The sequence below is a fragment of the Ailuropoda melanoleuca genome, chromosome 3 (genome assembly GCF_002007445.2).
Source record: "Ailuropoda melanoleuca isolate Jingjing chromosome 3, ASM200744v2, whole genome shotgun sequence".
Classification (NCBI taxonomy): domain Eukaryota; kingdom Metazoa; phylum Chordata; class Mammalia; order Carnivora; family Ursidae; genus Ailuropoda; species Ailuropoda melanoleuca.
The window spans coordinates 108,720,198-108,792,286 of NC_048220.1; the positions used below are offsets into that span (position 1 = coordinate 108,720,198).

The 72,089-nt window shown below is 41.3% G+C and overlaps 1 long non-coding RNA gene across 2 annotated transcripts; it reads right to left on the reverse strand.

Moving 5' to 3' along the window:
• Positions 1-5,661: 5,661 nt before the first annotated feature.
• Positions 5,662-59,106, reverse strand: LOC109490889. Of its 2 annotated transcripts, none has more exons than XR_002144237.2 (3): positions 58,659-59,106; positions 41,122-41,180; positions 5,662-9,087 (listed from the first exon to the last, which is right to left on the reverse strand). It is a non-coding gene; the product is annotated as an uncharacterized LOC109490889 (long non-coding RNA). The 2 variants fall into 2 exon arrangements; XR_004624291.1 differs by lacking the exon at positions 5,662-9,087 and adding an exon at positions 10,506-11,158.
• Between the last annotated feature and the right edge of the window lie 12,983 nt (positions 59,107-72,089).

The window sequence follows — 72,089 nt, forward strand, 5'->3', positions numbered from 1 at the left end:
ATTAAAAATAGTCACAAGTAGAAAGAAAAGTCTAATGAATTCCCATGACCTCATCTTCAACAATTATAAAGTCATAACCAATCTAAATTTCTCTCTACTCCACCCTTCCCCCCCATTATCTCCCCCAATTCGGCTGAATTATTTCATTTTATTTTGTCTCTGCTGAATGATTTTAGATAAAAATCCCAGACCTATCTTTTGATCTGTAAATACTTTGATGACTGTCTCTAGAAGATAAGGATTTTCTTCTAAAACATAAATTATCACACCTAAAAAAATTATTGGTAATTTTTTTATATCCAGCCACTCTCCCCATTTATCTCATAAATATTTTTTTCCTTCAGTTTCTTTATAAGAATCAGGATTTAAATTAAATTCCACAAATTACAATTGTTTGATGTCTCTCAAGTTTCTTCTAATCCAGGGCTTTCCTGACTATTTTGTTTTTGTTTTTCCTTGCAATCTATTGGTATAAGAGACTGAATCAGTTTTCTTGTAGGATTTTGTCCTGCATTTTGCTGATTGCATGTCCATAATACCTTTTCAATAACTTCATCTGTCCCTCATATTTTCTGCAAATTCTTGGCTGGCTCCAAAGATTTGATCAGATTAGGTTTGAAGTCTTTTTTTCCAAGAGTACGTCATGGAGCCAGATACTTGCATTGACAGACTCACGATTGTCTCCCTTTTCATTACTAGTCATGAATGACTGTTGTTGGCACTCATGCGTTCATTAGGAACTGCAAAATGGTGCTATCCCATCACAAATTAGCTGGAATACTTTTTTAAAAAATATTTTATTTATTTATTTATTTATTTATTTATTTTAGAGAGGGAGAGCACATGAGTGGGGGGAGGAGAGGATGGAGAGGGAGAGAGAGAATCCCAAGTAGACTCCGTGTGGAGCCTGATGCAGGGCTCAATCCCACAACCCTGAGACCATGACCAAGCCAAAATCAAGAGTTGGACTCCCAACCAATTCACCCAGGCATCCCTGGAATACGTCTATAAAGAGAAAGTTCCTCTCACTGACTTGTTGGCTACCCAGTGATGTAGTTGATACAGGAAAGGCAGAATTAATGTTTGATTCTCTTCTTTATGTATTACTTACCAAATTATTGAGTTCTCAAGTTGTTTCCCAAGTTATCTAATTAAGGTGTGGTTGTTTGTTTGTTTGTTTGTTTTAGGCATTAGTGTGATTTTGCAGATTTAAACATGTTCTTTTGTTGTAGTTTATTGGAACTACTATCCTTGTGGATGCTCAAATTGTGCCATATTAGACCAGTGGTAGCTCCTTCCAGTTAGTTCCTGAGTCTTTCTGACATAACCCACGTTCGGGTTCATTTTCTAGGGCTGCTGTAACAAAGTATCACAAACTGAACGGCTTCAAACAGCAGACGTTTATTGTCTCACAGTTCCAAAGGCTAGAAGGCTGAAATCAAGATGTTTGCAGAAACATCTCCTGGATGTTTCTCCTGGAGACACAGAGAGAGAATCTGTTCCACTCCTTTCTCCTAGCTTCTGGCAGGTTCCAGCAATCCTTGGTATTCCTTGATTTGTAGATGTATCACTTCCATCTCTGCCTCCAAAACACATGGTATTCTCTCCCTCTGAGTCTACGTCTAAATTTCCCTCTCTCTATACAGACACCAGTCATTGGGATAAAGGTCACCCAAACCCAGTATCACCACATTTTACTTGATTCCATCTGCAAAGATCCTATTTCCAAATACATTCACTTGTCATATTCACAAGTACCAGGGGTTAGGCTGGGAAAATATCTTTTTGGAGACAAAATTTGACATCCATGATAGTCTTTGATAACTTTTTCTTGCTTTCTCGTAAGACATAATGTTATAGACCCAGAATTGGTTCTCGTTCTTTTAAGTTGGATGTGATATTTAGGGACCACAGTCTGAGTACTAGGAATGCTCATCTTTACCATGTTAATCATTACCTCTAAGTCTTTTCAAAGGACAGAAATGGGAAATGCTTTTACGTATTTAAAGATAAAGCACATTATAAATTCATAACTTTCACCTCCAATTCAAATTCAAGACTCTAAGACTTAACCCCATCAAACTATCGCCTATGTCTCCTTTCTCCCACAGCTAAATCCTGGTTCTCAATGACACACAAAATATTACTCTTTTACTTTATCCTGTGGTGCACACACAATAGTCTCAAAATAACAAAACTAACAGTACCACCAATGATAGAACTACTGAGAACAGTTTAAGGCTTTTAAAATTATTCTTGTAATTCTTTTTGTCCTCAGAGTACATTCTACTCAGGATGGACAGTGAAATTACTGCATATTATAGTCATGTGAACTAATTTTTCTATAGGTACTTATGTCACCAACTTTGTTCACGATTTAGCTCATTTATATCCATGTATTTTCAATTTTTAGGGTTTTCTAAAATTAAATTTAAAAAGGGAGGAGTCCTTTTTTAGAGGTGATCATTTAAACTTCTCTGTCCCTCCATTTTTGCATATTGATCTTGTATTCTGCAACCTTGTTGCACTGGTTTATTACTTGTAGACTGATCTACCGTTGGTCATTTATTGTAGTAGATTCCTTAGGATTTTCTATGTATATGATCATGTCATCTATGAATAGACAGTGTTCCTTATTCCTTTTCAATCTGAATGCCCTTTGTTTCTGTTCCTTCCCTAATTGCCCTGGCTAGAATCTCCAGTACAATGTTGAATAGAAGTGGCAAGAGTGAACATCCTTGTCTTATTCCAGATCTCAGGGGGAGCTCTCCACTCATTCACTATTAAGTATGATGCTAGCTGCAGGTTTTTCATAGATTCCTTTAACAGACTGAGGGAGTTCCCTTTCATTTCTAGTTTGCTGAGTGCTTTTATTGCTAAACAATGTTAGATTTTGTCAAATGCTTTTCTGTATCTATTGAGTTGATAATGTGTTTTTAATTCTATTGATACAGTGTGTTACATTAATTAGTTTTCAGATGCTAAAACAGCCTTGCATATCTGGGGCAAATTCCACTTGACCATGGTGTGTTATTCTTTTTATATATTGTTGTGTTGACTTGCTAGTATTTGTTGAGGATTTTTTGTGTCTATATCCATAAGAGATGTTGGCCTACAGTTTTTCTATGATGTCTTTGTCTGGTTTTCATCTCAAAGCAATACCAACCTCATAGAATGAGCTGGGAAGTGTTTCCTCCTCCTGGAGTAGTACTTCCATTTTTTACTATACAAAAATATGTGGATATATATTTTGTGTGTGTTCTCATCACTTTTTTATAGCTTCATAGTACTCCACCGAGCAGATGTACCAATGCTTATTCAACCAGCTCCTTAATACTAGACATATGAATTATTTCCAGTCCTTTGTGATCATACCTCATACTGCACTGAATTACCCTAACAATATACCTTTTCATATGCCCATGCGTGTTGGTATATATTCTCAGAAGTAAGATCTCTGAGTCAAAGAGTAGACACATGCGGAACTTTGCTAGATATTGCCAAATTCCTTTCCTTAGGGGTTGGGTCATCTTGCATTTTGTTTAAAAATTGATTATTTGTGCACAGCTTCCCCAAAAAAGTTTTTTGCCTAACTTTTTCTTTTTGCCATTTTGGTAGATAAGAAGTAGGAACTCCATAAAGTTTTAATGTGCACTTACTTCATTATGAGTGAGTTTTAACATCTTTAAGGGCTGTTTGAATATCTTTCTTTATGAACTATCTGTTCATATCTCTAGTGTATTTATTTATAAAGTAGTTGAACTTTTTTTCTGTTTTCAGAAGCTTTTAGACATGAAGACTATCGAAAAATCTTTGTCTACAATTTAAGTGGCAAACATTTTTTCCCAGCTTGCCATTTGTCTTTTTACTAGCTTATGGTATTTTCAAATGCAAAGTGTGCATTTTTCATTTTTATAATCGATCCTCTAGGTTTCATTTCTGAACCCAGCACAGGCATAGGAATAATTTAGAAAGAAAAAACCCTGATTTGAGCAGTCCAAGTCCAAGGAAATCACTGGCGGAATGCCCAGAGACCTCAACCCTAATGATTCCCCTCGGAGCCCCTGACATCCACCAATGTGCCTTAACGTTATTAATGCAATTATTACCAGATAAACTGGAGGTTTCCGAGTAACACTCCTTCCCCAGACTTAGCATTTGTTTTCCTCGCAGAGCTTTTGTTAACTTGGGTGGATGAAAGTGATAATGTGGGGATGAGTACAGGGAGGAGGAGCCCGCAAGGGAGCTGAAGGGCCCCAAACGGCGCGAAATGGGGCCGACAAATGTGCTTCCCTCTACAGCCATTGCGACGAGAACAGAAAGATGTTTTCTTAAATTCCTGTTCCTCTTCTTAGAAACTAATTGTGGCTTTCATCAGGACTCCTTTTGCAGAAAAAAACAATCAGGTCTCGAAAGTGCCTGGGAGAGACTTTCACAGTTTAGTGGATAATGCCATATTTCTTTTATGTTTACAGACTTCAAGGGAGCGGGCGTGCTAACTCTTCATTGTATAAAAGTGATAGTACAATGGTCTGTGTTTCCTTCTCCCCACGTGCCTTTTCCTTGGCAGGTGATTTCTGTCTGCCAAAGGGACTGCACTCATTTCACACATTTTATAGGGTTAATAGGTTTACTTTTTGCTTATTTTTAAAATTTTATTTCATTTTGTAAAAGATTTTATGTATTTATTTGAGAGATGGATATAGCGACAGAGAGCACAGCAGGGAGGAGAGAGAGAGGGAAGCAGGTTCCCCACTGAGCAGGGAGCCCAATGTGAGGCTCGAACCCAGGCCCCTGGGATCATAACCTGAGCCGAAAGCAGACGCTTAACTGACTGAGCCACCCAGGTGCCCCTATTTTTAAAAATTTAAATTAAGAAGTATTCTAGAAAGCATACTTGTTTAAAACCCAGAAAGTAGCATACCAGTCACCACATACACCACATGCCACACCCATCTTTCAGCCTGAGTTCCTACACGAAGCATTTTTTTAAAAGCGAAAACTTTCAATATTGGATTCAAACAACTCTCTGGATTACAGAAAGCTATATAAATTTATGCAGAATGTGACTGGGCACATATATGTGTAATTATACACCTTTTTTTCCCCACATAGGTTTGAATAAGGTTGCTTTAGCCTGTTGTTGCTGCTTTGCTCCTGATAATTAGTTCCTGTCCTGTATCTCTGCAGCGCCTGTCCTTTGTCCCCCGTTTCATGACTTGCAAAGAGGATGCATTGGACCTGATTTCTTTCTCTAATTGCCCCCAAACATGCAGTTGATTTAGGGACAATGTCGGACAGTCCTCAACACAGAACACAAAGAAAGGGTCCTATATCTGGTTGTAATTTAGAAGTAGACCCTTTCACTTTAATATCCCCTTTGCTACTGGGTTGGGTTGAACTTCCAGAAAGCTGAGCTTTATCTCCGTATAGGAATTTAGACACATAGTGTTCAAAAGTTGTGAGCAGGTTATGATTCTGACAAATTAGTTCCTAATTATTTGGCTGCAGGCTTTGCCCATATTGCATGCAGAGCAGGCCTTTACCAGGACACTTGGAGAGTTTTGTAGCTTAAACAGATTTAATTTAAAACAAATGGAACCATGTGATTATCTCAACCACAAATACGTAACACAATGTGTAATATATTTAAAAGGCAAGAGGAAATTTAGTAATGGAATTTCAAAACTGTTTGAAAGAAAGAAACTTTGAGGGAAAAGAAAGGAAGAAGTGATTTGGTGACGCCAGTTTGATTATTTTCAAATACCACAGCTGGACTTGGATTTGTACAATGGGAGTCATGGTGTTGTAAAGGACACCAGCAGGAATCTGAGTGCTGGGATGCCACATGGAGGACTAAATGACAGGCTGTAGGCACCCAGAAAACTGCAAAAATCGTGCACTCTTAAGACACTTCAGTTTCTATAATTAAAATTTCCTGATTTCTGTACTCCATCAGGGAAATATCTGGGTAAATGTATAGTCCGTGTTGTTTGTGATCACTTTACTCATTTACTTAATTTTTTCTTCCTGGCTACTCATGCAGTCTGTTGCTATTCCAACATGCGTGCCTTCCACACAGACCAAATTCTGTAGTAATAATAACAGCAAACAGTGAGCTCTGAGTATGTCCCAGACATTGTTCTAAGCAGTGTGCATTACCTCATGTAGGAACAACAACCTTGTGAGACGGACACTACGGTGATCCTGCTCTTGCAGGTGTGGAAGGAGTAGAGAAGTTAACTGGCCTAAAATGACACCTAGAAATTTGTTCTCAACCATTATATGACACTGCCTTTCCAAGCATACCAAATATCTTGTGACAAACACCTTGTGTAATGAAAGGACTTCCAAGGACCAGCTGATTTGGGGTAAAAATGCAGGACCGAATATTTCAGAACTACAAAAATAAAGGAAATTCTCAATAAAGTGTGGCAGCATGTTTACAAAGCATTCACTTAGACATGTGAATTTTAATACATCAAATTTGAAAACCCACCACGTTTCTGAATAGCCACACCCACTGTAATAGATTTATCAGATTGAAATCCACGGAAGCACCCACTGTTGACTCTTTCTGACCTAGAAAAATTGCAATTCCAAATGGTTCAGTCTAATACTTTTGGCACTGTTGAATAGATGATCCTTCTTAGGGATCTGAGCAAACGGTGGCCCGTTGGTCCATCCATCAGCTATAGTCATGGAGCCAAACGCTGTGTCAGTCCTAGGATCAAAACCTATGGAGACACGGATCTTGCCCCAAGAAATTCTTAGTTTTCAACTGGAGGCAGACAAATATACAAACAATGACAATTCCGATAAGATCACTGCAGCCCTGAAGTTCTGTATGAAATGTCTTGAGGGTGTTGAGAAAAGGACATGTACGCGAGCCTAGAAAAGGCGCGGATGTCTTTACACAGAACGTGAGCTCTGACTAGGATGTAACAGAGGGGTAGAAGTGTTTCACTGCTGCTGAAAAGGACATTAAAAACATACAACAGATTTAGCTTTCGGAGATGAGAAATGACATTTCTCTAACATCATCAGATTTTCTTGAGGGCAATACTGTGAGCCTGCCGGACCTACCTGACTACAAACCTGGGCTAGGTTTCTTCAAAGCTTTATATCTCGGGACAAGGTGCGTCTTGTCTATAAGGTGGAGAAACTAACACCTTCCTCATAGAATTATTAGGGCCGATTGCATAGTGTGTGCTAAAAGTTCAGCAAAATCATACATGCAAGGTACTTAACAAATGGTGGCTCTTTCTACAATTGTTGCACTGTTTACCTCTTTACTAACCAGCGCATCACTAAGCCAATATCAGAGAGGTGTCATCTCTCTTTCCCATGAAAACCAGTGACCTTGTGGTTGGGGGATTGGGGCAAGTATTGCATCAGTGGGTGATATATGACCTTAGAGAGCATGGAGCTTTTCATCGGGGCATAGCGTGGTGCAGAATTTTCCCAGAAGTCTGTGGTATCTGTTTGTCATCTTGCAAGTGTGGTGTGTGAGCTTCAAGAGCAAACTTGTCAGCGCGCAAAAGTTCCCAGATGGCTTTTCCAAGGACTTTTGATCTCTGCTGTCTTTGATTTGAAAGTTCCCCAGAGATCTGAAAGCAGATTTCTTGTTGCCTCCTTAAACATGGCTGTGCAAAATTGAGCAAATCATTGGCACCGTCAGCCTATCTTGTTTAACTACAGATGGATTCATGGCAGGAAGAGTGACTTCACATCTGATATCATTGACTGAGCCGTGATCCACTGGTCCTGGGAGCTCTACGAACTCCTCAGAACCCCTTTGGAAGGTGATGGCCAGGTGTCCACCTCTGGTCAGCTGGAACAGAAGTTCTTTTTTTTTTTTAAGATTTTTTATTTGTTTATTTGACAGAGATAGAGACAGCCAGTGAGAGAGGGAACACAAGCAGGGGAAGTGGGAGAGGAAGAAGCAGGCTCATAGCAGAGGAGCCTGATGTGGGGCTTGATCCCATAACGCCGGGATCACGCCCTGAGCCGAAGGCAGACGCTTAACCACTGTGCCACCCAGGCGCCCCTGGAACAGAAGTTCTAATTGCAAAATCTTGCCTGTCAAATAGCCGCTAGGTTTTGTCCCACTGCAGTCAACTGTTTTAATTTTCGAGGAGCTTTATTAGCTTCTCCCACAAGCTGTCATGGATTTGATACGGTGGCTTCGGAGCTGCAAATATGGAGGTCCTGCAACCCAAGTCCACAGTAAAGCCAGTCACTGTCAAACAGGCATGTGCACCGTACCGCTCTGGGGTGGCGTCCTGCAGAGAGCAGAGGACAAAAGGAAGACAAACCGTTCCCCTCATGCTGGGTGGGCCCTTAGCTATTGGAGGGAGAGAAAGGTCTGGGTCTTAAGACTTGAAGTCCACCAGAAGGTAGGGCTTGGCTGTTAGAGACCCTGCTGTCTATACAACATGACCATAGCCTCAATTCAGGGCATAAAATACCTTACATTTGTTAACCTTGTCTCAGTATTTTGCATACAAACACTGTGCAAGAGTCGCATGGCTCACACTGTATAAAGGGTTAACTACAGATTTACTTGTTGGGGAAAATGTGTTTTAGCTGTTCCAAAGCCTCTTCCCCTCATGACTGTGTTCTGATATAACCTTAGTGCCATCCAAGGCAATAAATAGCAGAGGAGTTGGGGTAAATCCAATTATTTTTCCACAGCATCTTTCGTGGTAAGTGTGTCTGATTTTTAAAAATGAGACTCCATAAACCACATCATCACAGAGTCCTATTTTTGTCTCCAGGGGTTTCAGAGTTCCAAATGCTTGCCTTTTTGGACGTTGCGTTGATGTGGCCCTGGGGATGGAGTAGAGTCACTAAAAACACTCCCGGCAGCAAATCACCTTGTGGCCGAGGTAAAACGGGGATCATGTTTTCAAGAGGTTGGAGGAGAACTCACGGGAAAGGCCCCAAGAGGAGATGACTCCCTCTTTGGGGCTTAGGAGGAATTGACCCTTGACCTTCCCAGTCTTCAGACCTCAGAAGCTCCTTGCTGGTCACACACATTCACATCCGTCCTGGCAGCCTGAACCCCCACGTCCTCGGAAATTCCTAGAAGTGTAAAGACAAAATCAGCCCCAGGATGTTGGCAGGATTCAATGTGTTACTAAAAATGGGCCTTTGTGGATGGAGACTTAAGAGTTTTAAGTGAAAAAAGATAATTTATGTAATTATCAGTGACTCCAGTGACTTCATTTGTTCTGAAATGGTTCATTAACAAAGATTGAAATAGGGTCACAGGAACAGGGCTTCCCAGTGAGGGAGAAGCGTCTCTCTCTGCAGCCCCTACCCCTCCCTCCCATCTCAGCCAAGAGTGTCACTAGGGAATTCGTCAGGAAACTATTCGTGAGGGTTTAGATTTACAAGCTTCGCGACTGTTCTGTGCATGCCACAACCTACCTTCACAGTGGTTCCCAGTCCCCTGCCTCCTAGCTGACTTTGGGTACTTTCTCAAACACTAAATAACAGGACAAGGAGAGAAGACGGTTTCTTTTCCAAAGTGCGGAGGCAGAAGGCTGGGCGACTGTGTTCCCCGACCCTGGGTCTCACTCCAGCCCCCTGGCTGATACCTACTCGGGGGGTTAGCGTGTGAAGGCAAAGGTCTGGATGGAGCTGGGAGGAGGGGAGCAGTCTTCCGTGACAGCCTCCCTTATTCATGGCCCTCCTGGTCTCAGCCAACACTGTATTTCCTGGTGCCTCTCTCGGGGTTGCAAAGGAGGAGCGGTTGGATCATTCGATTAGCTTTTTCCCAGAACAGGGACCCTCCCATCTCTGTTTACTTCCCAGTGAGTGAAGGAGGAGGCCCAAGAATGGGGCGCCTTTTGGGCTGCTCCTGAAAGAGAAACAGCCCCAGAGTCAGCCTTGGTTTTGCTAAACGTAGCAATGTTCCTACATCAGGTAGACACCTGCTGACTGCTTTCCTCCACCCTCCCTACCCCTGAGGAAAACCACTTCTGGTGGTCTCACTCCAGCTATCCCCACAGACAATGGAAACACCCCTGGCTCTGCATAGACACCTGTCGAATCATTTTTTTTTTCCCCAATTGTAGTAAAGAAAAAGAGAAGAACACATAGCATACAATTTACTATCTTAACCGTTTCTAATCATACAGTTCAGTAGTGTCAGCTGTATTCATTGCTGTCTGCCACATCTCTAGGACATTTTCCTCTGGCAAAACTGAACCTCTGCCCCATCCCACTGAACAACTCCCTGCTCCTCCTCCCCCCGGCTTTGGCAGCCACCATTCAACTTTCTATTTCTATGAGTTTGCCTACTTTAGATACCTCATGTAGTTGCAAATACACGGTATTTGTCTTTTAGTCAATGGTTTATTTTACTTAGTATCACGTCCTCAAGGTTCATCCATGATGTAGCATGTGACGGGATTTCTTTCTTTTTTAAGGCTGAATAATACCCATTTGTTTATGCATTCATCTTCAATGGACTCTTGGGTTGCTTCCACTTTTTGACTATTATAAATAATGCTGCAATGAATATGGGTGTGCAAATATCTCTTTGAGATCCTGCTTTCAATGTTTTTGGATAAATACCCAAAAGTGGTATTGCTGGCTTAGGCTCCTGCCTTTGGATGCATGTTTGATATTCCTACAACCTTTCCACATCAACTACCCAGAGCCATCAGTTGTAGAATGCTTCCTTCCTCCAAAATCATTTCCTCGGGAGCATGGAACAAATGACAGGCTGGCCTTTGCCCTGGTCTTAAGTCAAAGACAACATGGACTTTACATTTTCAATCTCTGGTGCCCTGCTGGGTACTTGCCATCCACAGATGAATGCAGGTGAATTCAATTCCCCTCCGTCCCCCAACAGACGTCTCTGACCTCTTCAGTAAGTCCTGCCATGGGAGTGAGGTTCTACTGCTCTCTAGACAGTCACTGATGATCTCCTGGGACTGAGCGTGGGCTCCTATTCTGTGAAGTCCCTGGCTCCAGCTCTCTTCCCCACAGGGGTGATGGCTAGTTGAGCATAGTTTGGTCACTTTTGCTAGACAGCCCAGCAGTGGAAGAGGGACAGTGGTTTGACCACCCAGCCAGGCTAAAGAGCTTTGATCTTCTGTGAGAGAAGCCCATCTCCTTTATTCTGCAGAAGAGGGAGTGAGACCTGCAGGGAAATCATAGGAATGGTTCTTTTAGCCAAGCCGAACACACAGACGTGCACACACACAGACGTGCACACACACACACACACAGATGTGCACACACACAGAAACATGCACACACACACAGTCGTACACATGCAGAGGCATCGAGGGTCCTGCCTGCTCCAGCCTATGACTTCCCTTCTAATCATTCTCTTTCCATTTCCAGCTTTCGACTTGGAATTTTTGGCTCCAAAAGAAAGTAAGAGGTAAAAATTTTTAAGACTACTAAAAAAGTGCTCTGAATTTTGTCACCCTCTTTTGTGTTCACCTTATTTATCAAGGTCACTACTGGCTTTATATGTAAGTAGAGAAGTTTTCACAACAATTAGACATCCCCAAAATAGCAAAAGAATCATTTCTTTGGTTTTGTATCACCCTCTCTAGGCTTTTTAAAAATGCAAATACGCCTAATAGGAGTAACTAACACTTTACTGTAATTTAGTTTGTCAGATGGCTTTCCTCTGGGGTATGTGGGGGAGGCAGGAAAGGGAGAGAAACACAGAAAACAGAGTTGGGGAAACATTAACAAATTTCATCTATTTCCCAATTTTTCCTAGGATCAGCTCTGTGTATATTTCAGCTAGAATTTCACGAATCTTTGTGTTTCAGCACTTGTCTGCTTAGGAAAAATTGAGTGAACAAGTTACCCAAATCATTTTTGACATCTCAATTTTACATGCTGGTCCCATGTTATGAAATATTGTATGGGAAGGAGGCATCCCCAAATGTTTATCTGTTTGTCTCTCATCCTAATTAAGTCCATGTGGATCCCATGTGACTTTGGAGTATGAGGACCGTGTTTCCATTTTTTTTGTTGTTTTGTTTTGTATTTTCCTTTAATGTGCTGCTTCAATTAGAGAAGGAACACATCAATGTTTGGATTGAGAGGTAAGGTACAGAGAGGGAATTATTTGGCTCATAAGCTATTGAGGGAATATATGAGCTCTTAAATCATCAAAAAGAAATATCCTGGTATTAGTTAAGACACTTTGGGATAAAAGAAGTAGAAATCAATTTAAGCTAGCTGAAGCAAGATGTGGGGGGTTGTCTGAGGATAAGGGGTGTCTCCTGAAGCCCGCGGGTAGAAATGCAGCCCAACCTGAGGAACTAAGGTCTGGGAAGCTTGTCAGCAACCCAGGAGCAGACTCTGCCTCTCATTCCGGCTGCCCCCTGAACATCTGCTTCTCCTTTTCTCTTTCACTGCAGACCAACTTTCTCTGGTTCTTGGGTCACATTGCAAAATGGCTGCCCCAAGTCTCCTGGATCCACGTGTTATCAATCACATAAAAGATAACTAGCTAATAATTAGCCCTAGTTCCCTCCCTGGAAGGAGAACCTCATGGGTCCAACTTGGACCAGACTCTACAGTGGCCTAATGAATTACTCACAAAGGGACAGGGTCATACACTAAGAATGCAGCTGCTGGGACTCACCTGGGACGTCAGGGGTACGTTCTCAGAGCAAGGAGCATTGTATGCATCTGGAATAGTTAGTCCTTGTTCCAGAAGAAAGCTATCCAGAGTTTGCTGTATTTCCTGTTTGTAACCTGAATGTCCCCAGGTCCCATCAGCTATGGGCACAAATGGAGTCCTGGTCACAGCACCAAAATAATATAGGACATCAAACTTGCACAAGTGTCACCAAGGGTTTTCTTGAGTGTTTATCTGAGCTCATAAAAGATCAACTCCAGCTGAGTCCCCCCTCACTCCCCAGGTACGTCCACTCTCCACCAGGCATCATGGTCTCGGTCACTGTTCTGTAGGGCACATGACCACAACACATGAACCAGACTAGATCCTTCATGAGGGTGCCCCTCAATTTTAGTGCATGGCTGTTGTCTTGGTGACATTGTTAATAGCACTCCCTTTTATTTTCAAAAATGTCCTGGTTTGTACAATAAATTTTATGTTCTACCTCTCCCGAATGCACAGGGTTTACAATGGTACAAGGCAAGGAGGCCTTTGTGAATCCTGTTAGAGAAGCTTCCAAGCAGTGCAATTTGTGCCCCCCAGCATTTTATAGAGTGGCAGAGAAACCCCATTTGACCTGAATTAACCAAGGAGGGAGGTGTTTATTGAGTGTCATAACTGAACAAGGGAAAGGGCAGGGGGTAGACTTTGCCTTAGCAGCCATGAGATTCAGGACTCCAAACACCAGAGAACTCATTCCTTTGCTGTCTGCTTTTTGTCTCTGCTTCTTTTAGTGTATTAACTTTATTCCTCAGACTTGTCCCCGTGTGGGGAAAACTTGGACACTGTCATCAGCTCTGGGCTTATGTACTCAAAGCTTCACAACCACAGAACTCAGAGAGCTTTTGTTAGGAATCCTGGGAAAGAGTCTTTTGACTACGGTTGAGTCATATGCCCATCAAAGGACCAATCACCACAGACCAAGGATGAGGCACTGTGATTGACAACCACCACCAGAATCCTACTAAAAGGAGGGGGAGTGCTGTCCCAGGTTAACAAGACAAGCAGTGCCCACCAATAGATCTCTTTCAGTGTTTAATATCACCAGAACTGAGATCCGAATCCAGTGAGGGCAAGCCATGAAATAAATGTAAATAGCCCCAAATCCCTCCCCTCCAACAACGACGATTTTCTGACTGAGGCGAGCTCCTCCCGATCCTTAGTCCTTTCACTCACCCAGGAGGGTCCACAGTCCTTACGCACATGGCTTTGGTTAGGTTGCCCCAGCTGTTCATTAGAACGTGGCAGTGACCATAGCTAAGGCATGACCCTAAGGATATCATTTTATATATTAGCAAAAACAAATGGGATTAGGGAAACATATACATTGCATACCAGCCCAACCCTGGTAAGTTCTTGAAATTAAACCATACAACTTCTAGAACTACAGCTTAGAAGCTAGGGTCCTGAAGGGCAACCCCGTGGGACTCATGGGAAGGAAGTGTCTCTCTGTCTCCCAGTCTCTCTCTCTCTCTTTCCCTCTCTGTGTGTGAATGTCAGATATAACAAGGTGTTTGTAAACCAGGACTTGTATGTCACACTCACTAGCTTCAGTAAATGGGCTTCAAGCCCAAATGTTATTCACAAAGAGAAAAGCAGATTTCTGCTCTGATAAGAACTTGAATGTTATTTTCTCTGTTCATGGGAATTTCCACTTTTTTTTTAGTATTGCTAATTAACCAAGATATTTCCCCCCCTAATTTGCAACAGTACTTTGGATAATCCTCAGCAAAATTGGGTAATTTTAGTCTTGTTCAAGAATGGGTTGCATGCCTACATGGGTTTCCATATCTGCAATGGTTTGCAACCAGGGCTTTGTACTGGCTGACCTTTAGGGTCCTTTCAGCCCTCTGGTGCAAAGATTTGTGAGTACACAGATGAAGCCCATTCAGTCTGCATGTAAGATTCCTTTCATCTCCTCTCAAACACATTTGGGAAAATCGTCACAAGTTAAGAGACCATTGTGAAGCTCAGTGGCATACCTTAAGAGAAAGGAAATTAAGCTCTGGACAGTTCACCATGAGGTGAACTGCTGAGTGCGCATAAGTTTAGAGGGGGCCACGTTGTAGGTATACTATGTGTGGAAAACAGCAGTCAAGACAAGTGTGTGGACAGTTGGGCACCACCTCGATGGGGAGCGGTGAGCTCCCACCAAGACCACTTGCATGCTCAGTACCCTTCTGAACCCTGGTTCGCATCCCAGTGCCAAGTCCAAAATGAGTCAGCGGACTGATTGGATGCACCATATGGGAAATCTCTCTGAAAACCATCCCTCCTAAAGGACACACACCAAGGCATGGCTTGTCTAAGGCTACACAACTTCTGCCAAAAGATGATTTTGCTACAGCTTTTAAACATATGACGCAAGATTTGTGCTGTGAGAAGTCCCCACTTACAATTTAAGTATTTCTGTTCAGAAGGATAAAAGAAAAGAAAACAAACACATGAGCTCTAACACAGGGTCTGTTTATGGCAACGGATCAGCCAGGTCTCCCTTGCTTTACTACATCCCTGACTGCTTGTAACTGGTACATTAGTTTAAAGGGACTCCAGGTCAACTTGATAATGAAAACAGTGTTACCTTCTGTAATTAATTATACAGACTAGTTATCCAGCCTCCATTTTTCTGCAGCACTCATGGTACTGACTTTCCACTTTTTAGCTTTTGTTTTAGAAAACAAATTCTTGTTAAACCTACATCTATTGACTTTGAGGGTGCTTCTAGGAAATCATTAAATATTTTTAAAACCAAAGATCGCTATAGTCTTGCTAATTTCCCAAAGAGGAGTCCAAGTCTGAGAGAGACAGAAACCCAACTCGAATTATATCTGTGGTGCCTGGGAGACATCCCCAGCGTAGATGAGTAAATGCGAAAAGAGCAAACAATCATGAGCAATTAGCTGGGGCTTGGCTAAATGTGATTCCACTGTAAACCCTAAGCTCCTCCCTCTTTATTCTCCCCTCGGCCACATTTCCAGTCAGTAAAGCAAAGAGGGCCTCTGATTCATATTGTTCCTCTGGAATTAGGCTCGGCAGCCTTCTCCAGTGACTTCTGCAAAACCTGTCCCTTCTTCTGGTCATCCTTGTCTTTTCTCTTATTATTTTTAAAACCATTTTACTGGGAAACTGCTTGGCACCAAGCATCTCTTCTTTCAGTTAGGGCAGCTTCAAGTTCCCATTGGCCCACACATAATGCTGCCAGCTACTTGTATGTGAATGAGTGGGAGGGGAAGATATTTCTTTTAAAACGCTCCCCATTTCTATTGCCGGTGGGAACCAGCAGCTCTCTCCACGTCCCTTAGATCTGGTGAAACCCGGTCGAATGGACTGATGGCACTGAAGGTTCTGATGGGCTGTAAACCCTACTAGAAAAGAGACCTGGTTCAGTAGGGGAGCTTGACTGGCCAGTTTTCTGATTACCGGCTTTCCCAAGGGCCAGTGAGGGGTTACAGCCCTGATACTTCCTTCTGAGGTGCTCAGCAAGATGCCACTGCCTGGGAGAGTCTCTCCTTGAGTTCCCATCTTGGCCCCGAAGGAGGCCATTTTGTGTGTTGGGAAGATGACCTCCTCTCCTCTCATCCCCCTTCTGTGATTGGTGAGTTGGGATGGAGAACTGGACATGTGCAATACCAGCCCTTACTGTCTCACTTCCTGAGAAGCCTCTTTTAGACTCAAACTTTCTATATTCTCCAGAAGCTTCCCGGGACTGAACTTTGCTTTGCAGAGGTAAGGCCTGCGGTTCCAGGTGGGCATGTCAGGAAGGGCAATTGGAGAAGTCTTGAGAGCCAACTGGGACCTCCTCCTTGCCATGCTCTCTAGTCTAACTTTATCAGCAATAGAGCAGACATTCTTGTCTCCAGCTCTGGGCCTCCTATGTCTATGTCTCCGTAGCTTTGAGGCTTAGAGTGGAAAAGAAGGGAAGTAATTTGTCGTCACCTGCAAACTCCCACACTGCCGTCAGGAGTGAAGAGGAGAGAAGCCAGGGGACTGCTGGAGAATTCCCTGAGAAGACCATAAGCCCCTACACATGACAAAGTAATGTAGGAAAGGAATTGCTGACCAGCGTGAAGACTGACGAAGAGATGCAGAGGAATACGGGAAAGCTGACTATGCTTTTCTCCTAAGGAATTTCACTCAAAAAATTGAAGCTGTGGGCAGGGGGGTTGAAGAAATTATGCTGAGAAAGAAAAAAAAAAAGAATGAAGATGAGAGTCCTTGTCAAGCAGGATCAGTGGCCCTCTTGGAGTCTTTTAAAGAATGGTACCTTTCAGGAGTAGTTTCATGGCAAAGATTGTGAAGAAGAATCCTCTGTCATTGTTAGAGGGTTCCTTAGAATATCTACCCAGCAGACGCTGGAATTTGATTTCCATGAGTGAAGTGCTCTTGTGATCTTTGGGAGGTACTTGAAGTGGAATTGGGTATTTAACTAAAGTCTTCCCAATGTAAGAGATTAGACCCGCAGGAGTAAGAGAATTTGGCCGAAGAGGGAGGCAGGGAGCACTCTTACTAACAATAGGAGCTCATCGTAGGCCAGTTCTCTATCCATTAGAATCACCAAACCATCCCAATGCTTGAGTCCCTTCCCACACCATTCAAATCATGCACTCTGGGAATAGGCCAGAGTGTCAGTATTGTCAAAAGCTTCCCAGATGATTCTGGTGTGCAGCTGGGATGGAGAAACTGTGTTCTAGGCTAAGGGAACATCAGCCATCTGTGCCCTGCCTGCTTTGATGTTGGGGGGTGGGGGGGATATCATTTTTCCTAATGAACTAAAGCTTTGCTACTCGAAGAGTGGCCCCTGGACCAGCTGCATTAGCATTACCTCGGACCTTGTTCAAAACTGCAAAATTTTGGGCCCCACCCTTGACCTAGACCTATTGAATCTGAACTGTAGTGGGGAAATGTTTCTGAAACTTTAATGTGCATAGGAAACACCTGGAATCTTGTGAAAACACAGATTCTGTTTTAGTCGGTCTGGGGTGCAATCCAAGAGCCTGCCTTTCTAACAAGCTCCCAAGTGATTTCAATGCTGCTAATCCATGGACCACACTTTGAGTAGCAAGGCAGTAGAGGACTTGGAGCAGCAACAAATAGAAGTTGCTCAAAGAACTGTGCTCCAACTTTGGACTGCTCTGTAGGAATGGTGCTGAAAAAAATTGTGTGGAGCATCTTCAGGGACATTAAAGATACTGGAGATTTTATAGGAGCAGCTGTCATTCCCAAGGCAGCCGATTAGTAATTACCACCATCAAGAGATGCCATTGCTGGGAACTTCCAGAAACTGCCACCAAGGAAAACTACAAGAGGAAGAATCAAATTAAACAAGACTGCTTAGCAAGCTGGAACTCTCTTTGCATACCAGCCCAAGTCACACTTGAGAATGAAGAAATTGGCTGTTCCTCTCCCTTGCTATCTAGAGGAGAGAACCAGTCTTTCCATATGCTTCACGCTGAAATTAGAAAATAGTTATTTCCTGTCAGGATCCCTCTTGGGGTTAGGTCTGCCTTTACCCCATGAACGTTTGTTGAGCTCCTACTTTGTACCAGGCAGTGTGCTAAAACTTAGATTTGGAAGGCTAGATACTAAGGGCTGGGGGCAGGGCAGAGTGGGGGGGGGTGCTCCATCCAGCTGTAGGGAACTAGAATTGTAACCCAACCCTCATCACAGAGTACACTGTGGCCTGAGAGAAGAAGGTTATGCTGGGATGGTGCCTATAAACATCTTAGCTGTTATGTAAATCCCAGGCCTAACATCAATTGATGTCAATTTCAGAAATAAGACCATATATGATTCATTTGGAATCAGGCAATGGAAAAGCCAATGCTATTACTGGAAGGAATCTGATGCCGCCGAGCTGCTCTAGGATAAAGGCTAAGTACACGATATTTGGGAATGAAATGGCAGCCATGGAAGATATTGTGTGACTACACTGGGGCCGCAATTCTGGAACCGATTTGTGAGTTTGGTAAAGGTTGGGTTCTAGGCAGGAGATATAAGTAGGAGCTTGAACCTTGGGCTGTAGCCCTCCTCCCCATACAGAAACCCTTGCCTATGTCATCTGGAAGGTCTCTTCCAGGCCCACGCTTTAAACCAGGGTGCTCAGTGGTATCACTGACTTCTGGAGCTCTGAAACACCATGTAAACAATGTTCCTTGTGACTCGTGTCAGACCCAAGGGCTTCCTCTTTATTGACCTGTTGTCAATGTAGGAAGACATCTGAGTCAGTAGGTACTCTGATGGCCGGGAGCAGGGGGCAGGGGATGTGGAACAAAATCACCAAGAGGAGCTCTGACATCTCAGCAGAACAAGGAGCACAATATGAACTCAGTATTGGCAGCAGGAATCAGGAACCCTATGGGGAAGCCATTATAATCCCCCCCTTGCAAAGGCATATTAGAGTCTGCAGCTCACTGATGTGAAATGACTTGTATAAAGTTACAGGGTAATAAATATCAGTGGAGAAGAACAGGTTTTCTGACTTCGAGGACCAAAACTCGATCCAAAGCCTCGTAGAACTGAAGTTAATGGGGAGGGAAATGAGAAGTGATTAAAAAACAGAAAAACTACAGAGGGAAGAGTCTGCTATTAGAGTTGGGTGTGCACGTGCAAAAGGAAACGTGTAACCTTCTTCATTTGAGGGGCCCCCATGTGGGGGGTACACACAACAGACTGTGAGCAACTACCAAGCAATGGAAGACTGGGTCCCTCTGGTCAAAGGCGTGTACAGTATCACTGTGGAAATAGAACAAGTACAGTGCATATACACAGCACAAGGAACACAAGCCCAAAATATCCACCTAAGTGATGACAGCTGTACGAGGAGCCCTGCGGCAGGGAGGAGAGAGGGAGGCTTGGAGGTAATTGGAAAAGCGTGTGGAAAGAAAGGAAATCAGTAGAAAGCCACAGTGTTAGCATCTACCCCAGGAAGGCACTCCTGCAAAGGCAGGTTTAGGTAAGCCCATGGGGCCCAAACAGAGCCCTCCAAAGGACTCTGTGGTCTTAGGACTAGAGAAAGTAGAGAATGAAATTCTCCCAGCCAAGTCTGGTCGGAAAGAGAAGAGGAGGAATAAAGAAAGTTCCACTGTAACAGACAGACAGAAAGGAAAAGAAAGACAGGCAGATCAGAAGCCATGTGCGTATCAGAACACACTTATGAGAACAATTTGGCAAAATGAGTTAAACTGCTTACCTCCAGTTTCTCCCCCTTTCCAAATTATCCTACATTCCATCTCAGATTGTTCATTCGAAGATTTTTCTTAGAACATGCTATCTAACCAGGGGCAACTTCTTCTCTTAGCCTCCACCTTGAAAAAAAATATTTGTGAAGGCTCAAGTAAGGGTGAAAATACACAGATTAAGACTCTTCTTATTCAACCAACAAAGAAAACAAATGCTACTGCTGGAAGCTGAGAGAGATTTCTAATGTGATTGATGGATCCACATTGGGAAGGCAAAATAATCTGGCATATCCATAAGCTAGCTGTACTCCCCCTTATAACATAAGGGGGCTCCACACCAGAGACAGAGGGGGAAGAGCCTATGGACTGTCCTCTTTGTTCAGAGACACAAGGTATGTGCCCCCTGCTAAGAATGGAACCCCTGTTCCTGTAATAGATGTGGACTCTCCTTTCCACCCTGATCTATGCTCATTGATGCAGGGCCTGCTGGGACTGACCATGGAGCATTGCTGATTTAAGTCCCTCCCAAAGAACTGTAGATGGTGAAAAAAGCAGAGAAGAAAAGCCCAGGTAGCATGCTTGCTGAGGACCAGGGATTTTAATATATTTAATTGGTTCAGCACAACAGAGAGCATGGCCTTGGAAGTAGCAGAAAAAAATTACACCTCTTTCGAGGAAAGCCAACATGACACATGCCTGTGAGTGACCAGGAAGTGGGCTGTATGCTGTGCACTTCTGTCTCATTTCTGGTCACAGCCTAAGCTAATAGAACTTGCGCTCCAGTGGATCCACTGGATTCTGGACACCACCTATACCCGGTGGCCTGCTGAATTGCTCAGGATGGAGCCAGAAATCAACCCTACAAGTTCCCCCCAGATAACTCTGATACCTTAAGAACTAATGACTTCAAGGGACTGCATTAGAATAGAAATGACTTAGAAATGGAAAATTAACATCCTCAAAAACACATGACCTTAATGAAATAGGAACAAAAAGTCATGGATGAGCCACCCAGGTGTCCCAAGAGTCTGACTCTTGATCTCAGCTCAGGTCTTGATATTGGGGTTGTGAGTTCAAGCCCCATGTTGGGCTCCATGCTAGGCATGGAGCCTACTTAAAAAAATATTTTTTAAAGGAAAAAGTATTCTAAAACATATTCTAGCAAAACCTGGAATTACAAAGATAAGTGGGTAAATGGGCATGCATCTGACCAGAAATAGTAACCACAAATGAACAAGATTGGACAAGGTCTCAATTTGCCTCTGCAAATGGAAATGCCAGAGAAACAATGGCACTGTATTTACAAGATTTTGAAGTGAAAATTTATAAACCAAGAATACTGTACCCATGTTGTTTTTCATCTGTGAGGCCAAAAGAAATGCATTTCTAGACATAGAGCCCAAATATATACTTACCATGTATTGAATTTTTAGAGAGCTATTTGAAGATGTACTCTGGCCCCTAAACAACAAATCAAAATTAAGATCCCAAGGACAAGGAAGTAAACCATAGTATAAAACACTGGTGAGAAGAATTTAAATGGCAAAGTGTTAAATCTAAATAATTGTTGTAAATGCGTATCTGCATATAAACGTCAACAACAATTCTTAACAACTCTGAAACCCTTAAAATGAAACATAGACATTACAGCAGAGAGGAATGGAAAATGGCAAGGAAGGAACTCAAAGGAAACAAAACCAGGGAGCGAAAGAAAACTAAAAGATAAGTTTTTTAGTTCTGTGATTCATATTCACAGAGAATAAAGAAAATATTGTGTGTGTAACAGGGTGTTATATATTAAAAAAAAAAAATAGAGGCAAAAGCTCCTGGAAATGGAAACAGAAAAAAAGTTGGCTGAAATTTGAAAGGCAGTAGAAGGGTTGGATAAAGTTAGTAAAAGCTCCCACAAAGTAGATTCAAAAGAGGAGAATGGAAAATAGGAGGAAAAAAGAGAGAATAAATTCAGGAAATTTGACATATAATGAATAGGAGTTCCAAATGTAGAGAATGTAGAAAATACGAGAATGAAGTATCCAAAGACATAAAGCAAGAAATGTACCGAGAACTGAAAGACACGAGTCTCCAGGTTAAGGGACCCATACAGTACATGGAAAAGGACCTGCACAATGGCATGATGGTGAAATTTCAGAACAGCAGGGATAAAGATGACATCAAAAATAAGCCACGTGCAATATCGGAACGGTAGTAAGAATAGTATCAGAATGTATCAGAAGTAACGCTGGACACTGAGTAAAAACAAAGCATTCCTTATAATGCAGAGGGGACGCAATTTCACCCTATAATTCCCTGATTGTTTTTTTCCCCTCTGAATTCCCTCTCTCCCTGTTGTACTGTGTTGTGTTTTAAAGGTTTAAGAATTGTTAATAATTTTTGCTGACATTTATATCCACCTATACGTTTATAACAATTATTTATACTTAACTCTTTGCTTCACCGTTTTCAATTCTCCCTGCCAGTCCTTTATATGTTGATTTACCTCTTTGATCTTGGGATGAAGAGAGACTAATGCTATTTTCAAAGATGCCGGGACCCAAAAAATTTACCTCCATGAACCCTTTCTCAGGAAGCTTCTGTGAGGGGATGTACTCCACTAAAATGAAGAAGAAAATCTATATTAAATAGTCCAAAAAACAAAAAAATCTGATTGCCCAAGGACAGGTGACTAGGAATTAGTGAAGCCAGGTTTCGAGCATAGATCTTACAATTCCTAGTTTGATGTTGTTTCAGCCATATTGGGATGCCACAAACTGGTACCACCACCAGCCTCTGTCTCTACCATCTACCCAAACAGCATTACTGTGGACCCAGGAACCCAGAGGTGGTCATGGAATTGTCATCCTTGTATTCTCCCTTGATTGGCACTGACTTGTGAGTTGAAGCCTATTGTCAGCTCCACTCTACACAATTCTGCCTTCAGGTGTAAAGACTCTGAGATACTAAAAAGTACCAGCTGGGAAAGAGCAAGGACCACACAGACTTATTCACCACTATATGGCCAGTGTCCAGTCCTACTTGTAGTGATGCTCAATAAATGCATATTGGACTTTCTGCAAGGTTATGCACTGACATTGTGGTTATCCTTTTGACCATATGTATTTATTTATTCATTCATTTAAACCTTTCTCAATATATAGGCTTATGAATTCGAGCATTCTGGATGGAAGAAGAAAGATTTGGGACCAAAAAATGAGGGAAGAGAAATATCATAAAACTTTTAGTGGATGGGAACAAGTTTCCCAACTGAGCCACAACATCTTGTTTCTTCTTTTCCCCATCCAGGAAAGAAGCAGCAGTTCTAGGCCAGACCCAGAAGGCCACTTTGCTAAAGGCAGTGGGCTAACGAGAGCAGAGGAATGGAGACAGCCAGGACAGGATGGAAAAAGGTTCCGGTTCTCTCACGTAAGTGCAGCTGCTTGCCTACCACACCTGATTTCATGTGGTCAGAACTAGCAGCCTCACAGAAGCAGGGATATGGGTAGAAGGGAATAAACTTGAGATGGACCTCAGGAGGCCTTGGAAACAGGCATGGAGGGAATGCACGAAGCAGTCGGAAGGTGTTCAGTATAGAGCTGAGACACCTGGGCAGGCGAGAGATGTAACCAGATTGATTCAAAGCCGGCACAACAGATAAAGTCACGTAGGGAAGCAACTCCAGAATTTGAGCACTGGCATTTTGAAGGCTATTGGGAGAATGGAAAGTGGAACTCAGGCTGATAAACCAAGGAGCCACCTCCACACACTCCACCCCTCTCAGTGACCACTGCTATCTATCCTTGGAAAGTAACGCAAATCTAATGTCATTATGGCTAAGCTTCAGCCAAGAAATTGAACTTTGATATTGAGGGTTAATGCTACTTAATACTGTAGTTTTCAACCCTGGAGGCATTCTAGAATAATCTGGAACATTAAAAAAACAAAACAAAACACAATTCCTGGGCCCACCCCAGACCAATTAAATCAGGATTTCTGGGTATGCAGACTGGGCATTGGTATGGGGTTAAAACTACCCCCCAGATGATTCTAATCTCCCTCTAACAGGAGGGAATTTGGAGGCAAACAAGGGCCTTACTACAGAAGCTTGGTCTGCAGACCAGCATCTGCACACCAAAAGCCTGGAAATATAGCATGTTAGGCCCCACCCCAGACCTACCAGATCAGAAGCTGCATCTTAATATGATCCTCAGAGCATGTGCAGGTGCTTGAAAGTCTGAGTATCACTGATAGAGGGAACAATCTTGCAAGTTCTCAGCTGTGACTTGTTGAACCAGCCAAAGAATCAGAACTCTAGAAGGGATCTTAACCACTTAACTCAGAGATCCCAGTTTCCCTTCAGGTGCCAGGCAGGAAGGTGGGTGAGGCAGGGAGGCCTGCCCCTCACAACAGACCACATGGGTCTTAAAGATTCTAACCAAGGTAGGAGACAGCAGGGAGTGGTGCGGACTGAGGGGAAGAGCACACAACCCCACTAGGGAGGGAAATGGGACTCCACTCCAGCTACCCTTCCGCCGCGATAGTGATCCGACCCCAGCTGCAGCTGCTCCGTGAAAATGTATGCACCACATTGCTAGAACTTCCAATTTCTCAAGAGAAGGTGGAAATGTAGATTTTAATATTAAATCTCCTGATTTTTAAGTGTTGGCAACTAATGCCTGTTAGAAAAAAAAAAAGGTTTTTTCTATAAGCAAAACACAACACAGTGTAGGGCAGACTGTACCCAGGGAACACCACTAATGAATCAAACCCTTCCACATGGGAGAGAAAGGACTTGGGTCTGGTTTTCTCATTTTCAAGTTCCGGGACACAGTGACTCCAGTTTAAGCATCATCTTCATTTTCCACTTTTGTTTTGTTTGAGGTACTAGGGAGCTGCTGTCTTAGAGAGTTCTAGAGTCGCTGCAGGTGGAGATGGTTCTGAGTGGGGGTGGTAGAGGTTTCTCTGGAAAGGCAATTGAAGAAGCTCAAATTTGATATCCACACGTGTTAAGTGTTTTGTAAGCCCTGTGTAATCTGCTAGAGAGACAGACCAAAACCTTCCGTTGACATTTTCTTCAACACCAGGCTTGTTTTGAGAGTCTGGGCCAGGTGACAATGATGGCACCAAGAGCTTGTTTTCCCAATTGGAGTCAAAACATTTGCTGAAAAACCCCATAAATTGGCTAGACAAAAGTAAATAGGAAGGAGAGCCATGGGAAAGGTGAGGTGACCACACAGCCCTGGGTGAAGGCACTGGGGGAAGGTACGCTGCAAGAGAGGGCAAACAGGATGCAGGGATGGGCAACCCAGTTAGCTTGCACTGTTCATGCTTACCTTCTTCCACAGTTAATTATTTAGCACCTACTATATTCCAGGCACAGCTTTCAATGCTGCAAACACAATAGTGAATCAGGCCAACCGAGTTCCTGCGCTCACCAAGCTGACATCTCTTCTCACATCACTCGTCTTCTATCCCTGTGTCCTAATGTCACTGCTCTCGTCTCTCCATCACCACCAACAGCCTATTCTTAAACCATAGGGGTGTGATATACTCACATCATCCTCACAGTAACCATCCAGGACTTAGGAATCCTGACAGACTTGGCCCTTTGCAGAAGCTCTGGAAATGCAGATGCCCTATGCTATCATCTTTGTTGTCATCAGACCACACATGGGTTGTGAGGAGCCTACCGTACTAAGATTGGCATTTGTTTCAGATTGCATACCCAGGAGAGTTGGAATACATCAAAGAATTTACCATCTTGTCTCTTTTACCGTAAATGGGTTGCCATTAGGTGTTTTATTCCAATTTCTCACCCTCTATGATTTTTAAACTTAACTGTGAAATTTTCTTAGAGTAGAAGTGGTCATCTTTAGTCTTTGAACCTTCTCTTGGTTGGAAGTCTCATTTCATAGAATCCCAGTTAAGACATAGTTATGTGGTAGATAATAAATTGAAGCCAATTTCATAAGCACAGTAGCCCCTTAGAAAGGACAGCAGTTCCCACAAGAACAGGCGTAATTATTGGTTCTTGTGATAGAATCTTTGTTCAGTTCATTTCTTTATCAAGATACAATATGAAGAGAGGGGTGCCTGGCTGGCTCAGTCAGTAGAGCATGTGACTCTTGATCTTGGGGTCGTGAGTTCCCCACGTTGGATATAGAGATTACTTAAAAATAAAAACTTAAAAAAATAAAGAATATGAAGAGAAATGGTGGTTTGTGACCATCTGGAAGCCTCATTAAATTCCAATTGTTTACTTCTATAGAGGTAAATTTCTGTGGACAATGCTATTAATTACCGTTGCATGGACGAGTGTCTGCATCTGTACAGGCACCAGTAAACTACTAAAATAATTCACCCACTAGGCTTTAGTAATAGATATGGTTTTTTCCCAGAAATTTGCTTTATTTCTCCCTTTAGTATATCTGAATTATGCAAATTACTTTTAATCACAGTAATAACAAAACTCTACCCTGTCTGCTGAATCTAATATACCCATAAGTCCTAAAATGTTTATTAAATAGGGGCTCATGGTGTCATCACATTGCTTCTTATAGGATTTGAGGTCTTGGAATCTATTCTTTATGTGTTTCCACTGCCTTACAAGGGAAACTGGAGCAAGTCCTTTCATTGAGTACCCCACTCCTGATCCTGGGCTTTCTCGAATACAACATCTCTCACTCCCTCCTGGAACTCTGCCTATCCCGCTTCAACCTTTCACCACCTCGTTCCTTGCCCTCTTTTAAGGCTTTCCCACATAGAGATTATTCCCAAAGAAATGCTACCAATGCTTCACTGGAGAGTGGAAATGTCGACCCAACTTGTAGTTATAAATAGGGCAGACAGGGGCACCTGGGTGGCTCAGTCGGTTAAGCATTTGCCTGTGGCTCAGGTCATGGTCCTGGGGTCCTGGGATCAAGCCCCACGTTGAGTTCCCTGCTCGACAGGGAGTCTGCTTCTCTCTCTCCCACTCCCTCTGCTTGTGTTCCCTCTTTCTCTCTCACAAATAAATAAAATTTTAAAAACAAAACAAAAAACAGGGCAGGCACTGCTGGTCTTGTCTACTGACAAGAACCAAAGAAGCAGGGACTGAAGCAAGGTACGTGCTTCACCTCCCAGTGGGCTTTGGTCAGTTAAGGGGGACAGATAAGAGACTGCTTTCTGTCTCTATTGCTCCACTGGTGGCAGACTGGTCATGCTCACTGACTGGGCAGCCAGAAGCCCAAGCCCTCTGGACAGATTTGGACTCCCTGAGTGGTTGGGTCTAGCTCTCACAACAGAGTGTCTGCAGGCAAAGCCGTGAGGCTGACTGTGGTTCTCAGGAGCAGACACTGTTTCCTTGCTGTCCTGCTTGGCGCCATGCCTGTCATATCCAGAGCCTTCAATGGCATTTGCCGAACCTTTTACTAAGGTTTTTGGTGCTTTTGCATTTTTTCAGTCCACCCACGTAGCCCTTGGAATTGTCAGGCATCTGTCCTCCATGCTACAGAAGCAGGTCTGATAAGCGCCAACACTTCGAAGTTTAATAGGTCACTTCTTCCTTCTAGGAGCATTTTTGTTTGTTTCTGAAGAGGAATAAAAATTTTAAGTAAGCAAGATTATAACTTTTAAAATAATAAGATCTCTGCCACAGGGACCAGGCGGTTGAGTTCAGAGCACTGTATAAGTGCATCTTTCCTCGCAGGAAACACTCACGCCCTGGCAGAGACTTCTGATTGCATTGGATACAGAAGGGCCATTTCCCCCAGGTTTTTCTCATAAATAAAATCTAATATGTTCACGTGTGACCCCGTGCTTGCAGAAAGTGGGGCCCGCTCTCAGTCTTGATTAATTTAAGGTGATCATGGTAATTCTCTTCCCCTTGCTAACATGGCTTAGAAAAAGTCATGGTTACGATTATAGCCAATAAGATAGAAGGAAAGGCTTTTGAGTAGCGTGGGGGTAGGGCTTGGGAATGCGTCCCCTTTTATAAAGAAATGTGTTTCACTGTGGCCTTCACATGTGGTTGTGGAGGATGCTATGGTTAGGGCTGTTGCCACCATCTTTTACCCATGAGGAGATGAACTAAAGGACCAAAGCCAACACCCTGAGGACAGCAGAGCAGAATTATGAAAAGAATCTAGCATTTGATGACGTTGTTGAGCCACTAAGTTAACCAACCCTGGACCTGCCATCTCTCAGAGTGTTCCTCCTTTGAGAAAATATTACCCTTTGTTGTTTAAGCCAGTTTCGGTTAAGTGTTTTTTCCTTAAGGCCAAAAAACTAAACATGTGGAAGCCAACTTTGATCAGAAGATTGCCAAGCATGCAAGGACTCCAAGCGAGGTGAGTCAATTAAATTCTTTAAGTGGTGAATAGTCCCGTGTCTGATCGCCTATTTTTCCATAGAAACCAGACGGTCAAGTCCTCTAGCAAACGGTGCCTTTCCCTAAACTCTGTGAGGGGAATATTGCTAAATTTAAACTGCACTTTGGAAAACTCGGGAATCTTTTGAGGTGGGCTTGAGCCGTGAGAGCCAAGGGATTTCTCCTAGGTGTCTGTAGTCACAATCTGTTGGGGGTTTTGTCCTCTTCCCTGTAGCTGCCATGGTCTTGGTTCCAACATACCTGTCCTCCCAGGTCTCCACACGGTGGGGCGGGGAGGCACCTGCAGGGCTGAGGGAGAAGTCCCCGCTCCCACCCCAGGTCCGCTGTGGCACTCTCTGCCTTGTCAGCTTGTGACTTGACTTACATGAGGATGATTTCTTTGGGAAGAATTTTTTTTTCTCTGATAAATTTCCTTTAAATCGGTCTCCCGTGTTTAAATGTTATCAATACAGTAAAAGGAATGTGGTTTCAGACACTCTATTTGCAGTTCTAACTAACTCTATATGCCTGCCTCCATATAAACTTCTCAGGGTCATTCAGTAGTTGCAAATAGGATAAAAGTAAATCGTCCTTCCCAGGAAAAGCTTAGTTGATGAATAATCGCTAATGTAAGACCTGGTAGGAAACAGGCTTTAGATGGTAGGATCTGAACACAAGGGCAGTCCCAGTCCTCATGCTGCAGGCAGTTATAAGCTTCCAGTTGGAGATGGCTCTCCTAGACCTGGAGAATGTCCTGCATCAAGAAAAGACCTGTGAAGTCTTCTAAAGAGGCAAAAAGAGTCCCCAAGTCAGTAATCCCATGTAGGCCTCACAAGGCAAAATAAAGACCAGCCCGTCAGAGGACGTGCTGGCCGTTTGTGGAAGTAGATACAGTAGGAGCTGTGCCAAGTCACAGAGAGGTCACTGTCTCCTGGGCAGCATTTAAAGCTTTTATCCGTCCTCTTTCATGAGCAGGGCAGAGGTAGTCCAAGACAAAGCGGTCATTGCTCTAGTTCTGAGTTTCAAAATAGAGCTCTTAAGTCTACAAGAGAAATGAGTCTAAAAGCCAAAGCACTTTGATTTTTGACTTTGCCGAAGCAGGCTTTGTTGGGAAAGAATTTCTGCTGGCATTCCAAAACATAGCTTTTCATATCAAGAGCAAAGAAGGAGAACCGATCACCTAGAGCTTACACATTAAACTTAGAGTGGAGAAAAACACATGCAGACCCGAGTACAGGTGTCTCTTTTATTAAAAAGAGGATAAAACCCCTCTTGGGACAGATGAAGGAGTAGGGAGAGGATGGAAAGAGAGCGTGGTTAGGCCCTCGTGCTAACCCCTTACACGTGCTGGTAGACTCAACTCGCTCATTCGGAATTACTGAGTGCCTGACACTGTTTGAGTGCTTGAGATACATTCCTCAACAAAACAGAGATGCCTGTCCTCCAGGAGCTTAAGAGCCTAACCGGGGAAGACAAATGTAACCAGTAAATGTAATAAATTATTCAGTGTACTCTCGTGATAAAAGAGAAAACAGAGGAATATAAGGATGTAAAGCCTGATTGAAATTCAAAGCCAAGGGCCACCTGGCTGGCCCAGTTGGTGGAACATGCGACTCCTGGTCTTGGGGTGGTGAGTTCGAGCCCCACGTTGGTGTTTTGTTGTTGGTGGTGTTTTGTTTTTTACTTAAAAATAAAATCTTTATAAAAAAATAAATTCAAAGGCTGAATTCTTAAGCACTTCGCTATAGTTTTCTATTAGTTTGACCATGGGAAATCTACAAAGAACCTGTTTTCATTAATGATTATAAGCAGCTGGGTCCAGGCCCTTCCTGAGGCAAGGGAGGCATATGTGTAACAGGTCTTGAACGTAATGAGAATCACCCATGAAAATATTTAAAGATGAGAAACAGTCCCCAGGGGAGGCCACAACTCCGCAGAGCATCCTGGAGCCTTAAATTTCTTCTGTGTTCTAAACTCTTTTGGAAAAGGGAAAGACACCCACAGATTAAATCCAAACATCTCCCAAAATGGCCCGAAGAATGAGCAGTGGCATGCCTCTGGCCCCTGGGGAGCGGACCCTCAGACCAAAGCTTCACTCTGCAGGGTTTGGTCATTAATGAATGCAAACCCACTACTGACCTCTTCCCATCAGTCACTGCCTAGCACTGCAGGGGCTTCCCGAAACATTCGTTTGTGTGTTCTTGTTCTCTTTTCTAAACTCACAACCAGGAAAATATTCAATAAGAAAAATTACCCATGACATATAATTTTCTCCACATTTCTCACAAAGGTTGTCTTCTCCAGTCTTCAACAACTAGTTAAAGCCATCAGGAAGGGATTACTGTTGTTATGAAATGTGTAAACAATTGATTATACAAGATTCTCATTTTAGCCTTGGCATCTGGCAGTCTCCCCATGTGTCCGAGGGTTCACGCGCATGCGTGCGTGGACACACACAGACACACACAGAATGTAGAAAGAGGGCCCAGTTCATAAGCGCACAAGTGCCCTTTACAGAGTAGGTGATCATTTAAGGTATAAATGTGGAATTGAAATACAGACTTTCTTGGCCCCACCACTCAGCCTAAAAGGCTATCTCACTGTGGGAGAGAGTAAATGGCTATAGACTTGTAGAAGAGGTCTTATTGTGGGGAAGATCGATCCATCCTCCACCCACAGACGTAGCACATGGTTCAGGCCTGATCAGCCATTGCAATTTCCTTTCCCTGGCCATAGTGATTGGCTCAGAAAGGGACCAACCTGGGCCAATGAGAGTCTTTCCCAGGACTTGGGTTGGTGCTATCTGGAAAGAGGTCTGGTGAAATGTGAGCCTGGAGCTGCTCTGGCATCTTTGCCTCCACATATGGAGTCAGCCTGACGATGCAGCCAAGAGAAGAGGGACACAGTGTCCTGAGAGGTCACTTGAGTCCTTGGATATAACGGCTCCTGAGGCTAGATGGACTTCACGTGATATGAATTAATACATTTCCTTCTTTGCTTCAACAAAGTTAAACTGGGCTTTTCTCACTTGCAACCCCATCAATGCTAATACAGGATCATGAAACATAATGATCACTGGTTGAGCACCTGCCGTGTGCTGGGCACAGTCCTAGGTGCCTTACATACTGTGTCTCATGATCTCCTCCCAGTAGTGCTCTAAGTTGGTTAACATTATTCAGTTTCAGGACAGAAAAGTAAGGACCTAACTGTAAGATTAGGTTGCCCATCCAAAGACCTATGGCTAGCAGGTTGTCTAGTGGAAATTTGAACACAGAACACTAAGGCTCTTGAGTTCACGATCCTCCCACCCTAGGCACCAGCAGTAACATGGTCAGAAAAAGAGCTGGCATCACAAGACCCTGAAAGTCACTTATTAGTGATGCTTAGATATTCATTTACTTATTTATGAATGGGGATTAATATCTTATGAAATAATATGAGCAAAATTGGTAAATTATAAGTCTTTACCATTGGTTCTTTTTTTCAACAGCTTTATGGAGATCTAATTCTCATACCATACAATTTATCCACTGAAAGTATATAATTCAGTGTGTTTTTTTGTACATTCATAGATTTGTACAATCATCACTACAGTCAACTTTAAAACATGTTCATCACCTTGAAAGAAAACCATACCCTTTAGCTATCATCCCCTCTCTCCTTGACACCTCTCCAGTGATGGCCCCCCACCACCTCCTAGCCCTAAGCAACTACTAATCTATTTTCCATCTCTGTAGATTTCTTTATTCTGGACTTACATATGAATAAATCCATAATATGTGGTCTTTTGTGACTGCCTTATTTTTTAATTGAGGTATAACTGACATATTTTCAGGTATACAGCATAATGATTTGATATTTGTATACTTTGAGAAGTGATCACTACAATAGTCTAGTTAACATCCATCACCATATATAGTTACTAAATTTGTTTTCTCATAAGAACTTTTAAGATTTATTCTCTTTACTACTTTAAATAAGCAATACAGTATTATTAACTATAGTTATCATACTGTACATTATATCTCCAGCACTTATTTACTTTATAACTGCAGGTTTCTACCTGTTGACTACATTCACCAGTTTCTCCCACTCTCCATCCCTGCCTCTGACAATCACCAGTGATCTCAGTTTTTGTTTTTGTTATTGTTTTAGAGCTTTTTTAGATTCCACATGTAAGTGAGATCATACAGTATTGATTTGTTTCTGTCTGTCTGACTTATTACACTCAGCATAATGCCCTCAGGGTTCATCCTTGTTGTTGCAAATGGCAAGATTGCCTTCAGTTTTATGGCTGAATAATATTCCATAATATAGCTATACATCTTTATCCATTCATCCATGAATGGGCACTTAGGTTGTTTTCATATCTTGAATATTATAAATAATTCTACAATAAACACAGGGGTGCTTATATCTTTTCTTGTTGGTATTTGCATTTTCTTTGGATAAATACCCAGAAATGGAATTGTTGTATCACATAATAGTTCTATTTTTAATTTTTTGAGGAATTTCCATACTACTTTGCATAATGGCTGCACCAATTCCCACTAACAGTACACAAAGTTCCCCTTTTCTCCACATTTTTGCCAACACTTGTTATTTCTTGTCTCTTTTTTAATAGCGATTCTAACAGGTATGAGGTGATATCTCATTGTGGTTTTGATTTGCATTTCCTTCGTGATTAGTGATGTATTTTTTCACGTATCTGTATGCCTTCTTTGGAAAAAATGTCTATTCAGGTATTCTGCCAATTTTTAAGTAAGATTGGTTTTTTTTGCTATTGAGTTGTAGTTCTTTATATTTTTGATATTAGCCCCTTATCAGATATGTGATTTGCAAATATTTTCTCCCATTTGGTAGGTAACCTTTTCATTTTGTTGATCATTAGCTTTCTTGTGCAGAAGCATTTTGGTTTGATGTTGCCCCACCTATTTATTTTTGCTTTTGTTGCATTTTCTTTTGGTGTCAAATCCAAAAAATATTCACCAAGACTGATGTCAAGGAGCTTACTGCTTATATTTGCTTATGGAAGTTTTATGGTTTCAGGTTTTACATTCAAGTCTTTAAACCATTTTGATTAATTTTTGTGTCTGGTGTAAGAGAGCGGTTCAGTTTCTTTCTTTTGCATGTGGCTGTCCATTTTTCCCAACACTGTTGGAGAGACTATCCTGTCCCTGTTGTTTATTCTCGACTCCTTTGTTATATATTAATTAACTATATATGTGTGGGTGTGTTTCTGGGCTCTATTCTGTTCCACTGATCTATGTGTCTGTTTTTATGTCAGTACCATACTCTTGATTATTATAGCCTTGTGATATGGTTTTTAAATCAGGGCATGTGATGCCTTTAGCTTTGTTCTTAAATTGCTTTGGCTATTTGGGGTCTTTTGTGGTTCTGTACAAATTTTAAGATTGTTCTATTTCTGTGAAAAATGCCATTAGAATATTGATAGGGATTGCATTGAATCTGTAGATTGCTTTGGGTATTATGGACATTTTAACAACATTCTTTAACTCATGAGCACAGAATGTCTATTTGTGTCTTCTTCAATTCAGTTCATCAGCATCTTATAGTTTTCAGTGTACAGGTCTTTCACCTCCTTGGTTAAATTTTTTCCTAGGTATTTTATGCTTTGGATGCAATTGTAAATGGAAGCTACATAACTTATGGCATATTGTGTTTCTATTCCCATTTGTCTCAGGTATTATTTCTTCTTTTTTTTCTTTGACCCATTGGTTTTTCAGTAGCATGTTGTTTGTTCTCCACATGTTTGTGAATTTTCTAGTTTTCTTCTTGTAATTGATTTCTAGTTTCATACCACTGTGGTCAGAAAAGACTTGTGATGTTTCAATCTTCTTAAAGTTAAGACTTGTTTTGTGGCCTAACATATCCTGCAGAATGTTTCATATACACTTGAAGGAAGTGTGTTCTGCTGTGTTTGGACAGAATCTTATCTGATGTGTCATTTAAGGCCAATGTTTTTTTTACTAATTTTCTTTCTAGAGAATCCATCCATTGATGAAAGTGGGGTTGAACTCCTATTATTGTATGGTTATTTTTTCCTTTATGTCTATTAATATTTGCTTTATATATTTAGTTACTACTATGTTGGGTGCATAAATATTTGCAAATGTTTTATCTTCTTATTGGATTGACCCCTTTATCCTTATGTAATGCCCTTCTTTGCCTCTTACTACAATCTTTGTCTTAATGTCTATTTTGTCTGATATAAGTATAGCTACCACTGCTTACTTTTTATTTCCATCTGGGTGGAATATCTTTTTTCATGCCTTCATGAAAAAAGAGAGACTGTCCTGTCCCTGTTGTTTATTCTTGGCTCCTTTGTTATATATTAATTAACCATATATGTGTGGGTATGTTTCTGGGTTCTCTTCTGTTCCATTGATCTATGTGTCTGTTTTTATGTCAGTACCATACTCACTTTCAGTCTGTGTGTCCTTACATATCAAATGAGTCTCTATAGATAGCATATAGATGGGTCTTGGGTTTGTTTGGTTTTTTTTTAATCCATTCACCTAATCTATGTTTCGTGATTGGAGAATTTAGACCATTTACTTTTAAAGTAATTATCGATAGGTATGTACTTATTGCCATTAAAAAAATATTTTCTAGCTGTTTTGTAATTCCTTGTTCCTTCTTCTCATGCTCTCTTCCTTTGAGATGTGATTTTCTGTAGTGCTATGCTTAGGTTCCTTTATCTTCTGTGTAATTAAAAAGCCTAAAAGGGTTTTGCTTTTAGGTTACCATGAGGCTTATATATAACAACTTGTATTTATTACAGGCTACTTTAAGTTGATAACAAGTTTGCATCATTCAAAAGCTCTACATTTTTACTCTCCCTTTCCCATGTTTTATATTTTTTATGTCATGTTTTACATTTTTAAATCCTGCATATCCCTTATCTAGTTGTTGTAGTTTTAGTTTTTACTACTTTTGTCTTTTAACCCCCATACTAGCTTTGTAAGTGATTAGCCACCTTTGTAACATTAGATTATTCTAAGTTTTACTATGTATTTAACTCTGTCGGTGATATTACTGTCATATGTTTTTCTGTTAGTAATTAGCACCTTTCATTTCAGCTTAAAGAAGTATCGTTAAGATTTCTTATAAGGCTGAATTAGTGTGATAAATTCCTTTAGCTTTTGCTTGTCTGGAAAACTCTTTATCTCTCCTTCAATTCTGAATGACAACTTTGCCAGCAGAGTATTTTTGGCTGGCAGAATTTTTCTTTCAACACTTCGAATATATCATGCCATTCCCTCTGGCCTGCAAAGTTTCTGCTGAAAAATATGCGGATTGTCTTATGGGGGATTTCCTTGTATATAACAAGTTGTTTTTCTCTTGCTTCTTTTAAGATTCTTTTCTTGTCTTTAACTTGACATTATTATTATGTGACTTGTTGTGGGTGCCTTCAATGTGAGTCTTTTATGTATAACTCTCTGGGCTTCCTGGATCTGGATGGCTGTTTCCCTCCCTAGGATAGGGAAGTTTTCAATAATTATTTCTTCAAATAAATTTCCTACCCTTTACTCTCTCTCTTCTCCCTCTGGGAGCCCTATCATGCGGATGTTGGTCCGCTTGATGTTGTCCTACAAGCCCCTTGAGCTATTTTCATTTTCTTTTCATTCTTTTTGCTTTGCACAGTCCTAATTCTGTGAATGCCAGTGCCTGACTTTGAGTTTACTAATTCTCTCTTCCACTTCATCTAGTCTGCTTTTTAACCTCTCCAGTTATATTTTTCAGTTCAGTAACTTCAGTTACTGGCCCACTGGCCACCATAGTTAGGCAATCTGGAGGTGTCCCCTGGGGGCCATTGCAAAAAAAATCAGGGCACCAAAGGAGTGTATGAGCACTTCAGATAAGCTAATAGAGCTCTTTCATGGAACTCTGGTGGCAGCCACAAAGATCAGGGAGCCAGACATCGATCAGCACAGGCAACTTTCTGGGAGATACTGTGAGCTGAGCTGAGGTGAGGCAGAAGGAGAGCACAAAGATAATGATCACTGGCCTCCACCCCTGAGAACACCTCAGTAGGCTGCTAGATGTGTACCAAACTGGATGCCAGCTCCTCAGGCCAAAGCTCCAGGATAAACAAATAGGCCTCTTTCGGGGGGAAGACTGGGGATATGTTTCAGTCTATTTTTACAGTGCCCTGGGGTCGTAGCTGACCAAAAGTGGTCTCTCCAATTGTTTTAATCTCTGTGGAACCGAGGAAGGCAAGCTCTGCTGGCCACCACAGCCAGGCAATCAAGGAGTGGCCCCTAGGCATCAGCCCAAAATCCGGGGCGCTAGACACTGTAAGTGCTCCTCTCTGGAAGATACTGGTGCTCTGGAGCATGGCAGAGGGAGAGCACAAAGATAGCACCCACCCTCCAATGTCTCTGGAAAGGATTATAGTCAGCCCTTAGTTATGTGTTTAATTAGAAGCCAGTCCCTCAAGCCACAGCTATGAAGATAAGCTAATACGCCTCTTTCACAGAAAGACTGGGCTCCTTGGACTGTGTTGTCTCTTGCTGTGTCCTCAGGATGGTAACTTGTTGTTGGTTATAGTCTTATGGGATCCACAGGTATAAGCCCCACGGGCTCCCAGAGTCCATGATCTAGAGTTGCCCGTTTTCTGGCAGCAGCCAGAAAATTCAGGGTATCCCACAAGGCCTACAGGATCCTTTCTGGGAGACACCAGTGAGCTAATATAAGGCAGAGGCAGAGTGCAAAAGTGATGTCCACTGGCCTCTGTCCTGAGAATATTTCAGTGGGCCCCTACATGTAAGTCAACTTAAATGCTTACTTTTAGGCTGATACCTTAAGATAAGCAAATAAGCCTCTTCTGCAGAAAGTCTGGTGTTTTTCTTTTTTTCTTTTTCTTTTTTAAAAAGATTTTATTTATTTATTTGACAGAGAGACAGCCAGCGAGAGAGGGAGCACAAGCAGGGGGAGTAGGAGAGGAACAAGCAGGCTTCCAGCGGAGGAGCCTGATGTGGGGCTCGATCCCAGAACGCCAGGATCACACCCTGAGCCAGACGCTTAACGACTGCGCCACCCAGGCGCCCTGAAAGCCTGGTGTTTTTCAACTAGCTACCTCTGCACTGGGCCCTGGAATGGTTGTAGCTGAGTGTGCACGCCCTTTAAGAGCCTTTTCTCATTCACTGTAGCCTTGTGGGTCTCCTAGATGTGGGCCCTTTTGGCTTTCAAAGCTAGATGTTTTGGGGAGCTCATCTCTCAGGTGCAGGTCTTAAAAGTTGGGATGTCCAATGTGGACTTCAAAGCCTTCACTCCATGGGGAGAAGCTCCAGGTTTTGGGTTCCCTCCTCATTGTAGGTCACCATGCCAGGGATTGGGTTTATGGTGAAATTGTGTCTCAGCCTCTCCTACCTGCTTCGATATAGGTTTTTGTCTGTTTGCCTGATGTATGAGTTACTCAGCTAGTTTTAGATGTTTTAAATTTATTTTTTCAGGGGAAATTGTTTCCTTTGTTGCTGTAGATTCAGTGTATCTGTGGACGGAGGTGAATGCAGAACCTTCCTACATTGCCATCTTGAATCTGGACCTGTGACTGCTTTCTTTGTTTTAGTATAATGCTTCTAAGGTTTCTCCATGTTGTAATATGTATCAATACTTCATTCCTTTTTATTATACCAACGATTCCTTATGCCTTTTGAGATTAAGGGGTGCTTTAAGGATCCCCTGAAAGCTGAGAATCCTTTCCCCTGCAAACATACATATGTAACAGTTTCTAAGGGTTCCTGGATCCCTTGAGTCCCATGCATGGAACCCAGTATAAATTATATAAGTGTTCATTTTAAAAGCCAGACATGACTTTAAATGACACTGCTTTGCAGTGGGCTATCTTTCCTGTGTACGTGTAACTCTGAACAACATAGGCTCCACTGAGCAGTGTTGTGTAAGGAGACCACTTTCCTGGGCACCTACTCCGAGCAGAATATAACTGCAGTGCTCCGGTAGGCTCACTGGGTGCGTGCCACCCCCACGAACAACAGCTGCAGAGATTCTTTCAGGACTTTATGAAGATACAAAAGGATTAAATGAGAACAACTAAACAGCATGAAATAAGAACTATGTGCGGTTTACTATATAGTAAACTTTATAGTAAACATGTATGGTATGTTTATATAATAGGCTATAAATGATATACAAAGGGCTCTGGTAAGAGTTTCCAATTCCTCCTCGCTAGTTACTGGTGAAATCTTATCAAGTGTGGCTGAGAATATAGTCTCTTCTCTGGACAAGTCAGGGTTGTGATGATCCCCTTAGTTTCCCACACTGTCCCCCTAACCTAGTGATCTGCACTTGGGAGTGTGGCTTCCTCCTAGCAGGGTCCTTGATTCCATGGAAGAAGCCTTCTTATCCAGTAATTTGAATGGGAACTAATCAGATCATTGAAAAAAAATAGGTTTAAGGTAAGCTATCCTTTTGACATTATATTATCTTTTGCTGACATAAGGAAAAGATATATATGTACACTTAACATTTTATTTTTACTTAAAGCACATACTGGGTTCAGATAAGCATGTGAAATTACCGATATTCAACTGTTTCTGACATTCAAAACAGCTTTCATAGGATACAACCTAAAACAGTGTTATACTTAACAAATCATTGAACACTACATCAAAAATGAATTATGTACTATACAGTGGCTAACTGAACATAATAAAAAAATCTGTCACAAAGATAATGAGTAACCAAAAAAGTATAACTATTGTACCTTCAAAGAAAAGCAATAAACCATTCTACTTGCTCTCCTTAAAAAAATAAACAAAACAAAACAAAACCCAGGTATTCATTTGAATCTAGGTCTTCTGATCAGCATTCCAAGCTACTTCTCTTGTATCAGCTACACCCATAATGTATCCTCTACAATTTGTGTGTGTGTTTTACTGAAGTAGACCTAACCTTAAAGGCATTTGTTCTGGAATCTGAATATGGAATATATTTCTAGTTTTTTTTTTCTCTCCAATCCCTTATAGTTGTCTTGCCCATACTTTGCTAACAGCCTTTTCTCTACGGACTGACTTTTGTGTGTGTTTTTTTTTAAAGATTTTATTTATTTATTCGACAGAGATAGAGACAGCCAGTGAGAGAGGGAACACAAGCAGGGGAAGTGGGAGAGGAAGAAGCAGGCTCATAGCAGAGGAGCCTGGGCTCGATCCCATAACGCCGGGATCACGCCCTGAGTCGAAGGCAGATGCTTAACCGCTGTGCCACCCAGGTGCCCCCGGACTGACTTTTGTTAAATCCTTTCAAGCTCCCAGGTGTTTTCTGAAGCAAATACTTAGTACGAGTTTCAGGCAAAATCATGAAGTTGGTCAAAGTTATTCTCAATACATTTCCTCCCAGTTACCCTCCTCACCTCTCACTGTCCTCACTGGTCAGACCCATCTCAGATGGGTTGGCTAAGACCTACCTTCTAAGGATAGGACGTGATCCTATGGGTCTATTACCTTCCTCTGCCCTGTCCCAGGGCTCTGAGGTATCTTCACTGTAAATTTGTCTACAGTCTCACTGCCACCACCTTGGTCCAGTCCACCATTGAGTCCCACTCGGACTTTTGCAACAGCTTTCTACCTATTTCCTGGAATCCTCTGACTCAATCCAATGTTTTCTTCACAAAGCAGTCACAGTGGATCTTTCTGAGGTACAAATCTGATCGTGTCACTCTCCTTTTGAAGTTTTTCATGGGCTTCCCATTCTCTATTAGAATAGAGACCAGGGGTGCCTGAGTGGCTCAGTCTTTAAGCGTCTGCCTTCAGCTCAGGTCATGATCCCAGGGTTCTGGGATCAAGCCATGCATCGGGCTCCCTACTTGGCAGGAAGCCTGTTTCTCCCTCTCCCACTCCCCCCTGCTTGTGTTCCCTCTCTTGCTGTATCTCTTTCTATCAAATAAATAAAATCTTAAAAAAAAAAAAATCAAACTTGTCACCAGTACCCTTGAGGTCCTTTAGGACCTGGCCCTGCCTACCATTCCATGCCGTTGTGCCTCACCACTTTCCCCTTGCTCTCTGTGTTCCAAGAATTTTGTCCTCTTTCTAGTTCCTCATGCACTCTACGCTCTTCCCTGCCTCCAGATCTTGTGTTTCTTCTTCCTGGGATATCACCAGCTTCAAACTCAAGGGTACCCAGGGAGCCCTTCTCTGACGTGGCCTAAAATCCCAGAACACCCAGTAGCACCCCCTTTTGAGTGCTCTTCAGATTTACAGTTCCTAGTCCATCATCTGACACACCCAATAGACTTTAAGATCCATGGGGTGAGGAACTGTGTTTGTTGTGATCACTGCTGTATCCCCAACACAGTATCTGGCCCTCCACAGATGTTAACCAATATTTGTTGGATCGATGAATATATATGGCACCCTTTTCAAGGTATTTATCTCTAAATGAATACACTGAGTAACACAAAACCTTTACTTGAAAGCAACCCAGTAGGCCAGTTGATAAGGTACTTAATGGGCAGAGGAGCCTTTTCATGTGTTTACTAGATTACATCATGTTGGGGAACTAAGAGCCTATAGGCTACCAAGAATGCATTTGAATTCATCTCTTCCCAGTCCATATTCCATTATATTTATTAGAATTGTCTCAAGGGTCCTGGGTTCATTCTCTTGAGAATGTTCTGGGGATCCCATAATTTAATATACTTTTATTTTTGCCATCTATAGGGCAAATTGAAAATAAAATAACATGACAAAAACACTGCTGTGGGGAAAGCTCTCAATCTGCCAGTGATTGTAGCCACAGAATGACTTCAGTGTTTTTTTTATTTGCATCTCTTGACTTTTTGTGATGTAGGAACCTCTACCTTTTTGTTCACAGGGGGCCTTGGAACCTGAGCTGCAGAGACTCTGGCAACAACTTTAGGTCTGGATCTTGGGTTTCCTGTTCTGTAGGCTCACCTGGTTCTTGTCTGCACGTAGAAATACAGCTGCACAACTGTACCATCTCCCTCGCACCCCTGGAAGAGGTAAGGCACAGTTTCAGATATCACAAACAAGATTGAAAAATGTCCATAGCCAGTCTCCAGAAAAGTGACCATTTCTGTCTAGTAGTCTCTCCTGTTTCAGTTCCTTGTGATTATACATGAATTGCCTGTCTTCCCTTTTAAATCCTGGTATTACTGAAGCCTACACCCAATACCCTTCTTTCCTCTCTGGCCAACTACTTTCCAGGCCCCTGAGAGCACAACACACTGGGAAGAATGACGAAGCATTGATTTCCCACAGATGGGCCTTCAGTGTCCTCAGTGTCCCTTCTGTCACACTAGCCTTGTGCTTTGACACTACGGGAGGCTGTCTCTTTAAACGAGAAACACACACACGAAGTGTAGCATCCTATTTGAGATGATTGTTGAAACGATGTTGCTTTGGTATACTGAAGACATTTTCCACTTCATTTTCCATTTTAGGTCTCATCAGTAACTTCCTGTATCTTCTTTTAAACAGACATCTTTAGCCAGAGAGGAGAAGCTGGTAACTTAAAAATAGCCAGATATCTGGTGATATTTCAAAGGCATAATGGAGAACTGTGACACGTTGCTGTGGTGTTGGGCTCAGTTTATGTCTTCCATCTTCCTCAGGCAGACAGAAGAATTAGTCTGGTTTATGATGAGTTTTGTGTATGTTTATTGGAAAATGTTCTGCTTTAGAGGGACCTTTCACCCTAGCCAAATGCACACTTCAGGGAAGATACTCTGCCTAGACCTGTGGATGCCTGGGATGTGGCAGGTTTCAGACACAGCAGTTTCATTTGTTCCCAGATGCCAGGCTGCAGACAACACATAGTCTGTTGGCTTCCGTCAACCCTGGGTTATTCATCACTCATTCCTGATGACACGCTCAGCCTTGCTCGTGGGTTTAGAAAAATCAAAGTGAGGAAAGCATAAGGGCAAATTACCTGAAATTCACCCACAGCAGCTCAGCTCTGACTGAGGCAGCTGTTTAGGGTTGTGACCGGTTCCTCACAAGCCGTTTCGTTTGCAGTTGAGTGTGTGTGAGACTCACTGGAGGCTTCTTGCCGCAGACCAGACGAGAGCAGACACCCAGCTATTTCATGCGGGAACCACACAAACGTTCCTATCTTTTAAATATGAGAAGCCAACCTATTGTAACCACCTCTGCAAACTCTCCTTTTATATATTCATTCCCCTTTGATGCTTGGCACTTAACCTGAATGGCTTTTTTTTTTTTTCCTTCAGTGCGCTTAGCTTGACAAAACAGGAAGTGGAGAGCATCATTTGATTTTAAATCTTTTCCTAAGTAGATATTTTATTTTATTTTATTTTATTTTAAATTTTCTTCCCCTACCGATCCTCCTAGTTCTTATGTTCCATAGATGAGAGAAATCATATGATAATTGTCTTTCTCTGCTTGACTTATTTCACTTAGCATTATCTCCTCCAGTGCCGTCCATGTTGCAGCAAATGTTGAGAATTCGTTCTTTCTGATAGCTGAGTAATATTCCATTGTATATATGGACCACAGCTTCTTAATCCAGTCATCTGTTGAAGGGCATCTCGGCTCCTTCCACGATTTAGCTATTGTGGACAATGCTGCTATGAACATTGGGGTGCATATGGCCCTTCTCTTCACTACGTCTGTATCTTTGGAGTAAACACCCAGTAGTGCGATGGCTGGGTCATAGGGTAGCTCAATTTTTAACTTTTTAAGGGACCTCCACACTTGTTTTCCAGAGTGGCTGTACCAACTTGCATTCCCACCAACAATGTAGAAGGGATCCCCTTTCTCCACATCCTCTCCAATAATTGTTGTTTCTTGCCTTGTCTATTTTTACCATTCTAACTGGCGTAAGGTGGTATCTCAGTGTAGTTTTGATTTGAATTTCCCTGATGGCTAATGATCCTAAGTAGATATTTTAGATAGAAAACAACAGTTAAACCCTACTTGTTTGGGACATGTAAGCAGGTTATGTGGTGCATTTAAGGATTTCCCTCATCCTTTCTTTTCCCTGTCCGCGTCTGTGCTGGTAGAACAGTGTCTCTGGAGATCCATTAACCGAGCCATTAGATCAAGCAGCACCCATGGTTTATGAATAGTAAGCAAGACCAAGGAGGAGAAAAACAAAACAAAACGATGGTGAGCAAGAATGTGAAGGTGGTGGAAGGATGCACCAAACAGGAGAGAACGGGGAAGCCTGGCCCGGGAAGTCAGAGCTGCCCTATAGGTGTGGCCGGAGTATCCAGCCCAGGATGGTTGTGTCTTCTGGGGCCACTAATTATTTTGCAGTCAGAAAGTGCCTGGTGAAAGGCTTAAAGGAGAAATTCAATGCAGTTCCCTTTTATCTGCCTCTCCAATTGATGTCTATACAGAGCAAGCAGGGCTCCTCAAACACGCCAGCCTGTTTCAGATACACAAGATTAAGTAGCTAGTGACATTCAAGACCAATCGGCCCACCCAGGAGGACTGAAGCCAGCGGAAAAGCTGTCAGATTTCTCCTTTTCTCCATTAATCTTAAAGCTTTTCAGTGGTGCCAGGTCGCATCTCCATCAGACAAGCTGGGAAGAGTGTCCAGCAACTTTCCACACCCCCCACCCCCGCACCCAGAAGAGTAACCCCTTCACTGCTGAACTGGTCTCTTAGGACTTGGGGCTTTCTCTTCCGGTCAGAAAGAGATCCTCACTGGCCCCATGGCCTTACATCACTGGGGGAGGCTGGAAGCGATGCTGGATTCCTCCTTCCTTCCACAGGCACAGCTGGTCTACTCCCCAGAGGCTGGGGCACACAGGTGTCAGAGAGCAGCTGTCCTGGAGGAGACAGCTTTAGGGGTAACTGTGGGAGGGCTGAGGAAATGGGTGTCCCCTCAGTAGTCCACGCTTCGCTGTACCACATGGCTGCAGAGAAGGTGGAGGGGGCAGCCAAAGGGAAAAGAGCACAGGGAAGGACAAGAGGAAAGAAGACAGTGCAAATAAAGGGAAATGAGGTCTGGATTTGTAACATCACTGCCACCATCAGCCCCCCCACCCCCCAAACCCCCCACCTCACTGCCTGCCATTCCCTTTGGAAGCAGGCAACAACCTGGACAAGAAGTCACCAGTAGTGAGCAAAGGGACCGGTCCGCCAGCTGAACCAGAAGCTCCCGCTAAGTCACGGTCTCCAAGAGCTGCTGGCTGGCGGGGCCTGGGAGCTTGTGCAGAGGCCGCAGGAACGGCTGCCTGAGCACAGCAGGATGGGTGATGCCTCTGGCTTCCAGAGACCCAGCATGGCCTTTGAAGATAGGAGACAGAGAACCACTGGCTGGAGGGGGCCAGGGTCTTTTTCTCCTTTCTATTTACCCCTGAGAACTCTTTCTGTGGCGTTCCTCTCACTGTCAGCCCTAATCTGCCCCAACAACAGGTGTCTGAGAAAGCTGTGCTCCCGGTCCCTTCAGCTGGGAGTGATTTATGCCAGCAGGTATAGCCTGATCTTGCTCAAAAAACCAAACTATGGCCTCCACTAAAATCCTTCACAGCTCATATAGTTTTAACACACACACAGTCTTGGTCAAAAAAACCCCATTCTTGAGCAGCATAGATCACTCTTGGGTGGGTTATCTTGTTCCCATTAGTAGGTGTGTGCTTCCCACAGCTCCTACCCCACCCCAGATGGCTGCTGGCAGCAAGGGCTCAGCCTCTTTCCCATGTGCGGGGATTATAAAATAGACCTCTGGATGACTTGCTTCAGGGCAACTTTCCGCACAGTCCCTGGACACATTTAAATAACTTTTATCACATCAAAGAAGTCACTCTCTGTAGCAGTCCTGGCGAACCAGGCCATCACCCAAAGTTAATAGCATCTCTTAATTAGATTAAAATGTTAATGAGCATAAAACTGTGCTGAAGTAGACTTGTCTTATCAGTCTCACATAAACCAGGGAGAACAGATGTGCCATTGTTGTGTATATTAATATCTCTTCTCAAAGCAATATTAACCTCCAAGGAAACAAATGATAGGTGTAATTACATCTAGGCACAATAGCATATACATTGAACACTACCTCTGTCAGTATCCTGCAAATACATTTACCTTAATTGACCACGAGTAAATACTTCGATAAAGAAACACCCACAGATAAAGAGTGCCCAGCACAGGACCATGCAGGGAGCTGATACTAAATAATTTTTCAATTTGTTATGTGCATGTTCTAACTAATGCATTCGGTACACAAAGCACTTAGGTATTTGTATGGAATGTAAATTTCTAGCATCAGCATGATCCAACCTCTACTATTACAGTTAAGGAAAAGATAAGGACTCCCACGAAGGGAACTTAAGCCGCTGAGGGCAGGTGTTTTGTCTAGGAATGTAACAAACAGACGCTTTGTGTGAGCAGTGTCTCAAGGAAGGGCCAGCACTCGAGATTGTAATCACCCTGCACAGCCCGGGCCCGGCCTGGGTGGCTGGGCCAGCAGCTCCTGCTTCTCACCATTGCTCCTTAGCACCTGCCAAACTCTGAGGAAGCAGGAGGCCCTGAATAGGGCACTGGTGAATGAACTGAGAGTCCGGGAAGGTAGCCGGCTTTCGGCCACAGATGACCTGCATGAGAGATCCTTTTGAGCAACCCCCCAGAGCTTTCTGGCTTCTTTAAAAGTGCCAGCACATTTTGCACTCCTGCAGAAATTCAGAATTGGGTGAGCACCGTGGGGAGAGGATGGGCCTGAAGTCCACCATGTGTCAAGCTCCAGGCACAGGGCACCTCGTTGCCTTGTGCTGTGACAGTTGCAGCTTCACTGTGGAGAGGAAAGCGCTAAACTTGGCTGTTCTCTTCCACAGTCTCCTTCCTTCTCTGGGCCCACCTGGAGAGGCTGAGGGCTTCATGAGGGAGATACAGCTCTCCTTGGAGGAGTTTTGGTGTGTGAGCCTCTGAGGCATGGAGCCAGTCACATGCCACCCACCACTGGCTCTGTGCACATTATCAGGCCCTTAGGAAATTGGAAACACAAGACACTTGGCCTTGGAATTTTGCTGTCATAAACTAGCTTTTTTTTTTTTCTTTAATTAGGGCTAACAAGGTCTAGGTAAAAAATAAACCGTATCTTCATCTTGTCAAAGGTAGATTTTCTTTTTTCAATTTTTTTAAATTTTGATTTTAAGTAAACTCTACACCCAACGTGGGGCTCGAATGCACGACCCCAAGATCAAGAGCTGCGTGCTCCCCCAGTTAAGCCAGCCAGGCACCCCAGGCAGCTTTTCTTCTGACAGATGGAAGGAATTCTCAATGCTGGACTCCAGCACCGCCTCCCTTTCTTTTCTGTATCGTCTTCTAGAGCAAAACCATAACTGAGCATGAGAAGTGTGCTCAGACTTTATCAGATATTCTTGCTCTTTGATCACTCAATGTGGAAACTGTACATTGTCTGAACTCCTGTGGATTTAAGATCAGTGAATCAGTACTCTAGATTGCTTAGTGAATTCCAAATAAATTTGTAATTTAACTGTATAATGGAAGACAAACAAGTTGGGATTTAAGTTTGGAAGTGAAGTGGTGAGGAAACCCCAGCAGCAGAGCAGCACTTGCTTAACACTTTCTGTGATCAAGAGGAGCCTGGACCTTTCTGGAACTTCTCTGTCTATTCTCCACCCACACCTTGTTCAACTTTTCTTTCTTTTCTTTTAACTGAGATATAATTGACATGTAACATTAGTTGTAGGTATACAACAGAATGACTTGATACTTGTACGTATTGCTAAATGATCACAATAAATCTCATTAACATCCATTACTATACCTAGTTATGATTTTTTTTCTTTTTTTCTTGCGATGAGAATTTTTAAGAGCTCTTAGCAACTTTCACATATACAGTAGAGGGATCCCTGGGTGGTGGCTCAGTCGGTTAAGCATCTGACTCTTGGCCTCAGCTCAGGTTTTGATCTTAGGATCGTGAGTTCAAAGCCCTGTGTTGGACTCCACGCTGGCCATGGAGCCTACTTAAATAAAAAAATTTAAATAAAACATCCTCATTTAAATGTGTGTGTGTGTGTGTGTGTACACACTAGAATATTTTTTAAGTAAATCCTACACCCAATGTGGGCTTGAAATCGACGCTGAGATCAAGAGTCACATGCTCCACCAAACGAGCCTGTCAGATGCCCCTTCAGTAGAGTGTTAGTAACTATAATCTCCATACTGTACATGATATCCCCAGGACTTACTTATTTTATAACTGGAAGTTTGTACCTTTTGACCTCCTTTACCCATTTTGCCCACCCCTACCCCCTGCCTCTGGCAACTACCAGTCTGTTCTCTATATCTAGGAGTTCAAGTTTTGGGGGCATTTTTGTTTTTGTTTTGGATTCTACATATAAGTGAGGTCATACATTTTTTCCGTTTGACTTATTTCCCTTAGCATAATGCCCTCAGACCCATCCATGTTGTCCTAAATGGCAAAATTTTCATTCTTTTTTATGGCTGAATAATATTCAATTTTATATATATACATATATATGTGTGTGTGTGTACATATTAGGTTGTTTCTGTATCTTGGCTATTGTAAATAATGCTGCAATAAACATGGAGGGTGCTTATATCTTTTCAGGTTAGTGTTTTAGTTTTCTTTGGATAAATACCCAGAAGTGGAATTGCTGGATCATATGGTATTTCTATTTTGGATTTTCTTAGGAACCTCCACACCATTTTCCGTAGTGGCTGCACTAATTTACGTTCCTGCCAACAGTGCACAAGGGCTGTTCTCCACATTCCTGCCAACACTTGTTATTTTCTTGTCTTTTTTTTAAATAGCCATACTAGCAGGTATGAGGTGATAACTCGTTATGGTTTTGATTTGCATTTCCCTCATGAGTGATGTTGAGCAACTTTCCATATACCTGTTGGTGGTCTGTATGTCTTTGGAAAAACATCTATTCGGATTCTCTGCTCATTTTTCAATCAGACTGGGGCTTTCTTGCTATAGAGTTGTATGAGTTCTTTCTTGATATTAGCCCCTTAGCAGATATGTGATTTGCAGATATTCTCTCCCATTTGGTACGATTGTGTTGATGGCTTTCTCTGCTGGGCAGATGCTTTTTAGTTTGATGTTGTTCCAGTTGTTTATTTTTGCTTTTGTTGCTTTTGATTTGGTGTCAGATCCAGAAGTTTTCTCCAAGACTGATGTCAAGGAGCTTACTGCCTATGATTTCTTCTGGAAGTTTTATGGTGTCACATGTTACAATCAAGTCTAATCCATTTTGAGTTAATTTTTGCATAACATGTAAGATAGTAGTCCAATTTCATTCTTTCGCATGCAGCTTTTCAGTTTTCCCAGCACCATTTATTGAAAGGACTGTCCTGTCCCCATTGTATATTCTTGGCTCCTTTGTTATAAATAACATACATGCATGGGTTTCTGGGATCTCTATTCTGTTCTGTTGATCCATGTGTCTGTTTTTATGCCAATACTATACTGTTTCAGTTACTATAGCTTTGTAATATAGTTTTAAATCAGGGAATGTGATGCTACTAGCTTTTTCTTAAGATTGCCTTGACGGGTCAGAATCTTTTGTGGTTCCATATATATTTTAGGATTGTTCTATTTCTGCAAAAAGTGCCATTGGAATTTTGATGGAGATTGCATTGAATCTATAGATTGCTTTGGGTTATATGGAAATTTTAACAGTACTGAGTCTTCCAATCCATGAGCATGGAATATCTTTATGTTTATTTCTGTCTTCAATTTCTTTCATCAGTGTCTTAAAGTTTTCAGTGTACAGGTCTTTAACCTCTTGGGTTAAATTAATTCTTAGGTATTTTATTCTTTTCAAAGCAATGTAAATGGGATTGATTTTTTTTCCCTTCTTGATCACTCCTATATTCTCCTTGTATTTTATCTTGCATGGGCAGAGACCCATTTGGCCAAAACCAGAATCACCTGGTTCCTTTATTGGCCCTTTTTAGTTTATATGTTGTTCCAAGTGTGCATTGCTACCCAGATTCCTTTCCACCTCTTCTGAATCCTAGTCAGTCATTGTCAGGAAGAGCGTCTAAGTTTTAATTACATCGAAATATGGAATAACACCCAGTTGAATAATACTCAATAAATCTCTACTATGAGTTTCAACTTTCCTGAGGGGGCTCATTGGAGAAATAGTATCATTTAAAATAAAATGTGTTGGGAGCATTTGAAAACCATCCCTGGCCTTAGCATCTTCCAGACCAGGCCTTGACCTCCATGATTTATCATAAACAAGTTGGGAGTTTCAACAGATAACTTATCATGACAGGAACAGATTAGGCAGGAAAAAAAGCCTTGACCAGCCTGGAGGCAAGGGCTCCTGTGTCCACTGTGGCGGTGCTCAACTAGTTAGACTTTTTTACTGCTCACATGAAATATCGCCTTCATGGCCCATACACCAATGTCCACAACAGTGGATCTTCAGATCAACCCAAGTGTGTTCAGCTATTTGTGAAGTACCTCAAATTTACATTTCTGCCCAAAGTCAGGATGAGGCAAGGGATATTTTTGAGGGATAGTTTATTGCAATAGGAGGCTCTTTCCAACATTTCAAAAATGTATTGGAAATGAAACACTTGCTCATGATAAGGCTGCCTGGGCCATGACTCAATAAGTATATTTGTTTAGTTCACAAAAAGCTTTCAAAATAATGGACTTGATTGAGATCTGGAGAAGTTAATAAAAGCTGTTTGAGTGGCAACCAGGTTGAGAGTCCCAATCTGACACACAGGCTGACTTTATGAGTCTGCGAGCCCATCCCTATATTAAGCACCTAGATCACCAGGGACCTACATTCTCAGATCACATCTCTCCCAGAGTATCACCTTTATAGAATGAGGCTTTGAAAGAGCTTCAGGTAACTTGCTGGTGTGGACAGGAGATAATATAAGAAAAGCACCATGCTCTCTCTTCATACATGTCTGTGTGCACATGAACTGCTTTGATAACGCTGCTTACCTCCTCCATCACACACAGACTGATGACACCTTCCAGGTTCAGTTTTGGGGCAAAAAAGAGTTTGTCTAGTTTCATGATCTGAGGGCTATGCTTCCTTCTTGTGGATAGCAAGAATTCTATGACCTGCTGGATTTTCCCTTAGATTTGAGCCTGCTAGCATCCAAGACTAAGATTTGGGCTTAGATAACTACTGTTACGTTTCTTTTGCCAGAGATTCCTGGGATGATCCCCCCCCTTTAAATTTGCTATTTGCTTTTTTTCTCCCACCCCCACCCTTCCACCACCCATGTTTAGAGTTTATAGTTACAGTTTGGGGTTTTATTTCACCTAAGCTCTTATCTTAAGCAGTCTTAAATCCTTTCAAGAAACAGGTGAAATAGCCTGATACCATTTTGATCTCAGGCTCCAAAGTCACACCAAGATACTGATCTGTCTGTCCCAGTGCTCAAGTGACCTTACCTTTGAGACTTCATGCTGTCTGTCACATATATAGAATTAATGTGTAGAAGGTACTTGGATGGAAATAGAAGCATTTGGAAATGACTTCTCTTGCTTTAAAGCAGAAACACCTAAGACAATGTGACGACCTTTTGTGTGCCCTAGCTGGCCTGGAGGAACTTCTACAGGGGCCCCCACACAGGAGAGCCTTGGGTTTGGTCACCAGAACTGCCACCAGCATAGAACAGGCCTCACCTCCTTTGGCCATTCTGCTTCTTTGACTCACTTCCTGACCCAGACTTCTGTTCAGAAAGGAATCCCTTATTTCTGATTGCTTCCCAACAGGCTGCTCTGCCTGCTTGACTGTTGAAAGATGTGGTGCTTTGTGATTTGTCGCATCTCAGGGCATCTCTGAGGCCCTCCTTGTGACCACCCTGCTTGCAGCTGCCCACTTCCTCTCCCCTCCAGCAGCTGTCCTGGTGTCCTGCTGGCATCCTCACTGTACACAGCCAGACAAGCAGTCTCCTTGCAGAGAGCAGCCATCCTTTCAGTGTGGTAGGCTGGCTGCATTCCAGGATATGGGACAGATACAAGAGAACAAGCTTGGGAACCAAATGTTGGCAGGGGGATGGAATCAACACAAAGCCCTTTGCTAGCGATCATCAAGGAAGGATGATGAGAGCATCTTCTCCTTCAGCTGATGACCTTTTACTTCTCAGTCTCTTTAAGTGCTTTGACCTCAGCATAGGACAGGCCATGTGTGGCCATGTCCTCAAACGGTATGGGTGTTCTTCAAGGGCCTGTTGTTTGCAGACTTAGAAATATTTCTACCAGCCCTGTAAGCCTGGATATTCCAAAAACAGTGATTGTGGAACGAAGCAAAGATGCTGAGGATACTGTGCAGTGTTTGAGGGATGTGCTAAGCTTCAGAGTAGGGCATGGGGAAAGCAGAGAGGAAAGGGGATGACAACCTTAACCTTCCTGGCCCATCTGTCAGGAAAAACTGAGAACCGTGACATTCTTCCCTTTCAAAACTGGCACAAGGGGAGTTTTGGAGAGGACATTAGAAGCCATATCCCAGACCTGGGCTGGCACCCTCGTGCCACAGCTGAAGCAGGAGCTCAAAGCCTGTAATATCCCAGGACATTCAGCAGGTGGGAGGTGGAGAGCACCTTTTGGTAGTGCTTGTTTGTAGAAGACAGGAATGAGGAATGGAACAGGCAATGGTGAGACACAAAGCATTGACATTTGTCTTTTTTTTTTTTTTTTTTTTTTTTTTTTTGGCTATCTAGTATATGGACTCCCTTTTTGTGTTTGAGAAATTTCCTTCTTAAAGGCTGGAAAAGCACCTTTACTGGCCCTCCTTGCAGCTAGGGTTTGGGCATGTGACCTAAGGTGGTTCCCTTGGATGCCTCAACCCAGCCTTTGAACAGAAAGCCAGAGGCACAAAGAAGCAGGAGCAGGAGAGGCACCATCTAATGATAGTGGCAAGAGTAGCACCGACGTGCAGCTTTCGGTGTACCGTGAGGGAGGAGGTCCTCACTGAACCGGGTCTACCCTCCAATGGGCTCTCTGAACCCAGGGTTCTTGAAGAGTTTGTGGGCTACTTTGTATCCTTAGAAAACAGTTCCTTTTCTGCTTAAGTCAGCCATAGTTTCTGTTGCTTACAAAGTGAGGCGTCCAGGGAGGTGACACCAGGGCCTTCCTCTCACCCTTCCGTGTATCCAACAGTTTGATCAAATTCAGATTTACAGCGTCAGCCCTGAGGGCTAGTGGCTGCAACCTGGTCTGTTATAGAAGGAGACTAAATGAGGGAAAGAGGGGAGGGGTGAGGCAGAAAAGCAGGGACGCGTGGTCTGGGCAGGGAGAAGAGCAAGCAAGGGGCAGCGCTTTTCAGAGTTCAACTCAGAGAGACTTTGAGAAGCTTTGGGGAGTAGACAGCAGGGTGGGGAATGGCAATCAGATTCATGACTGTCAGATTCAGGAGGTTGGGGGCTGAGGAACTTGCCTTCAGGAGGACTGGACTGGCTGAGCGGGCTGACCCTGGGTTAAGAGAGAAAAGCAGACCACTGTTCTAGATGAGGAAAGAAATGTGTTGAAATCGCTCACATTGGCCATCCCAGTGGAGAAAGGCAAAACTCTATAAAAGGACATACTCTCTTTTTCCCTATACTTTGGGGGCTAAAATAGGTAACTGGAGTCCAGCACGTTAAAACAGAAGTCATGGGGCGCCTGGGTGGCTCAGTCGTTAAATGTCTGCTTTCGGCTCAGTTCGTGAACCCAGCATTCTGGGATCAAGCCCCTGGAGTCAGGCTCCCTGCTCAGCAGGAAGCCTGCTTCTCCCTCTTCCACTCCCCCTGTTGGTGTTCCCTCTCTCGCTGTGTCTCTGTCCAATAAATAAATAAAATCTTTAAAAAAAATAGAAGTCATGCAATCCCCCATTGAGAGAATCTACCCAATTTCCCTTCAGCCCAGAGCTGCTGTGCACACATACTTTGGGACTTAAACAATCTAAGAGCAACAGATGGCTCTTGGAGGAGGCAAATTCATCAGGCATTTCTCCAAAGGCGTTATATACCAGTTGGGGTTAAACGTCAGAAAAGTTCTCTGTAACAGCAGGGGGCAAAGGAGGCAGTGTTTCATTTGAATGGGAACCTGGCTCAAATTATGCCAACACCTGCAGGCTGGGTTACATTTTGAAGTTTGGTTTTAGGGTAGGGGTAGACGTTTGGTTACTCAATAGCTTGAATCAATACTAGAGCAAATTGTTCAGCCTTCCAGTATTTAGAACAGCGGCCCAAGCATTAAGGAGAACATGGCAGGGACTTATGGCTTTTCTAGGGGTGGACAGATGAATTCATTCATGCCTTCATCCATTCCTCTACTCATTAAACAAATACTAAGTATTTTATGTGGTGGGCACTGGGCCTGGGCACTTGCCCCTGTGGTAATTGAGATAATTCTCTTATTTAACCAACACAATAACTCTGACATAGGTACACTGGCTATCCCCTTTTTACAGATAAGGAAACTGAAGCAATTTCTCCAAATGGGTATCAAGAAGCTGGTGTTTGTGCTGTCCGTGCATGTTGGGGAGGGTATCTCTGCCTTCCATGGGGAGGTATGACGGATGGAAAAGACAAACCCTCCTACATACTTCCTTGGCAGTCAGTCAGGATTTCGGTTGGTTTTTGTGTTCTTAAAAAGCCATGGAAAGTTTGCAGGCACTGCCGAACAGACAGCCTGGCAAGTAAAAGTGGGGCTATGTGGAGTTTATGGATTGATTGATCTTTCCCAAACAGTAGGAATATACCAGATTATAACGATTTGACCACCTAGATTCCAGTCTATCTGAACACCTAGTCCCTTCTCTAAATAGATGGAAACACATGAATGAAACACTCCTGATGTTCTTATTAAAATATATGATGATATGAAACAGCAGATGTATATGAGCATTTTCTTATCAAATGAAGACTTCCAAAAATACGTTGCCTTCATATAAAATAGTTATATGACTATGTGCTAGTGGGATTTTTTTCTAAACAAAATAACCTGAAGGATTTTAGTTGTCCATCTCCAACCCCCTTGCTCCTGGACAATGCCGACCTCTGGGCTACTTTGCTATTTATATTTACCTGAAATTATGTTTTTTTTTTGCAGTAGCTTTACTTATGTTTGGCTGTGTTGCCCCCAGTGATAGGAAGTGGTGTTCTTACAGGAACTAGTATAGGTTATGGCCCTAAGAGCACCAGAATCCACTCCTGTTTTTCCCATACACTTCTTCCTGTAAGAGAGAAGGGAATGGGGAACCCCACATGGTACTCACAGTCTTGGGGATACTGGGATTTCCTCCCAGAGAAGTAGCCTCAGTGATTAAACACTTCTGTCCTTTTTTTTTTTTTTTAATTTCCCGTCAGATTCCCTGCCACTTAGCAATGCCAATCAATGGATTTGGGATGAGAAATACATTAATAATTTGAGATTATAATCTGCTTTTCTTCTCTTGTTTCTTTTTCCTGCTCATTGGATTTTCTTCTGCCTTTTCTCTCTCTGCTAATTGGGAATTTATAGATCTCTTTTAATTCTTACAATATTGTTTAGCTTTGGGGTTTTTAAAGTTTTTATTTTAATTCCAGTGTAGTTAACATACAGGGTAATATTAGTTTCAGGTGTGCAATATAGTGAGTCAACACTTCCGTACAACACCTGGTGCTCATCACAGGAAGTGCCCTCCTTCATCTCCATCACCTCCCCATCCTCCTCCCTTCTGGTAACTACCAGTTTGTTCTTCGTAGTTAAGAGTCTGTTTCTTAGTTTGCCTCCCTCTTTTTTTCCCTATGCACATTTGTTTTGTTAAATTCCATATATGAGTGAAATCCTTTCTCTAACTGACTTATTTTGCTTAACATAATAGTCTCTAGCTTCATTCGTCTTGTTGCAAATGGCAAGATTTCATTTTTTTTATGGCCGAGTAATACTCTGGGGTGTGTGTGTATACACCACATCTTCTTTACCCATTCATCAGTTGGTGGACATTTGGGCTATTTCCATAATTTGGCTGTTGTAGATAATGCTGCTATAAACATTGGGGTGCAAATGTTCATAGCAGCATTGTCCACAATAGCTAAATTGTGGAAGGAGCCGAGATGCCCTTCAACAGATGACTGGATTAAGAAGATGTGGTCCATATATACAATGGAATATTACTCAGCCATCAGAAAGAACAATCACCCAACATTTGCAGCAACATGGACGGGACTGGAGGAGATTATGCTAAACGAAATAAGTCAAGCAGAGAAAGACAATTGTCATGTGGTTTCACTCATTTATGGAACATAAGACATAGCAGGAAGATCAGTAGGAGAAGAAAGGGAAGAATGAAGCGGGGGGTAAACAGAAGGGGGAAAGAACCATGAGAGGCTATGGACTCTAGGAAACAAACTGAGGGCTTCAGAGGGGAGAGGGGTGGGGGAATGGGATAGACTGGTGATGGGTATTAAGGAGGGCATGTATTGCACGGTGCACTGGGTGTTATATGCAAACAATGAATCGTGGAACACTACATCAAAAACTAAGGATGTACGTATGGTGACTAACATAACATAATAAAAAAATATTATTAAAAAAATTTAAAAAATACACATTGGGGTACATATATCCCTTCAAATTAATATTTTTGAATCCTTTGGGATACCTAGTAGTGCAATTGCTGGATCATAGGGTGGCTCTATTTTTATTTTTTGAGGAAACTCCATACTGTTTTCCAGAGTGGCTGCGCCATACTGTTTTTACAATAATACTTGTCTTACCAAAGTCTACAGTGAATGTCATCACCTTCCTCCTGAGAATTAAACTCTCTTCACCAATCTTCATGTCATTGTCCAACAGCCGTGGCACCTTATTTTCAACGCACTAAAATTAGTCCTTATTGTTGTTGTTTGTGTTTAATAACCAGCACTTGTTCATATATACTTATGTTTATAAATTGTTTATTATTACTATCTGCTTCCTCCTGGTTCAATTTCCTTCTTAGAGAAGGACCTCCCTTAGTGCTGCTTTCAGAAGACCATTCTCAAACTTTGCTTGAAAATGTGTTCATTTCTCTTCAGTCCTGAATGATAAGTATAGAATTTTTGGATAGTTCTATTTCCTCACCACTTTTAAGATATTACATTATTTCCTGGCCTCTGATGTTGCTGATAGGAAATCTTCCTTTATTTTAATAAATGTTTCTTGTGGCCATCCACCTTTTCTCTTGTATTTTAAAGAGAGTCTTTGCTGTTTCACATATGTAGGTGTGAACTTACTCATCCCACTCAAAATTGATGCTTCTTCAAACTGAGAATTATAGCTCTTGAATCATTCTGGAAAATTCTCAAATATATTTTTTTCTAATATTCTATGTTCTCTGTCCTTTGGCAATTCTTAATACATGTATATTGGGTCTTTCTAGTCTTCTGTTCTTTTAACATCCTTTCATATTTTTACAACCTCTCTCTCTCTCAAATAGCTCGCCAATTCTCCAATTTGGCTAATCTGCTGTTTAATCTTTCTCTGAACTTTTTGTTTCAAAGGCCTTATTTTTCATTTATTTATATTTGTTTCTTTTTTTACATCTTCCTATTCTTTGTAAATGGTATCCTTCTTTGGCGTTTCTCTTCCCTTTTTTTAAGTCACCTTAATAATTTTAAACTCAGATATTTTAGATTTTCTTCCAAATTCTTCCATCATCTCAAGAAATTTTATACTAATACTTTCGTTTGTTGTGTTAGCTTCTGCTACCTGCCTCATGGTGAACTGTATCTTAGTATAGTTTAATTTTTCATTATGAACCTGTCTTCAGCATTGATCTGAGGGGTATGTGTAGAAATTCAACATGTCTTGGTGGTATAAATACTGTTCCAACAGGAGTATCGGTTGCCTACAATTCCTTTTAACAGTAATTTCTAATGGAAACTCTCCCCTAGAGCCTTAGGCAAGTTTCTTGCTAACTCTCTAGATTAGTGGGTAGACCCCTCTGGTCATTCTTTCATGGAGAAGGCAGCTTTTCCAGGGTTGAAGGGTTTCGGTTCTAGATCTCTGTCACCTGCAAGCCTCTGATCCCGTGTATTTTCACGGACATTAACATCTCCTTCCTTCCAGGACCTGTGGTTTAGCATCCCAGCCATGGCCAACAACTCAGGCTGTAAGTTCCTTCTTCATTTCTGGATGGGTCTTTACTTTTCCCCTCTTCATTCAACTAAGTAGTTAATATCTTTTGTTATGTTTTCTGACCTATTCGTATGTTTATACCTGGAGAAGGGTCTTTATTATCTCAATCCATATATTGTGCAATCTATATAATTGCATTTCTATGAGTCTTACTTCTTGGTCATACTTATTAAACTGTTCCTGAAATCCTTAACTTTCTGTGAAGACTTTCTAGGTTGTTCAAAGGGGAGATTGATAAATCACTAGTGTTTAGTGGGCTCTATGTACTAGGCCCCAGTCCAAACACTCTGCAGTCGATGTAAAACAATTCTGCAAGTTAATTAATACTATTATTATCCTGATTTTCAGATAAAGACAGACATTGGGAGGACAAGCAACTTTTCTGAGGTCACACAGCTAGTGAGAGATGATGGCTGAGGATTCAAACCCACGTGTGTTGATGCCAGAACTTATTGTCTTAACCATGGTGCTCTGTTGCCTAGTGACGTATTCCTGCCTTGTTACATGGGCCATAGCTACTCTCCCTTCTCGCTCTCTGCCAACTCGTCCTTAGTCCTCCCTCTGATCCTCTATAGTCATAACTTCATGATCTTCACAGAGGAGACTCTTCTGTGCTTTTTTTATCTTTTCCTCATTGATAAAATTAGAGATGATCTTTAGCATTCTTTCCAACCCTGACACTCTGTGTTGTAATTTATTACCCATCTAGTTGCTCACTTAAAATTTTTTCCCACTTATTTTTAGGGTGATTGGTCTTTTTTCCCTTCTTCTTCTTCTTGGATTGTAAACTTATAAAACACTGGGACAATAATGGGAAATTTGCTGGGGGAATTCCACATTCATGAGGACACAATAATGGGCTCAGCAACACTGCAAGCCCATTGGCAGGATGAATATGGACTCTACCTTCAGTCCTCTTCAGTTCATCTGCATCAGCCTCCAAAGCTCTAAGCAAAGTTGGATGCTCTTTACGAGCTGAGTTGAAGATGAAGATGAGAGTAGAAGAAACTTCAAAGAGCTTTTTCTAAGCACTTATCCCCAGCAAGTGTTTAGGCTCAACAGAAAAGATAGCTTAGAAAGTCTTGAGAAACTATAAATTTATGGGAAACATAATTTGGAAGTTATACTTTTATGTATTAATAATCATACCACCTGTCAACTAGACACTAAACTCTTTTTATTCGATTGCATTCCAATTTTGGCCGTTCATATGGATGTTTGGGGGAAATAAATGGAGCATATATAAATTCATTTTGAAATTAGTGTGCATAGTCAATAGAGAACAAGAATTTCTGTGTTGTAGCAGCCTATAGTGATAAGAACACATAGCAAATAAACTACTACAAAAATATTAGTATGGCATTGGAAAGCAAACACTACTTACTGTACCATCTTCTAAGGAACCTCTTCTTTTCCCTGGGTAATGAACATTATTCTTTCTTCTTTGCTTTAGGCTTACTTCTAAAACATTAGATTTAAAATCTAGATTTAGTTTTATGGAATCCTCGCAGGCTATGCATTAAGCATTTAGACTGAATTCTGCATGTGTTCTAAAACCCAAATACTCCAGTTAATACAGCTCTGTTATGAACTGAATTGTGACCCCTGCAATTTCTTATGTTGAACTCCTCCCTCCCAATGTGACTGTATCTGAAGATAGTACCTTCAAGGAGGTAATGAAGGTTACATAAAGTCATAAGGGTGTGGCCCTTATCAACAACAGGATTTATGTCCTTATAAAAAGGAGAAAGAGACCCCAAGAGTGCATGCACAGAGAAAAAAACTACATGAAAACACAGTAAGAAGGCAGTACTATAAGCCAAGAAGAGATGTCTCACCAGACATCAACTCTGCAGACACCTTAAGCTTGGACTTCCAGCCTCCAGAAGTGTTAAAAAATCAATTTCTATTATGTCACACAATCTGTGCTGTTCATTATGGCAGCCCTATCTGACTAATACAAGCTCCTTTCCTTTTTATTGTAAAGTATTTTACCAGTTAATATACAGTGTTTTATCTGAACAAACAAAATACAATTCAACCAGGTAAACACTGAAAACAAACTGTACCGTTCAGTCTGAATTCTACATACTGTGAAAACATTTACTCGGTGACACGGAATATGTCAACAACGTAGGCAATTGTGTTCAAGCATCAATTATTTCTCTATTTCTAAAATTACAAGCAAAGCCTTCTTCACAGAGCAAGTATGCTACAGGGGTGAGAATTAGAAATTTGAACAATTTTTAACATGCATAGAAATTAAAATAATTATTGTTTCATAAGTGACTAAGAATTCTTTAACAAATTTAAAATCTTAAAAAAAAAACAAGTGTGTGTCCTATTCTTAGGGACTAGCTCTACCAGTGGAGATAGCCGCTTTTAAATGCATATATTTTGAATAGTAATTATCTGAGCAAGAGCCCACCTTCTGGAGCACCTGGGTGGCTCAGTTGGGTAAGTGTCCATACCTGCAGGATACTCCTGGGCCAAGAATTTACAAGACAAAGTGACATCATTCTTGACTCCAAGGGCTAATGGTTTAGGCCTAATGGCTTCCAAGGCCTGAGCCACGTAGAGAAAGAGTGACATTTCGGACCCTGTGGAGTGTTTACACTCTCAAGGGTACTGACCTACCTAGTGACACGTCCTACCTCTTTCCCCTGGGAAATTAGTTCACAGTGCAGGAGTGCTAAATCTAGCTTGGAGGTGGCCATCTTTTCCTCTGAGAAAGGCTTTTTATTTGGCTTTGTGACACACTCCCCCTGTGTGGGGGGCAGGGGGTTGGGTTCGAGGACAAGTCCTAAATAAACAACCAGTATTGTGTAAGCAGAAACTAGATTCTGGGGCACCTGGGTGGCTCAGTCGGTTAAGCGTCTGCCTTTGGCTCAGGTCATGATCCTGGGTCCTGGGATGGAACCCAGCGTTAGGTTCGCTGCTCGGCGAGGAGCCTGCTTCTCCCTCTCCCTCTGCCCCTGCTTGTGTGCATGCTCTCTCTCTCTCACTCTCTCTCCTCTCTCAAATAAATAAAATATGAAAGAGAAAAAGAAAAAAAAAAACTAGATTGTTATCAGTATTCATGAACAGTGAGGCAGATATGTGGTATAATTTGAAAAGTGTTGAAAAATCTACCTAAACAAATAACCTAAACATGCCATTCCACTTAGCCCAGGGCCCGAAATTCCAATGAAAGTTATTACTTTAAGAAAACAACTGGGTGATAGGAAACCAAGTCAAGCTAGGGTATTTAGAACTGTCAGGACTGATCTGGAAGTGGCTAAGCAGATGGGTTTCTTGAGGGGTTTTCTTGGCAGGGGTGTTGGTGGGAGAGTTTGGGGTAAGGTTAGTTTGGGAGGGAAGTAGGTAAGTGGTAAAGAATGAGGCTGACAGAAAAGATGAAAAGATGTCAACAGGGCTGGATTATGATCTTTCAGAGGCTTAAGCAATGGAAAGAAAAGAAAAACTGTATATATGTAGTTATTACATTATATAACTATATATATTATACATTTATATATATTGTATATAATAATGTAACATATAACATTTATACATAAAACGATATAGTTTAAAAAACAGCAACATATTTAGATTTAATTTCATGAGACGGCTACATTTGACACACAATGTTACATTAGCTTCAGGTGTACAACTTAGTGATTTGACAAGTGTATACATTATGCTACTTTCACCACAAATATAGCTACCATCTCTCCCATTGGATTGCTATTACAGTATCACTGACTATATTCCTTATGCTCTGCTTTTTATTACTATGACTTATTCCATAACTGGAGGCCTGTATCTCCCTCTTTCCTTCACCCATTTTGCCAAATCCCCCCCAACAACCCCTGCCAGCAACCATCAGTTTGTTTTCTGTATTTATAGTTCTGATCTTGCTTTTGGTTTATTAATTTTATTAACATTATATTTGTGAGTGGAATCATATGGTATTTGTCTTTCTCTGACTACTTCACTTAGCATAATACCCTGGAGGTCCATTCATGTTTTCTCAAAAGGCATGATCTCATCCCTTTCCATGGCTGTGTAACATTCCATCACATATGTATATGCCACATCTTCCTCACCCATTCTTTTATTGATAGACACTTATGATGCTTCCATAATTTGGCTATTGTAAATAATGCTGCAATAAACATAGCGGTGCATATCTCTTTCCAAGTTAGTGATTTTGGGGGTCCCTGGGTGGCTCAGTCAGTTAAGCATCTGCCTTCGGCTCAGGTCATGACCTCAGGGTCCTAGCATTGAGCCTCTTACTCAGCAGGGAGTCTGCTTCTCCCTCTGCCCCTTCCCCCTACTCATGCACTCTTTCTCTCTCTCAAATAAATAAATAAAATCTTTTTTAAAAAAAGTTAGTGTTTTTGTTTTCCCTGGGTAAATACCCAATAGTGAAATTTCTAAATCATATGGTATTTCTATTAATTTTTTGAGGAAACTTTATACTGTTTTCGATAGTGGTTATACCAATTTACATTCCCACCAACAGTGCATGAGGGTTCCTTTTCTCCATATCCTTGCCAATACTTGTTTTTTCTTGTTGTCTTGATTTTAGCCATTCTAACAGGTGTGAGGTGATATCTCATTGTGGCTTTGGTTTGCATTTCTCTGATGATGAGTGATGTTGAGCATCTTTTCACGTATCTGTTGGCCATCTGGATGTCTTCTTTGGAGAAACGTCTATTCAGATCCTCTGTCCATTTTTTAATCAGATTGTTTGGGGGTTTTTTTTGGTGTTGAGTTGTATAATTTCTTTATAGATTTTGGATATTAGCCCCTTATTGGATATATCATTTGTAAATATCTTCTCCCATTCAATAGGTTGCCTTTTTGTTTTCTTGATGATTTCCTTTGCTATGTAAAAACTTTTTATTTTGGTGTAATCTAAACAGTTTACTTTTATTTCCCTAGCCTTAGGAGACATATCTAGAAAAATGTTGATATGGGCAATGTCAGGGAAATTGTGCCTGTCTTTTCTTCTAGGATTTTTATGGTTTCAGGTCTCACATTTAGGTCTAAATCTATTTTGAGTTTATTTTTGTGTGTGCTATAAGAAAGTGGTCCAGTTTCATTCTTCTACATGTAGCTGTCCAGTTTTCCCAGCATCATGGATTGAAAAGACGATCTTTTCCCTATTGTATATTCTTGCCTCCTTTGTCATGGATTAATTGACCCTATAAATGTGGGTCTATTTCTAGGGTCTCAATTCTGTTCCATTGATCTATTTTTGTGCCAGTACCATACTGTTTTGATTACTACAGCTTTGTAGTATATCTTAAAATCTGGAATTGTGATACCTTCAGCTTTGTTCTTCCTTCTCAGGATTGCTTTGGCAATTCAGGATCTTCTGTGGTTCCATTCAAATTTTAGGATTATTCTAGTTTCATGAAAAATGCTATTGGTATTTTGGTAGGATTGCATAGAATCTGTTGATAGCTTTAGATAATATGGACATTTTGACAATATTCTTCCAATTCATGAACATGGAGTATCTGTTTGTTTATGTCATCTTCAATTTCTTTCATCAGTGTTTTATAGTTTTCAGAGTACAGGTCTTTCAACTATTTGATTAAGTTTATTCCTAGATATTTTATTATTTTTAGTATGATTGTAAATGGTGTGGTTTTTTTTTTTAATTTCTCTTTCTGTGACTTTGTTATTACTGTATAGAAATGCTACCAATTTCTGGGTATTAATTTTGTATCCTGTCCCTTTACTGAATTTATTACTTCTAGTGGTTTTTAGTGGCGTCTTTAGGATTTTCTACGTATAGTATTAGCTTGTCTACAAATAGTGACAGTTTAACTTCTTTACCAATATGGATGCCTCTTACTTCCTTTTCTTGTCTGACTGATGTGGCTAGGACTTCCAGTACTATGTTGAATAAAAGTGGTGAAAGTTGACACCTTTGTCTTGTTCCTAACCTTAGAGGGAAACTCTCAGTTTGTTGAGTTAATTGAGTATATTGTTAGCTGTGGGTTTTTCATATATGCCTTATTATGTTGAGATATATTTCCTCTAACCCCATTTTGCTGAATGTTTTTACCATAAATGGATGTTGTACTTTGTCAAATGCTTTTTCTGCATCTACTGAGGTGATCACATGATTTTTATCCTTTATTTTGTTAAGGTGGTGTATGATGTTGATTGATTTCAAATATTGAGCCATCCTTGCATCCCAGGAATAAATGATCATGGTGAATGATTTTTAATGTATTTGTGTATGCAATTTGATAATATATTGAGGAGATATATCTATAGCTTTCTTTTTTGTGGTGCCTTTGATTTTATTATCAGGGTAATGCTGGCCTCATAGAATGTATTTGGTAGCTTTCCTTCCTCTTCTATTGTTTGGAATCATTTGAGGAGAATATGTATTAACTCTTCTTTAAATGTGGTAGAGGGGCACCTGGGTGGCTCAGTCAGTTAAGTGTCTGCCTTGGGCTCAGGTCATGACATCAGGGTCCTAGGATCAAGCCCCGCATTGGGCCCCTGCTCAGCAGGGAGTCTGCTTCTCCCTCCTCCTCCCCCTGCTTGTGCATGCAGTCTGTCTTCTCTCTCTGTCTCAAATATTTAAATCTTAAAAAATTTTTAAAAATATATATGTCACAAGTGGTAGAACACAAGTGGTAGAATCCATTCGTGAATCCGTCTGGTTCTGAACTTTTATTTTTTGGTAGTTTTTTGTTTATTGATTAAATTTTATTACTTGTTATTGGCCTGTTCAGACTTTCTATTTCTTCCTGGTTCAGTTTTGGAAGACTGTTTGTTTCTAGGAATTTATCCACTTATCCACAAGATAAGATTTAACTTTAAAACAAACAGATGTATGTGGAAATTAAAATTTCCATATATTTCTATAAATCTATATATTTCCTATAAGATTAATATTTCTACATATCCTGATTGCAACATTCTGGATGATCAGAACTGAACTTTTCTTGTTTTTGCTGGCCCTCCCTTGCTGATGTCCTATGCAGGACTGCATCTGTCTAGGTGATATTCATGAAGGGACATGTGTCTGCTGATGGGCAGGTCCACAGTGAAGGGCTACACAGGCTGTACATTGCACAACAGGGGGCTCCTTCACAAAGAGATTATACTGTGAATGGCTGCCCCTGGAGCTATGCAACTTGGAAGACCTAGGATGCAGGACAGCTAAACCAGGCACGGCCAGAGGACGAGGCAACTCTGCCCTGAAATCACTAGAATGCTTGTTGAAATGCACATTCCTACAAGCTTCAGATGGAGGGATAAGAGAGATGGAATGTCTGTTTTAAAATAAGCATTTAAGGGGCACCTTGGTGGCTCAGTCAGTTAAGCCTCTGCCTTAGGCTCCAGTCATGAGCCCAGTATCCTGGGCTCAGTCAGTTAAGCCTCTGCCTTAGCCTGTGGTCATGAGCTCAGGGTCTGGGATCCAGCCTGCCTCAGGCTCCCTGCTCAGCAGGGAGTCTGCTTCTCCCTCTCCCTCTGCCCCTCCCCTCCACTCACACATGCATGCAAGACTGCTCGCTCACTCTCACTCTCTCTCAAATAAAATCTTTAAAAATAAAATAAGCATTACAGTTAATTCTTGAGCATATTGCTGAAACATGCTAACTACCTTTCGGTGAAGTTACTATCTACTGTTTCTCCTCTGCCCCTAAGGAAAACTCCAAATGAGAGAAGTCTGACCTTGTGCTCTGGAGGACAGTTGTGGCACAGCCCGCCTCAGCATCTGGTCAACCTACTGCAGTCACTGGATGTTCTTTGCTAAGCCAGGAAGCACAAAGCCCTTGTCGAAGGCGTGTATTAGGAGCTTCAGAGAACAGAATTTCAAGACCCGGGCCTCAGTTTCACTTTTGCCACTAACTAACCACATGCACCTCGTTAAATTCATAAACATTTTCTGCACAAAATTTCTTGTATGTTTGATGAGAGCATGAGGTCAGAATGTATCTTCTAGACGTTGACCTAAACCATGTCATTTTCTAAGTTACAAGGGAGAAAAAAGGCACAATTCAAAAGGTACCTCTAAAACTCCCAAACCTTAGACTTTAGAGATTTCTGAATTTTGGAATTTTAGGCCAAGAGATTGTGGACTGGTACGAATGCCAGTGTTTATGTATTAGCTAAAGTTTGTACTTTGGGTCCAAGATGCATCTTTGTTGTTAGAAGAGAGAGCATGGACAAGGAATCCAGGGGCCAAAAGGGCCACAGCACCATGGTGAAGAGAAAAAGTGCTGAGACATGAATACCTAAGCCTGGCCCTTCACGAATTAGCTCTGGTCTGGGGCCAATTCATTAACCTCTCCGCCCCTTACTTCCCCTATCCTTAAGTCATAAAGTGGTTGTGAGTTTGAAATAATTTATTATATTCTCATTTAGAACACCTCTTAGCCCATGGTACTGGATAGAGATCAGTTTGCATTATTCTAGGAATTGTGTTAACTTACCGGTTTCCCTTGCTTGCTTCTATGTGGAGATGGGGCTGGTGAGATGAGGTAGAGACCACGAGAGGGTATGACTTGGCAGAGGGCACAGCACTGTCAGACAGTCTTCACTCTAGTATGTGCTCCCAGCTGTGCTCCAGGACCAGTGTTTAGTAGCTCCCCTCTCCCCGCTGTCCCTGTGCATGCACCTTTCCACCTATCAACCCGGGAGTGTCATTCATTCTACCCACTGTCAACGATGATATAAATTAAGGCAGATTGAATTTTTCAGGAAAGGAGTTCTTATTATTTAACTGAAACGTCAGCTTATTTTTGCCACTAATTTGAGACTATATGGGTTGCTAAGAAAAGTTAAGAAAGCAGGAGCCCTAGGGGACTTCCTTTTGTACTTAAAATATGTGTCTGTTGTTGCCAGTGAATCCAGATTAAACAATTCCAAAATGAAACAGAAACACTTAGTTTCCATGAACTCACTCATCTTCCCCACAGCTCAGGAAATTCTGCTGATGATTTTGAAAACTGTGGGCCAGAGATTTGCCCCTCTTCCCTATGCTAGAGTTCTATCTGGACTGTGACTTACTGTGGCCCCTAAAGAAAATCACTCGTTCTAAAATCCTGACTGCTGAGGCAAAGTAACTCGCTCAAGGCTGAGCTCCAGGTGGAACCTACAAGCTAAAGCCAAATGGCCATCAACCATTGGACACCTGCTCAGTCTGAGAAGGCGTTTCTCTCCAATTTGATACTACATGATGAAAGTGTTTTCTCTTTCCCTTACAAATACACAGTTGTCGAGTTCGATTTTTTGTAACCACCATAGTGTCAGACGTCCTTGTTTACAGGACACCGCAATCTACAGCTTTGTTTCTGCCATCTTTGTTTTCGCCCCAGTCAACCTTAGATGGAATCTTTCATATTTCTCATGGAAAGTATCATTTAGGGAATGCATGTTTGCCTGCCAGAGGACTAAGTATTGCTATAGGGAGGGGAGACTGAAATGGAGGTTTCTTTTTAGCAGTAAGTTCCCAAGAACGAACTTACCTTCTCGCCACTGCCAGACAGAACAAGACTTCTAAAAGGGAAAAAAATCTTTCTGTGGTTTCAGATCAGCTGTTTTTAACCTCCCTTCATTGACTAACTTAATCAGATTTTCCTAAAAAGAATTGCTCTGGGCTCAAAATTTGTATACTGTTTCAGCCGTGAGCACTTTTTCCCCCTGTGAAATGATTAACCTCTAAGAAAACTAATAGCGTCTTAATTATACCGATGCTACCAGGAAATGCCATATGAGTCTTTGATCCCCTTTTCCGTTTGTCACTTTCTAGGTTTAGATTTACATTTATTTTAACCAAGGGCATTAATTCAGAACCTTGGGAACATCCCACCCACACAAAGGCACATTCGCAACACAGGTAAAGACTCTTTCATTCAGTGATTCTAAAACACTCTATAAATAAATTATAAACTTTTAAGTAACTCCATTTATCCATCACTGAAAGATTCTTCCTAATGAAGTAGAAAATCACCAAGTTACCGAGTTTTAGGATACTTGGGCAAGGTAGGAATGGAAAAAAAAATAACCGATTTTGAAAATGAATTATTTTATTTTTTTATTTTAATGGCCACAGCTAAACAAATCTGCTAATGAAATTGCTCTATACAATTGCATGCCCCTGGGTAAGCCAATTAGCTTAGATCTCTATCTTGAAGGTAACTTCCAGTTCTAACAGGCGACCACGGAGCTGTGATATTCTTTTATATCTTTCCAACTCTAAGACTGTGTTGTATAAATCCTGAAGAAGAAAAAGCAAATCTATGTAATCCTACTCCTGCCACTAAACCCTTCAAGAAAGATAAGGCTTTGCCTTGTTTTGTGAGTCTTTACGGCAGTACCTCCATAATGTATTCTTGCCAAAAATGTTGAACCTGAATCTTACCAAACCTTAAAAGTGAATCTCAGTTTATAGGAAATATGGGAAGGAGATAAACACCACCATTTGGGGGATACCCTGGGTGGCTCAGTTGATTAAGCATCTGACTCTTGATTTCGGCTCAGGTCATGGTCTCAGGGTCGTGACATTGAGCTCCATATCAGGCTAGTGCTGGGCATGGAGCCTGTTTAAGATTCTCTCTCCATCTCTCCTTTTGCCTTGCTCCCACCCCGTGTGTGTGTGTGTGTGTGTGTGCACGCGCGTGTGCACTCTCCAAAAAAATAAACAAACATCAACCTGTGGAAGCAAGTGGACAAATCCAGAATGTGGACAGTTTATTTGAAAACTGACCTGGTCTCTTCAATAATTCATAATAGCTAAGTCAGTCCCCAGAATTTTGGGTGGAATTAAAACTCAAACATATTGACTATAGAATGATGTTTGATTCAATTGGAGAAATTTGAATATGAACTAGGTATTAAAGTATAATGCCATGATGTCTAAAGTTTGCTTTAAACCACTTCAATAGGCAAGCAAATATGGCAAAATAATACCAGTTTAAATTAAATAGAACATGTGGGGTTCACACTACTACTTTTACAATTGAAAAAAATTATAAAAATAAATCACATGAAAGAAAATTGTGCAACCTTCAGAGACCTGCTTTAATTCTTTTACACTACTTATGATGTGCTTGTACACATAACCTACATTTCATGCTCATTCCTTTTTATTCTGCTCTTCATATAAGTACAGAACAATGGCATCATAACTTGTGGTTCTTGAAACAAGTGGTCCATGGTCTTCTGTGTTAATCCTTGAGACCCTTTCAGGAAATATAAAAGGCCAAAACTCTTTTCATAATAAAAAAGTTATTTGCCTTTTTCACTGTTACTTACATTGATGATACAAAAAAATAAATAAAATTGTCGTTTGACAGTGTTAAAATAGATTTCCCAAATAGTGAAACATATTCAAACACTGTTGTCACAATCAGCAGTCTTTTTTTTTTTTTTTAAAGATTTTTTATTTATTTGACAGAGATAGAGACAGCCAGTGAGAGAGGGAACACAAGCAGGGGGAATGGGAGAGGAAGAAGCAGGCTCATAGCAGAAAGAGCCTGATATGGGGCTCGATCCCATAACGCCGGGATCACGCCCTGAGCCGAAGGCAGACTCTTAACCGCTGTGCCACCCAGGCGCCCCGAGCAGTCTTTTTAAACATGAGAAAACACTTTTTTTTGCCCTTTGTAAATAGAATAAAATAAATCATATTTTTTCTTTTCTGTCTTTTAAAATAAACATGTATTGTTCTAAAAATTACAAAAAAAAGAAAAAATCATGATCAGAATAAATTCTCAAACTAGCTCACAGACAATGGTAAATAAAGGAAGGTTGTGTAATCGGTCTTGCAACTTTTTTTCTAAGAAAAGTTTGAATGATTTGCAAAGGAATTAGTTCAATTAACTTCAAAGAACATCAGTTGAGCTATCATTTTTCATTTTTTAATAAATTTTTATTCAATTTATTTAAACTAAAAAAATCAGTTTATCTATTTCTCCCAACCCCAAACAATCTATTCTCTGTATCTATGAGCTTGGTTTTTATGTTCTTCTTCCTCTTTTTTTTTCTTTTTTTAAGATTCCACATATAAAAGATCATACAGTGTTTGTCTTTTCCTATCTGACTTATTTCACTTAGCAAAATGCCTTCAAGGTTAACCCATTTTGTCACACATGGAGGAATTTCATTCTTTTTAATGGCTAAATGATATTCTATTGTTATATACTATGTTTTCTTTTTCCATTCATTCATTGACGGACACTTTGGTTGTTTCGAGATCTTGGCTTTTGTAAATAATGCTGCAACAAAAATAAGGGTATAAGTATCTCTTTGAGTTACGGTTTTTGTTTTTTGTTTTGGATAAATACCCAGAGTCGAATTTCCTGGATCATATGGGAGTTCTATTTTTAATATTTTGAGGAAACCCATGCTATTTTTCATGGTGGCTGCACCAATTTACAACCCCACTAACAGTGTACAAGGTCTCCTTTCTCTCCACTTCCTTGCTAGCACTTATTTTTTTGTCTTTTAGATAATAGTCATCCTAACAGGTGTGTGGATACCTATCATGGTTTTTATTTGCATTTCACTGATGATTAACGATGAGATGCTTTTCATGTACCTCTTGGCCATCTATAATAAATAATATTTTTTAATGGAGAGGAAAATTGCTGGTGTCTTAACATGAATCAAGGCAGTAGCACCAAATATACCATTAGTTATTATAGTCTTTGTATGCAGTCAAAAAATAATAATTTTACTCAAAGACGTCTTTCACAAAGCAATAAAACTTTATCTGCTCTTTAGTACATCTCTTGCTGTTGTGTGTGATGAATTGGGAAGCATATCTGTTGTGCTGAAGTATGGTGTTTGTCTCAAGGAAAAGCCCTTGTGTGCTTGTTCGGGATTATTTGCTGAACTGGCCACTTTTTCCAGGGAAACAATATTTACTTGAAAGAATAACTGACAGATACACGGGTTATTTAGACTTGAATATTTGGCAAACATATTCTCAAAAATGAAGTGAGTTTGTCAGTTCCAGGAAACAACTGATATTTTAGCCAGTGACAAACTTTGAGCTTGCAAGTGAAAATATGAATTTTGGAAAACTTGCCCCAATACTATAAGTTTAACAGTTTTCCAATACTTACAAGGCTTTCTAATGAGATTGGTACTGATTTTAATGAATGTGACTTTTTAAATATTATATGGTGTAGTATGTCAGAATTTAGAAAGTTTGTTCAATTCAATGAACTAATATTTTACAAATGATCAGTGTAAGATGTTACAAAATCACTGATGGGTAAAAGATTCAAAGTGCAAGATAAGCCAATGGATTTTAATGCAACAGAAAAGTTCCTTGATATGGTTTCTAATTTCACATTGCAATTAACCTTTAAGAAAATGCCACATGACAAATACCCACAATTATCTGAAAATGCTATTAAAAATATCTTTTCCTTTTCCAACTACATATCTTTATAGAGCTATATTTTCTTCCTATACTTCAATCAAAACAACATATTATGACAAATTGAATGTAGAAACAGACATGTGTATTCCAGTGTCTTCTATTAAATTAGAGAAAGAAATTGGCAAAAATGTATAGGAATACCACTCTTCTCACTAAATACTTTTTAGAAATATAGTTGTTTCACATAAGAACTAGGAAGATAGGTAGGAGAAGAAAGGGATAAAGAAGGGGGGGTAATCAGAAGGGGGAATGAAGCGTGAGAGACTATGGACTCTGAGAAACAAACTGAGGGCTTCAGAGGGGAGGGGGAGGGGGAATGGGATAGACTGGTGATGGGTGGTAAGGAGGGCACGTATTGCATGGTGCACTGGGTGTTATATGCAACTAATGAATTCGAACTTTACATCAAAAAGCAGGGATGTACTGTATGGTGACTAACATAATATAATAAAAAATATTATTATAAAAAAAGAAATATAGTTGTTTCATAAAAATGTTCTTTTATGTTAACATGTGATAATTCATTATTTTAAACTTCTAAAATAATTTATTGGTATATTGATAATTTATTAAATATTAATAAATAGTATAATGCCATAATTTAAACTTATGAGTAATTTTAAATAATTTTAAACTTAAGAAAAGCTGCAAAATAACAATAATGTGAAGAATATCCATATAGTCATTATATAAATTCAACTTATTAACATTTTATTCCATTTGGTTTATCATGTGCGCTCTCTCTTTCCCACTTCCTCCTTCCCCCTCTGCACACATACATGCATGCACCTGTTCATGTATGTGTATGGAGGGAAGGAGGGAGAAAGAAATTGTCTGATTTTTTCTGAAACTTTTCCCCTGAATACTTCAATGTGTATTCTCCACAACTAGATTCTCTTTCACAACCATTGTATATTTAGTGACATTAGTAAATTTTACCTTGATTATGTTTTTACCTAATCTGTATTTCAATTTCACATTTTTCTAGTTTCTTAATGATAGAAAGTTATGTTATCTATTTGAAATCTTTCTTTTTTTGTAATGTAGGCATTTATAGCTATAAATTCACCTCTGAACACTGTGTTAGTTGTGCTTTTATTGTTATTTTGCTCATTTTTATTTTATTTTTTTTATTTTTAAAGATTTTTTATTTATTTGACAGAGATAGAGACAGCCAGCGAGAGAGGGAACACAAGAAGGGGGAGTGGGAGAGGAAGAAGCAGGCTCATAGCAGAAGAGCCTGATGTGGGGCTCGATCCCAGAACGCCGGGATCACGCCCTGAGCCGAAGGCAGACGCTTAACCGCTGTGCCACCCAGGTGCCCCAAATTTTGCTCATTTTTAAATTGATTATTGAGTTGGATTTTTTTAGCTATTGAGTTGTATGAGTTCTTTACATATT